The sequence below is a fragment of the Clavelina lepadiformis genome, chromosome 4 (assembly GCF_947623445.1).
Source record: "Clavelina lepadiformis chromosome 4, kaClaLepa1.1, whole genome shotgun sequence".
Taxonomy (NCBI): Eukaryota; Metazoa; Chordata; class Ascidiacea; order Aplousobranchia; family Clavelinidae; genus Clavelina; species Clavelina lepadiformis.
In genome coordinates, this window is record NC_135243.1 from 21,365,711 (window position 1) to 21,416,659 (window position 50,949).

At 35.9% G+C, this 50,949-nt stretch overlaps 5 protein-coding genes across 7 annotated transcripts in view; all 5 read left to right on the forward strand.

Annotated features, from left to right (window-relative positions):
- The window catches only part of LOC143453234 (alpha-(1,6)-fucosyltransferase-like), a 4,787-nt gene extending 2,846 nt beyond the window's left edge, over positions 1-1,941 (forward strand). Inside the window, exons 10-12 of the mRNA XM_076954425.1 lie at positions 506-602; positions 711-879; positions 1,029-1,941. Coding sequence (XP_076810540.1) covers positions 506-602; positions 711-879; positions 1,029-1,340 — 578 coding nt within the window. The 3' untranslated portion in view covers positions 1,341-1,941. The remainder of the gene's footprint in view (positions 1-505; positions 603-710; positions 880-1,028) is intronic.
- A 6,287-nt stretch (positions 1,942-8,228) lies between these two features.
- LOC143453037 (toll-like receptor 7) lies at positions 8,229-12,409 on the forward strand. Its single transcript, XM_076954189.1, has 2 exons — positions 8,229-12,023; positions 12,160-12,409. Exons 1-2 carry the CDS (start codon positions 9,046-9,048, stop codon positions 12,407-12,409), a joined length of 3,228 nt encoding a protein of 1,075 aa, XP_076810304.1. The 5' UTR covers positions 8,229-9,045.
- A 5,524-nt stretch (positions 12,410-17,933) lies between these two features.
- On the forward strand, positions 17,934-23,226 carry LOC143453235 (alpha-(1,6)-fucosyltransferase-like). Of its 3 annotated transcripts, none has more exons than XM_076954426.1 (11): positions 17,934-20,137; positions 20,208-20,311; positions 20,441-20,600; positions 20,664-20,793; positions 20,868-21,102; positions 21,386-21,493; positions 21,642-21,783; positions 21,926-21,992; positions 22,084-22,211; positions 22,321-22,489; positions 22,640-23,226. In XM_076954426.1, the coding sequence occupies exons 1-11, from the start codon at positions 20,037-20,039 to the stop codon at positions 22,949-22,951; spliced, it is 1,656 nt and encodes a 551-aa protein (XP_076810541.1). In that variant the 5' UTR covers positions 17,934-20,036; the 3' UTR covers positions 22,952-23,226. The 3 variants fall into 3 exon arrangements, with proteins under 3 accessions (XP_076810541.1, XP_076810542.1, XP_076810544.1); XM_076954427.1 differs by having other exon boundaries at positions 17,947-20,137; positions 22,099-22,211; XM_076954429.1 differs by having other exon boundaries at positions 17,949-20,137; positions 20,685-20,793.
- An 11,026-nt stretch (positions 23,227-34,252) lies between these two features.
- Positions 34,253-39,103, forward strand: LOC143452668 (toll-like receptor 9). The gene is made up of 2 exons (XM_076953720.1): positions 34,253-36,807; positions 36,944-39,103. The coding sequence occupies exons 1-2, from the start codon at positions 34,517-34,519 to the stop codon at positions 37,191-37,193; spliced, it is 2,541 nt and encodes an 846-aa protein (XP_076809835.1). The 5' UTR covers positions 34,253-34,516; the 3' UTR covers positions 37,194-39,103.
- A 2,105-nt stretch (positions 39,104-41,208) lies between these two features.
- LOC143452667 (toll-like receptor 7) lies at positions 41,209-47,043 on the forward strand. The gene is made up of 2 exons (XM_076953719.1): positions 41,209-44,192; positions 44,329-47,043. Exons 1-2 carry the CDS (start codon positions 41,215-41,217, stop codon positions 44,576-44,578), a joined length of 3,228 nt encoding a protein of 1,075 aa, XP_076809834.1. The 5' UTR covers positions 41,209-41,214; the 3' UTR covers positions 44,579-47,043.
- The last annotated feature ends 3,906 nt before the right edge of the window (positions 47,044-50,949 follow it).

Sequence of the window (50,949 nt, forward strand, 5' to 3'; positions counted from 1 at the left end):
TTGTTTAAATGTGAAAAGATGATAAAAATGTTTCTAATGTGATAAAACTTATTTCGGACAATATAACAATTAAGTGTACCGAATAAGGCCCACCTAACACTTAGAGTCTTAGACTGTATGAAGCTGATGTTGATTTAATTTTAAAGAAACATTATAGAGAAAGCCGGCGCAACGGAGTCAAAGACAATTGTCGGGGAGTTCTAAAAGAAAGACTAATAGTAATAGCCTTTGGCTTTAGGCCAACCTTAAAAGCAATCCACATCGTCATCCCCACAGAGAGATGCACATGAGCTTGAATTACTGAATTTTCCTCACGATTTTCCGACATCCAAGTGATTATGTGTCGCGTGATTAAATGTCGCGTGATTAAATGTCCTAGTGATTATGTGTCGCGTGATTAAATGTCCTAGTGATTATGTGTCGCGTGATTAAATGTCCTAGTGATTATGTGTCGGTGATTAAGCGTCGCGTGATTAAGTGTCGCGTGATTAAGTGTCGGTACACCGGTACGATAGCCAAGTAGGAAACGCAAGCAACTATACGAGACGAGTTTATGTTGCGAGCGACGATCTAGCGAGTGTAATACCGGACGCCCGTAATAAGTAAATATATGTCTACTGTGGGTACAGCGCATAGCACTAACAATAAATAGAATATAGTTTTTTGAAACAAGTCATACACGATTAACTGAAAATTCCATTTGGTAACAGGTATCCTAACTACGACTTTGTGTATAATGCTGTCGACGATAAAAAGTTATTGAAAGATATGAAACAAACTGTTGAAAGCCGACAGACAGGAGATGAACTTGTTGCGTTGGCCTGTGATTTAATGATTTTATCACAAAGCGACTATTTCGTCGGGACATACAGTTCTAACGTAAGTGTTTCGTAATTCATATTTGATATGTAACCGTATAAACTCTATTTAGTTTACAATTCCACACGAACGTATGAATTTATAAGACTCTCTGCTGTTTGGATCATTTGCTTCAAGATCATTTATTTAGTTTATTTTTTCTTGAACAGGTCGGACGTCTTGTTACGCAGCTCATGCATTCTTCGAGCGACGCCACTTTTAGGTCACGCTCGATCGATTGGCGAATGACTTATCATCGGGGACTTCCCTTAACTTATCGAGCGGTTGAAGATTTTTCTGGTGGAAAAGGAGAACTTTCTTTCTCCTCTGGAGAGACGATTGTTCTCAGATCATCCGTTGAATTTCCCTCGTACAAAGGGTTCGGTAGAAATGAAGCTGGTCACGAGGGCACCTTTCCCATGTATAAGGTTGAACAAATGCTCACCTTTGTACAATATCTTGCTTTAAATGACACATTTTAAAGAGTCTGTTGAAGCTTCTATTTGCGCAGCAAACAAATCGTAGTGGGTATTGTATCAGTGTTTCTTACTTATAAAAGATACATTCTGTCAATATCTTTCTATGCATGAGCTTTACCGTTAATTAGGCATTTTCCTAATGCCAAAGCATGATTTTTTTGGTTCAGTAGCATTATCAAGAATTGCATTTAAATAATGTTTTTTTAGTAATTAATGTTTCAAAAGTTAACTAATAGCATTGTCTATCACAACCACAATAAACAAAATTAAACAATTGACCTGATAGAGAAAAATGAATTGCATTTTTGAAATCAGCGACCAAAATGTAGCTTAGAACAGCCTTAATACCCTGGCAACCAAAATTTGTGTAGGCCAGTGCAATTGGTGCCACCGAGTGCTCTAAAATGAATTTACGTGGTGAATTTCTTTCGTTTCACTTTTCATAATAAACTTACTCAAGGTAATATTAATACTTAAACGACGTAATTTAACTCGGAAAAGTAAATATTTCATAATCATAAAGTTGTACTTAAACCAATGCATATATTTATAACCTCATTGTAACAGGTGTTAGCTGACAGCTGGAAAAGGACAACAATACGTTTTTGGTGTCAAATCTTGACAAATCTTATATCTGCTAGCTATACTTCGAAAAATTCTGTGTCAACAGAAGTTCAGTCGTCTTCCTTTTTCTCACCAAAGGAATAAATATTTGAAGCGTAATCCAAAACAAACTACTTGAGCTTTTTTTGATGAATATCTTACCGTTTCCGTTTCCGTTTTTGTTCAATTTGTCTGGTTTTAATTACATCTAGTTTTTTCGCAGTAAATTTAATGAAGGAAGATTGTTGGTGAATTACAACTGCCGACAAGGCTACATCAGTAAGATTTTCACTTTATTCATCTTGCGTTTAATTCCTGTCATCTGAATCTTTGGATCTTCTTTAATCGTTAAATTACAGTAAGTCTTAATTACATTTTTAACACCCATGGCTAATTTTGTGGTTAAGCAGAAACATCGTGACAATGAAAAAATTTAAGTTTTTAACATTTAAAAATCCGATACTTCTATCGCATGTGGAATATGTGATACTTCTGTGGCAAAATAATATTTCGCACCGTTGTTTATTTGTTTTTCGTGTGTTTTCCACGCTTTTACTTTGTTAGTTATCAGTTATCACCCTGATTTCTTTTGTCCACTGTCTTATTTGATTTTGTTCTTTTTGGCGCCTCAGTGTTTCGCTGTGATCGAACGTGTAATTAACTAATTATAAAGCGTGTCCTTTTTCGTTTGGTGTCCCGCATTGGCTTCAGGCGTGAATAGTTGCTTTTCTAAGAAAACGTGGCCTTTGGAGGCAGTTTACGTTCGAGTCCCCAGACGAAGATGAGATTTTAATCTCTGATGAAAACACAATTAAGCTTCATTGCACAATTTTCGTTGGTTTTGAGTGGGCCGTTAAAGCAGTAGAAAACGCACCTGGCAGAAGAAAATCTGTAACACTCCCAAATAGATTTCCATCTTTAAATGATTTATGCATTATTTGCCCGTCGGATTGTCTAAAGCCGGGCTTCCCAAACTTTTTTGCTCGCGACCCCTTTCAAACTTCTGAAGTTTTCCGCGATCCTTCACGTTTAAATTGATTAGCAGCGCGAAATATACATTAGTCATTAGTGACATTTATTGAGATGCAAAGACTGAATTCAAGCAACCAGTACTCAAAGCCTACTTACTACTTTACACATATGTAGGCTACTGGAAACAAAAAAGCACATACATTTATTCTGTGTGATTGGTGCGACTGCTTTCTGCTACAAAGCAAGTCCAGCCGTGGCTCAATATATGATAATGCTGGTCTCAAGGCGGTTTCAATGTTGATTAGGCTGGAACGATATTTTGTTTTGATTGTATTTTGTACTTCGTGTAAAATTGGAATACGCTCTGCGACCCCTGAAGTTCGTTACGCGACCCCTTGCGGGGTCGCGACCCCAGGTTTGGGAAGCCCTGGTCTAAAGTCATTTGCTAAAATTGGAAGAAGCGTTTTGTACAGCGTACGTCATCGAATAATTAACGATTGAAAATTTGTGTTTAGTGTCGGTCACACATAGTTAAAATAGTAATTTCGCGCCAGTAAACTTACTATACTGTACACTTGGTACATGAATTGCATTTTTCCGAATACTAGTTTGAATGTTGAGAGAATTTAAATTTTATGAAATTGGTTGGACCACCAAAAAATGTCAAATGTTTAAGTTAATTATTCACAGATTAAAAACCACTGATCTAGACCTAAACAATTTATCCGTGCTACTGCATGTTCAGAAATGAATTTCAGTCCGCATATTACTTCTTTATTTATAGATCATTAGTCACCACAATAGCCACAAACTATGTTTCTTTTACCGTAGACAGATGAACCCGACATTGAATCTATACAACGTTGACATGGTGTTCTATCAAGTCGGTTTTGCCTAAATCGAATTGACTGGTCGAAAAACACTTCCAATACTTCGATAAAAAATTCAGTACTTCGCGACGTTCACTCCCAGACAGCTTCGCCCCCAAAGCTACGCCTTCTTCAATTGCTTGCAAGTGATCTAGCCGGGGTATAAAGCTATGTTCTTCTACCGACGCTACAGAGCATCTTTGCTCGGAATTCACAATGCATCGGTTATTATTGCAGTCACACGTGGAACTTAACTTCGAAACTAGCGCGCACGTGCCGGGCTGGCAAACATCCTCTCCGCAATCCCGCCAAACATAGAGACTGGACAAGGTAGCGACTCTGGTTCCGTTGACTAACCTGACTTCGTCATCGCTAAAATTAGCCAATCGAATGGGGACTTTGCCGTTACGAACTTGTGTGAGGTAGTTACCCGCTAGTACACCCTATTCATCATTCAAACGGAGGTTACCTTCAACTAATGCCGGAAACTCAAGGTCGGACATCTTAAGCATCGGATCTCTACAAAATAAGCCGAAAGTGCACACCTCGGTGGAAGCGGGGACGATCAGGTCTTCAAAGATGTAGATTTTGTTCCGCTGTAGGATCACTTTCCCATCAAGCAGGGGTGCCGACGAAGATCCAGCTTCTAGAAAGATCCAGCTCTGCGAGTTGATTGACGACGTAGATTTCACACTCTGTGATCAAACCAGCCACTTAAACTGATAACGTGACAAGGCCTAACACCTATAATGCAGTCCCGCTAGCCGTTGTTAACTGTGTATCAAACATAGGGCCCAGTGTAGTACTCGGATTTTAGGAAAAACTTTATCGAACAAAGTCTTAGACATGAGTGATACGCTGGCTCCCGTGTCTACCAGAGCACAAATGGGCAAAGAACATAACATTATATTAATACTTTCATAAGCTTCTCCACTATTGTTGTTGAGATGTTGATCTGTATACATCAATTGAATTAATCCAAGGGTTATGATTCGTAACTGTGCTTTGACGGTTAAAGCAATCCTGCCTAAATGAATCATGTTTAGAAAACTGTGTACTTGAACGTGGCTTGTTTCGGACCCCGTGTGCTTTATCAGCAGAGAACTTACGGTTTCGGTACCGTTGATTCCTACCGTCAAACAGGCCTTGCGCACATGATCTCCAATGTTTCAATGTTTGTCTCAATGTGTTTTTACTGAAGAGACAGTTTCGTCAATACTGGAAATTTGGCCTTGAATACTGTCGTTAAACAATTTGATTTCGCCAATTATCTTTGCAAGTTCATTCTTCATCAAAACAGTCGCTATGTCCTGGTGGCTTTCATCTTTTTGTGAAAGTCGAGTGAAAGTGAATACGTCCGAACACGGAGTCTTTCCAGAGATGTCCAGGGCAATGGCTCGGGCGCTGGAAGAGAAGAAGTCTCTGCCGATCTCTAGGTCTGCGACTAAGGTTTCCGATGTTTTACGGTTTATCAAACCCCGGATCAACGCCAAGTAGAGTACCTCCTTTTTCATCGTTTAGGCTTAAAATAAAAAGTTCTTCTGCTATGACTTTTACATTCGATTTCAAAGAGTATTTATGAGAAAGTTTCTCACTTGGGAGATTCCTACTTTTTACTTTCACTTTCGAACGGAAATGACACCGTTGTCCATTTTCAACAAAAGCCAGAAGATATTGATGGTGGCCACGTGGTATTCTTTGAAACAAACCAAAACGCACCCTCGGTGAAAGATCCGTTGTTGCGTGAAAAGTTCAAACAATGACTAAGTCGTATCATAATGCCTGCTGTGTAGCAATTTTTTTATTTCTAAAGTGACAGACGCCATTTGAATCAATTAATTATATTATTGATTAAAACTAAAATTTTGTATCTAATAAAAGACCCATTAAGCTGTTGAAGTCAATGCAAATTCCAAAATAACTATGTATGAGATGCTGATGTATATGAATTACACGTATCTTTCATTTCCTTTGTTTCCATGCTGATTCGAAACGATTTCATGATTTACGGGTTTTTATGGGCGATGTCTTTGATTTTCGGATTGATCTTGTATTACTTGATTAACGATGTTTTTGCTCAACATTAGCAGACATAACCATCGTTATTTGACGTCTTACAATTGAAGCGGTGGCGTTAGGTGGCGTCACTATATTGATTTCACGTTTATTATTTGCATTCGTTGTGAAAAATTCTATATTAAGCTGTGCGCTGTGTATCGCACGTGTTTCGACGTGATTTGAGCTATGCGTTTTACGTTTGCTCTTTCGCGATAAGCACGTTTTATGAAAGGCAGTCCACTTCGAATTTAGTGCAAAACATACGAAGTATACGCCTGCATACTGTTGTGTTGTATCAATACTAATATTTTGTTGCTTACTTGTTGGTGTAATTGCTTTGCTGGAAAGATCACGCCTTTGCCCTTTGTATTTCTTCAAGTTCAGATTTTCAGTCGACGTGACGCTTTAGTTTTCCGAGCGCGGCAAATCCGTGCAGAAAACAATTTTGGTCTTGGTAGAATCTGGACGGTGTGTGGCAAAATGTTGATTTTATATTGTATTGGGTTTTGTTACTTGTGCTTTTTCTTTTGGGCCTTGGTGTTTTTTGTTATCTTTACATTTTGATTTACGCTCATGAATTTCTTTGTTATTATTGTTGAGTTTTGTGTGATTTGCCGCTGAGCGCTTCGGTGCATTGACACGGTGGATCGCTTGATTGAACACGTCTATTCCTGATTATTGACCTGCACTCATTAGCGTGTGATGGATTTTCTTTTCATGAAGGCAGTAACTTTACGGTAATTCTATATATACAGAGTGAGGATCCGTCTTTATATTGCTCTGCAAAAGGTCGCTATATTGAAGCCTTTTTTCAAGATATGCTTTACATGTCCGTTGGTGACTTATATACTGTTAATTGACGAACGGTATTTTAACAGTGCTATAGAACAGTACAATACAAGCGAGCTGTTTTATATGACAGAGCCTGGCTTTAAATGGGTTGTGAAAGCAGTAAAATAGTATTTAGCAGTAACATTCTGTAACAAGCACCCTATCAAAAAAAACAGGTAAAAGATAAAACAGACGAAAACAGTTATTTTGGCGCATTAGTTTTCAGAACAACACAAATCTATGTATATACCAGAGAGGCTCCGGTAGAATCAAGACGAAACACAAACGCTAACACATATCAGAAACATTGGTGTCCTAATACACTAGAAATAAAATATATTTTGCACAGCGAGACCAACGGAGGTCCTGCCACTTACTTGCCGCTACATTCAAAATTACGCTCTCCACAGGTAATGGAAAAAATAAAAAAAGTAAAACATTTCTAAAACAAACTACCTCAACCAAAAATTACCAAAACTACCTCAACGGTATACATTACTTGACTCTGCTTAATACTTACTGAGTTGTAACGTGGTATCATCTCATGTTATTAACGAGTGTGTGGCAAGACAACTTGCTACAGAAAAATGAGGCAATATGGACGTGAGTCTCTCAGCTGCATTGTGGACGCTGAGACCTTTATTATAGTAATGTTTTATAATAGTATTGCGTGCGAGGCGCCATGGCATAACTATACCTTCTACTGTGTATATTACTGGGCTTCATAGGTTTGATGACAGGATTTGTTCCTCCGATTTGTACTCCGTTGTGGAAAAATAAGAAAACTCGTCCAAGCCTGAAGCGAGCTTGAACGTATGATGTCATAATAAAACAAACTAAGATGCTGGATTGTAATAACATAAAGGTGTTTATCGAAGGTTATAAACAAAATCTATTGGTCCTTGGTGAACTTATTTCTTAGAAATATAATATCATTATTCATTATATTTCACAAAACTATTTACAACATTATAAACTCTTTTGTATTTATAACTTTTATGCCTTTACGTTTTTAACGAAAAAGGACAGGAACATTATAATCACATCTACTACATGCGTGACGAGCTATGAAGTATTTTTAAAACTTAATGACGTCACAGCAAGATTGGAAACTACTCGGAAAATTACCTCATTTTGTTTTTTGGTCCAAAAAGGAAACATTCCGGTTCGTGAGAACACTTAGAAAAGGTGACGTTCGTGCAGGATTTTCAGGCTCTAGCTCGGGTTCGTCACATTCGTATTTTAAACTGCACATCGGTTCGGCAGCTTCAGCAACTTTTTGGTTTAACGTTGTCTTATTTGACGGGTAGAAAGCTGTTTTTTGTTTTGTGTTCGCCACTATAGCGTTAACGTTGTTGTGCATGATGGGTTTGATGAATGTTTTTAATGAATAGTAATGATTGAATGTCTTTCTCGTTTGTCATTCGATATGTATTTATTCGTTCACTGGATTTTAATGAATTAAAAACCGATAATAAATTAAATTGAAAAGCTAAACGTTTTTATAGTTTATGATGTGATGGCGTCAATAAATAACAGTGGTGGTTTTAGTGCCAAAATAACTCATTATCTTCAGACGTACGTGTGATTTCCATTAAAATAGGGTATAGTGAAATGTTACAAGAGTATTTATGGCAGATTATAAAATCATGTGTTTTTGCACGTATTTACTCGTTGATGGAAAAACTTCAACGCAAATAGGGAGTTCCCGGCTTCTTGGAGCAAAAATTAAAACGCATACATCGTAATCATTACGATTCGACGAATTTTACGATCTTAATTATAACCTTTTTAATTTCTTGTCGTCACAAATATTTTGCCATACTGCATGTAGTGTTACTTCACAGGACGCACAAACGGTGCCTTTTTCTGCGCAAACAAATTTTCTGCTCACCAAGATGTAGGTGACCATTTAATCAAACGATTTGTTTAGAAAAACTTTCGAAAATAGTTTAAAGAAAAAAGAAAAGGTTTTTAAAATCAACTTAACCTAGCTCATCATTTACAGCAAAGTGGTTTTATATACGCTTTCTGCAACTTTTAAGACCCGAAAGCAAAATAAAGAAAGATTCGAATCAGTAGAGAGAATTTATCCATTAAATTGAATTAAACTCTCCCAAAAAAAGTTGATCATTAAACGAACAGTTTTCAAGTCGACGATTTTGATGTAAGTTGGTGATTAGCATATTTCATGGCAAATATACAATTTTGCATATAATATTGTAAAATTGAAGTTATATAGGCTATAACCAGGTACTGGAAAGCGTTAGATTGTCTAATATGAATCTCTTTCCTAAGTATGAGTAAGCTTTTATCTTTAGATAACCTTAAATAATTAAGTAAATTAAGTTGTAGGATACTTGTTTTTGCAAAACATGGTCTGCTGGATGCTTACAGTGTTGATTCAGTTTCTGTTGTTTTCTCGCGGATCGTCAAGAAATCCTTGGAATTATTGTGATGAAGCGAGAAATATCAACGGAATTGATTTAGTTCGTATGTTCACGGTGACTTCATTTGACCATGTCAGCAGTATAGATATTTTTGTGAAAAGTGTTCCAAGTCTTGATCGAAATGTTTTTTTTGTTAATTGCACAAACCGTGGAATAACAAAGGTTCCTCAAAATTTGCCAACAAATGTGGAAGCGTTATTACTTAATGCCAATGTTATAAGACGTATTGAACGAAGTGATTTCCTTTCCTATCCAAATATAAGTGCCTTGGGGTTAGATTCAAACTGCGTTCCACGTGTTTTAGGCAAGCTTTCTCTTCCACCATGTAATGAAGACCTGTACATTGAGCCTGGTGCGTTGCAGCATCTTGTTCATTTGAAATGGTTGAGTTTTGCTGGGAACTATTTTCACGAGTTTCCACAGAAACTTCCACTTTCCATAAAAGGCTTGGATATAACTTGGAACTTGCTTGGGGATGTAACTGAACAACTACGAAAATTTTCCAATTTAACTGTTTTAATCGGTAGTATCAATTGTTTTCGTCAAGTGTCAATCAACACCTGCCCAAGAAACTTCACAATAACACAACCACTATCTTCCAGTTTGCAATACATGGATTTAAGCGACAATAACTGGACATTTATCCCAAAAAACTTACTTGGTAATCAATTAAAAGCGCTTTCTATTGCCACAAACCGCATTTCTCGCTTGAGGAGAAACGATTTTGTAAACGCGACAAATTTGGGACATTTAGATCTGTCCGGTATGCTTACCGTATCCCCGTGCTCATTTGTTGTAGAAGATGGTGTGTTTGATCCACTTAACCATCTCAAATTTCTTAATCTTTCACTAAACGGCATTTCGTTTTTACCAGATGGGATATTTAAAAATAACGAAAATCTTGACATTTTAGACCTTTCTCTCAATTGTTTGCAAAAGACAATATTTGACCCAACATACCTGGTTAGTCTCTATAAACTACGATTTATTGACTTGTCGTATAACAATTATTTTCTTCCAGAAAATAAACCAATAAAGTTACTTCGTTTAGGAGAAGCTTATTCATCTTTGTCTTCCCTCGAAGAAATAATATTTGGATCTGGATTAAAGGATTACTTGAGATTAGAGTTTTCTGTGCAGTTCCTTGAAATTGACAATCAATCATTTGCCAGTTTATCAAATTTAACTCATCTCACCACAATTGATATTTCTTACTGCAATGTACATCGCATTTCCTTCGATGCATGGTCTGGGTTGCGTCATCTTAATAACATACGAGCCTCAAACAACCATTTAACTTTTGCTGATGACACTTTAAGTGAAGAAACAGTTGCTTACTTACATGGAAATGTATTGAAAAACCATTTTTCGTATCCAGATGGTTGTCTGAAATACCCAAACGAAACCCGTTACGACATCAGCGGTTTACTTGATTATTCGTACAACAAAATCGTCTCCATATCCGAGAAAACAGAGCTTTTGTTAGCGACGACAAAAATTCTTGATTTATCATTTAACCAAATAAGAGAAATAAGATCAGATGACTTAAAGCATCTGGTGTATTTATGCAGCATCAATCTGTCTCAAAATCCCATTGTGAAAATTGATCATTCTGCTTTCAGTACTTTGTCTAATCTCCGTCAGATTATTTTTTTTGCCAGGGAAGACTTGATCGTTGCTACTTTAAATCTCAACTTTCTATGTCACTTGAATCAATCGGCACAAACACAGTTAAGTTTGAATGTTCCAGGTATGCCTACATTTCTTAGTACATTGTTCTTAAACTGGAACGTCATCAACAACCTTTGTAAAATAAACTCCTTGGTGGAGTTAAATGTTGCACAAAATGATTTTGGTGATACTGCTTACGCAAATCGAGGCTTTCTTCAATTTATGCCAAAGCTCAGAAACCTTGTTCTTAGCAACTGCCGCGTTATCTCACCTACACCAGACAATTGGTTGCAAGGTTTAGATAATCTCGAAGTTTTTGATTTGAGCCACAACAAGTTGGCGATGTTTCCATCTACTTCTTTAAGAAATACAAAAACGTTAGAGGTCTTAAATTTAAACTACAATAACATTCTTGAACTGAAAGGAAATTTGTCATTTCTTATTCATCTGGAGAATTTAACACTTGCTCATAACAAAATCGGTTTGATTGAACCAGGATTTTTTTCATATGTTAAGCTTCTGATTCTTGATCTCAGTTCAAATTTCATTTTTCGACTTGACCCAAGTATTTTTAACAAAGATATTTTGGACTCACTTGTGTATTTGGACGTAAGGTGGAACGAACTTGATTGTTCTTGTAACATATGGGATAAATTCCATCGTTGGTATATATCTGACGCAAGTGGTAAGCCAAAACTTCCTGGATTTTTTCCACAATGCACATCGGTTATTGATCAATATTATGGCGGCTGTGTGACGTGTAAATCCCCGATTAATTTGCACGACCAACCGGTGTCTCGATATGGGTTTAACACATCGTGTGATTTGCAGAGTCATCTCACATTTACAATCGTATTTACATTATTCTTTGCATTGTTTATTTTATGCGGCGCTGCTGGTTACAGCAAAGTGTTTAAGAGATTTGTATTTCGAAAAGTTCATGAATATTTCAGAGTTCAATCATTAAAACCAGGCGATATTCCAGCAAGACTTTACGAAAACAAAAACGCTTTTGTATTCTTTGACCACAACAATGATGAACTCGGTGATTGGGTTGATAACAAACTGGTACCTGGGATGATGAACGGAAATCCATCGATTGAACTTTTCTTAGCTGGTCGTGACATTGACGCTGGTGCGTCGTCTACAAACAATCTTCTCCGTCTTGTCACAAACAGCCGCAAAACAGTTGTAATCTTTTCAGGAAGATTTTGTGACACACCGATTTGCAAGTGATTATACAAATTTTTATAATACAATAGAATTGTGCAACAATTTAGTCCGCAGTTGCACATATTTATGCGTATACTTTACTATACGCACAAAGTCAAGAATTCTGAAATTTACACCGATCGTTTTCTATTGCAGGTTTTTGTTGATGGCCCTACAGGAAATCCAATACTCTGCTGGAAGGGATCAGCTGATATTAGTGGAGTGGCATGGTGCAGAAGCAGTTTGCGTACCAGAATTAATTCAAGAGACTTTCAACCGAAAATTCTGCAATTTCTTGAGATGCGATCAAACAAACGACGATGAAGTTATGTTCTTTGAAACTCTTCGAACTGCTTTTGCGAGCAGCACAAGACTGAATGATCATATTACTGAAAGCGAAATGTAGAAAGTGTGAAATGTTAAATGTTGAGTGTCAAAGTTTGTTTTGTTAAGTTTGACAAAAAAATATTCGTTTTTAAAATCATCTATAATCACAAATTGGTAAAGGATAAAATGTCCGATTAATATGGTTTTATTGAAATGTAGATAACATTTGTTATAAGGATTTTATAATCATTCATACAAAAAGACCTTTATTTGTTAACGTTCACTTTTTTGGTATTAAAGGAAACTTGTTACAATTTTTAGTGTTTTTCTAAAGAGACCATCACTTTAAGTGACTTGTAATGGGTCTCAGTTAAGTCATGAATAGTTGCTTGAGTATTTGTATAGTAGTACTACCTGATAGTATATAAATAAATGGCTTTAAAGTTTAAGAAAGACTTTTTACATTTTTGTTACATAATTTGTTGAATTAAACGCAGTCGTATGTATGCATTGATGATGTGTTTTTTAAAGCTTTGTAACGTTCGTTGCCCAGGTGATGTCATAATACGCAAACAGATCACGACAAAACGTCACGAAAACAAATCGAAATTACCAAAAAGCAGAATTGTCTTTAATTAACTAAACGTGTGTTACGAAATCATTGCCTGCTGATTTGAAAGCCATTCGTAAATATTTCGCTGAAACAGTTCTTAAATATACGAAACATGATGTAGATCAGGGGTGTGCAACCTTTTGTACAAGAGGGCCAGATCCCAACAACTGGTTGAAACCGCGGGCCACACCTTTAATTAACATACACGTAGTTAAAAGCACAAAATCAATAACAGTTTCTTTCGTTATTGGTCTTGTGACTTTATTAGGGGTTATCTCCTTGCAGAAATATAAGTTAAGACGCAGGAATTTCTAAAGAAAACTGCAATTTAAATTAAGCGTCTACATTTTCTATGAAATGCTAACTGCTCAGCAATTGACATCTTTGTGAATTGCGTTCTTGCTTTGCACAAGCTAGCCGTTAGGCCCTAATCGTCTGTGTGTGACGCAACAATACCCTATAAAGGTTAGGGTATTGTTGCGTCACAGACATTCAGCCAAGGTTTGACTCAGCACTGCAATGGGATTGGAATTGATTGCACATAGCAGACTAAACTAAATTAAAACTCGTTTCGCGGGTCGCACACCGTTCAAAATTGTCACTTCTCCGCGGGCCGCATATTTTTCCTTTGCGGGCCGCGGGTTGCACACCCCTGATGTAGATTACTTGATATCAGTCGACAGACATTACTTCCAAGAAGTTTGTGTTCGCCCTAAGTGTCATGATTGGTTTCTTGGCTTCCAAAAGTATTTAGAGTTCTTTGTTGCACTGGCGGCTGTCTGATGGGTGTTTGTTTCTTCTTTGCGTGAAGTCCCGCCACGCGAATAGCAGCACGACACTTTAAAATAGAAGGACCGATATATAGTTAAACATACATCGCTAAAGTTTTTTTCAAATCACTTCAAAACAAAACATTGGTTTGCGGTAAAGTGATATTTGATCGATCTATTAAAATATTCATTGTCGGAAAATTTTTTGCGAACTTTGCTTTAAATATATCGTCGTAATATACGGCTAAAAGCTTAATATAAAGAAATGCTGGTATTGTAGTGAGTTACAGCGGAAATGCGATTTGGTAAAATCCTTTCATGAAATTTTGGAAATTTGTGTTTCTAATTTATATTCCAAGCGAGCTACATTTATAATATGAAGAGCATCTTCACTTCAGCATGTGCTAATTGAAGTGTACTTGACAAGGTTGCGAGAATAAACGCATACGTAAATGAAGTAAAATGTTCCAAAAAATGTATAAAATTATTTTTCATACGTTTGAGATAGGCAACTTTGTGTGGTTTTGACCCCCACAATTTTTTTAGTATAACAATATTGTTATTCTGTTGATAATATTCTTTTATATTTAAGTATTCAATTTCTTTACAAAATTAATGAACCTGTTATAACTTAATAACTAATACAGTACATGAATAACGTATTTTGAAAAATAAAGAGGATAGCAGAAAACAGGTGAAAATTTGAACTCAAACAAACAATTTTTTTTGCGTTGACAACAGTAGCTTGTCATAGCGCCATCACCCCTTCCAAAAATAAATGTCAGCACCTATGGATATAAGCACGGGCGCCGAACTTGGGTGGATTTTTCCGCCCTGGATTTTTCTAACAAACAATAGCGATTTTATGTTCAAAAGGTTATACAGTCAAATCCGGTTAATTGCATTCTGGATAATCACATAATTCGTTTTATCGCATAAAGGGTGCAAGTCCCAAACCGTAGGCGTAGTCTTATCATTTGTAAAGACAATACTTCGGTTCATCGAATAACGGTTTATTGCATAATCCGCTTAATTGAATAAAAATGAAGATAATTTGTTCGATTATTAAAAAGTTTTTAAAAGATAAAATTGAAAACAAAGCGCACTGGGAGCGCACACGCAATGCGTAAGCTTTGTGACTTGTGGTGCGCTTTGTTGCGAAACAATCAAACCAACTATGCTCAATTTAAGCATTAACACGTGGCTGTCAATACGCTCACATTAAAATTCGCACTGTTTTAGTTTCATTTAAGAGTTGCGTTAAGATGATGCCGTAATATGTGAAGAAGTTTTACGAAACAAACAAGTTGAAAAAGACGACAGCAATTAAGAAAGCTCTGCTGACGCAATCGTTGTGACAACACCAAAAAATAAAGAAGTTCTGCATGTACTTCATACATTTCGCCAACAAAATTTCAAACTACAGTTTGAAGGGGCGGACATGACCACATTTGTTCGCTTAAAAACACAAATGCACGAAAGCATGTTTTCATCTTTTGCGTGCTTGAATGAATGAATGAATGATCGCTATACACAATAAACGTTAGTGTTTTGCGTGTTGACGTCTTTACACGTGACCAGCGTCGCACGTCAAGTAAGAAAATAAGTGGAATTTGCACTTTCGCATAAACGCATAATTCGTTTAATCGCATAAAAAGGCTTGGCAAATTGACTATGCAATTAACCGGATTCGACTGATATGCTTTTGTTGGAAGTGTTTTCCCTACTCTGGTGTTACGTCTGTACAGACAAACATAATTACCAAAAATAACCTTGGGACGACGCATGCGAAGAGTTTAAAGAGAATAGGGAGAGCAAAACTAGAAGAGGTGCAGAAAATCACGGACGATAAATACAATTGAGCTATAAGTGTTAGGTTAGCATTACCAACAAGTCTAGAATTTTTATAAAAAGCAAAAACTTGTAGCATGGCTGTTGTCGCAAATAACGTTGATTAGAAGTATATTTTATCTTATTTTGTGTTTTTACAACAATCCTTGACACGGGGAATTCCCAAACATATGAACCCATTAACTTTTCCGCCCTACATTTTGTAAACTTCGGCGCCTATGGATATAAGACATATATATATATAATTCCCATGCACATAAAAAGTTATTATTTTATGTAGTTTTTGATACGTCTTAGATTTCAAGTTTGAATAAAAAAGGTGACTAAAGCTGTTCTATTCAATAAGTGTTCTATGCAATAACAGTGTATTAATGTGGCCCCAACCAGCAACATTTCATTTAGTCATTCAAAGGTTTTTCTTTTCCAAAACCCTAAAATCTACCAATGATGAATATCCATAATACGCTAATATTTTCTCCAAAAAAAAATAACAAGCAAACACATAATAACCATCAACCAAAGTATATAAATGCGAATTTATCAATTAATTTAACTGTCACATGATGTAAACACATCCAAAAATTAAGCAATATTATACAATGCAATACTGTACCTAAACACTTTATGATGGAAGATGCCGAGTTGTATTTAACGAAACCATATCTTGTACAAAAAGATGCTGACATAATGAGAGATACAGGGATCAAACTCACAGCATTATATCATTCAAACAAACTGTTATAAACTAGTACGCAAATAAACAAAGTTACATAAATTAGTTGTCAAAGCATTGCTAGACTATACTTGACTCTGTACTGTTCTAAATTCGTGCAACACAATTCAAAAATAATAAAAAAGAAAAATTAAAAAAATATGTGACAATCAGAACTTGCGCAAAAAGATAGCAGAGCAAACGGGGCTCGAGCGATGAAGAATCATTGCTGAGTTTAAGTTATGGAATGTCAAAGTAATTAATTGTATCACAGCATTACAAATTAAATACTGCTTTCATAAATTGATCAGAAGATTTTCAATGGTATATGTAAAATTGCAGCCACAAATTTGCTTCCTACCTACCAAGTAAATTGTTAGTTTTAAATGTGGCCTTATACCACTTTAAGTGTGCCGTGTGTTCAGTGCTTTCTATTTAACTATACCATAGTTTCTATGTAACTATAATATATCATAAATGGTCAGTATCATTGTTGCGCTGTAGCTGATCTGGGTTCATTTCTTACATTACCAGCTGGAACAGCTATTAATTAAAACTCCTCCACTACCTTGTGTCGAGTTTAAAAAGTCTGCATTAACGTTGAGCAAGAGGCAACGCGATTGTAGGGCGAGTTGTAGTTTCCCTATCACAGTCTAAGTGCAGTAAAATTAGCCCAGCATCATGGGTAGAACTCTTGGGGAAGGGTTACAGAGGAGACATCTCTCCCTTGTTGGAAGGATGTATTGTAATTTTCCATCCAAATATTTGTCACATTGGACGTCACGTTGGAAGTGGAAACAAAAAGAAAATTGCGATTTATGTCATTAGAGGAAAAGGTCTGAATGTGTTACCTTTTAAGTCAGCAAATTGTATTTGCTAGACTAAAGCCAGTATCTCATGGTAAACTTCTCCGTGTTGGCTCACATTGGTCCAACCAAATAAACATACAGTCAAAAATATTTGAGGGGCAAAACGTGTAATGGGCAAATGTGATTAAATTTTCACTTATGGACCTCAATGGGCCATATCAATCGCAACTGCTTTAACATACAGTACATATAGGCTACTTCATGGAGTGAAATTTTATGTATAGGTTAGCCGTTCAATTTGAAATAATAGAGAGACTTAACAATTTACATACAATTTACATACAAATGTTCGTTTGAACAGAAACGGATAAAAAAACGCCGTTGGTTGTTTCTTCATTTAAGTGAAGAAAGCGGACAGAGAAGTCGTATCAGTTTACATGGGAGTATCGCATAATGATCAACAGCGTCCCTTGCGTTGCTTTATCCAATCCGTATCACGGTTGTACTAATAATTAAATCACTCACAATCCTTTGACGTCAATTATTACCCTTTTCATTCGCGTTCTGTGTTAGTAGTTGGGTTGCCGTCTCGAGTTACCCACGTCGCATTTTTATTCTCTGAAATGCGATACGCCTGTTTGTATGGCTGGGTTTATGTTTCACACGACCAGACAAGCGATGCAAAACTTTACTATCGGTTACTGTAGTAAGTTTTCGTTACTCTCGCATTAATTGTATTGAAACGTTTTCGTTCTCACAGTGTATTACCCTATATGGCGGAACACTTTCGTCGTTTCAAAAAAAATTTTGAAAAGTTGCGGTCGCCATTTACTTTTTCTCTTTTTTCTAATGTATATGAACGTGCTGGCCTTGATCATATGCTTTATACTGTTTGAGTAATTTTTGTTGATGTTGAGAGCAGAAATTTGTTGCCACGGTCTCCTTATTACAAGTTTGCGCATTTCGTCTTAACGTGGTTATCAAGTGGAAGTACATATAAGTTTGTTATAGAATTGGTTGATGAGTATTTCTTTTTTATACATTGTTTGACTTTTTGGTTGTATTAGGTCTGTGTCCTGTTATCTGAACCCTGATAACTCTAGGCCCATTAGTTCTTACGCCATTTTGTTAAAATTAAGAGTTAAGAAAAAAAGTAGTTAAGATTAAATGCAAGAGGTAGATTGGTTTAATGTTGACGTTATTACAAGTTAAGTCGTTATAGACAAGTTTGATGTAAGTCTTAGACGTAATAAGTAATTTTAATTAAAATGTATTCAAATAAAATGATATATTTTAAAACATAGGATTAAGTGTGACAATTTTGTGTAAACAAGCAAAGATATTTTAGCAGTTTTCTTGTGGTAAAAGCTAGAAGTTAAAAGTGTTTTTACTAGTCAGCAAACTGTATAGTAACCAGGGGTGTGTTTTCAAAGTGTATAAATTATTTGTAAAAAACTAGATTCCGCGTACGATGTTTTTCATTTCATGCACGTAGATTACATACAAATTGAACAAACTCTAAATTTTTGAATGTACTGTATATAGTTGCTAGTCTAAATATTTCAATTGAGAATGAAAAGATCGTATTTTAGCTTAGAGCTTGGTTATGTTTTCAAAGTATATTCTCAATTCTCAATTTATATTTAAAGCTTGACAAAAAAAAATTTTTGTTCCGTTATTTTGCGAATGTTATAAGTTTCAAAGTGAAATACCGTTAAGAGTAACCAATGTGTTGAGACCAGTTTCGGACGGATTGTAGAGGGACGATAGATCATACGTTTGTTGCCATGACACAACACAATGGTTCTATTTGCGAAAGCTATGGCGAAACTGCAAACGTCATGTGAAATATTGTTAACAAAAAAACCGAAACTTTCCTTAAAATAAGTTACACAGCAACAGTCTTAGGTTATTTCAGATCACCAATCATTCGTTAAATCTCCGTTGGAGACACGATTGTTCTCACATCATCCGTTGAATCTCCCTCGTACAAAGGTTTCGGTAGAAATGAAACTGGCCGCGAAGGGGGTTTCCTACGTGTACGGTTGAACAAATGCTCAACTTTATATAAAATCTGCTTTTAAATGACACATTTTAAAGATTCTATAGAATATTGTATTTGCGCAGCACACACATTATAGTGTGTATTGTATCAGTGTTTGTTACTTGAATTTGACATGTTCTGTCGTTATAATATGACTGGCTAGAAACCGAAATCACCAAAACCTGGAAAAGATAGAGCTCATTTTAAAAATCGTAACTTACCTAACAAGCCTCAAAAATATATTAGGATTTTAGTTCTAAATTCGAATTCCATTTTTCTGATTGATAAAATTAATACAATATTGTAGTCTTGCGGAAAGGTAATTCCCGCCTTTTGCAATGAAGCGTAAATTGGTCCGTTTGGTTACGCCACATCTCCTTCACAATAGAGTAGGAAATTTTCAAAGCTCAGATAACTTCACAGTTTTTAGCTGTTTTCAAAAATAAAAGCTTCATTCCGAATTTTATAAATCGTTGATCTTTGGCCCAAACAAAGAAGAAATCTTTTGAATGCAAAGAAATCTTTTTAAGACAACGTTAAAATTTGTACTGCCTTCTCTAAAAGCAGGCGGAGATTAATATATGACATCGGACCTATCACAAATAACTTATTAGGCCCTTTGTTTTCGTAAAAGCTTATGCTTAAAGACTTGCAAGAAAGCAACATAATCGTTGTTCAACCTGAGAACGAAAAAATTACGACAGTAATTTTTCGTTGAATGTTTTAACATTATTAAAAGTTTAGAAACGAAAACTTGAGCTACTTTAAATAACAACATAGACATCTTGTTCCAGGGACTGTTTTGTGAAGACGTGATTGATTGCTTACAGAACTTTCATATTTCTTATATTTCGACATTAAAATTACATGGTTTGCTCGGTTATTTAGATTTACTTTGAGCTAAACAATGGTGAAAAAAAACCTTAAATTGTTCCTGGTAATTTCACTGAGCTTTAACGTCACATTATTGTATAGCGTTGTGAAGTTCCCGAACGGTTTGCAAGAGAGGTATGTTGTGTTAATCTACATACAACATCGATTTTTATTATGTTTTCTTAACATGTATATTTTCATACAGACCACAATCAAGTTGGTCTCGTACCTTTCAAATTCCTGAACCTCGAAATTGCAACGATCATCAAGCTTCTTTGTCAGTGGGAATTAACAAAACTTCAACTAAAAGTAATCTACGTAATTTGATACTCAACCAAAACGTACCTAAATCGTGTTGTTAAACAATGCTGGTGTTATTTCAAAAGCAAATATTTTTATATACGTTGTGGGGCGGCCAGAAATGATTTATTTTTTCAGACCAATTTACGCTTGTCGATGCAAGAAGTTTGATTAAAAGAGCTTACTTGGAAGCAATCGAAGTGAATGAGTTTGTGAGAAAATATTTTCGTAAAGATATGGATTTGACAAAAAAGGCTGCCCTCGAAGAAGATTATTTAACAAACTACCTTCCATTTAAGTAATGTCCTTGTCCTTGTTATTGTCCTTAATCATGTTCTTAAAATATACCATTAAAATTTAGCTGTCAATTTGTTGTATATAGCGACCTCACACGAAAAATGAAATTTCTTGTTGATGTCATCCATAATGAATCTCAGAAGGATTTGTCGGACCTTGTAAATGAAGTTCAAAAAAGAATTCACAAGTTACAGGTACTGTTTAATGTTATATTTCACAGACCATATCTCAAGTCATGTTAAAACCCCGGGGTCTTTCGTTTTCATAGAATCCAAGCGATTGCAAAACGGCAAAAAAGCTGGTTTGCAAGTTCCCTTATTATGGATTTGGAAGTCAGCATCATCACATAGGCAATTGTCTATTAGCTGCGTTAGGTACAAATCGTGTAATGTTGGTGGATTATTCCAGTGTGCGCTATCCTGGAATCCAGAAAGTTTTCCTTCCATTGAGTGACACATGTTCGATGGAAGATTTGCCAAAGCAGGTTGATGAATGGAAAGGAGGTAAGAAGCTTAGATAAGCATTTATTTATTCGTATACTTTGCATGTAGGTAAAGATATAAGTCACAATACCTTTAACTGTTTAAACATTTACATTTATACAAAAACAAACATATTGAAACATGAAAAATTTGGTGTATTAATCAATAAAATTATGTTAACTTTACAGGTTTTTCTTGTTTGCTGCTGTTTTATTCGAAAATGTTTTGTTGTCAACAAGTTACTAAAGGACAAACTTGATATAATTTTATAACATTTGTGCTGTAAATATCTTTTGAAATTTAGAATTACAGGAGAATTTTGAACACATTCAAGTTGTTAAATTAGACCTTACGCATGAAGGGAGTGCCAACACTCGTTTTAAGGGGTTAACAATTCCCAAATTTCTGGAAGGTAAATCATGTTACACTATAAAATCTTTAAAAAAAGTATGTCACTGACGTCACAAAGATGTGTCGGTTCTTGTATAAAATTGAACAACGAAAGCATGAACTTGTTTCGTTTTAAGTTTGATTTGTGTTTTTGTTTGTACTTTTAATAGAAAAAGTTGAGTTTCTTCACGACGATCCAAATATGTGGTGGATTGGGCAAATAATGGGATACCTGCTTAGGCCCAGGCCGTGGATTTCTTTCAGAGTGCAACTTATCAAAAGAAAACTAAATCTTAACCATCCATACGTGAGGTATCAAGAAGAAGCATCCGAACCACAAAACCAGATCAAGCTGACTTTTATACGATAAAACTGAGTTTTATCAAATGTAACAATCTTAGGGAAGAATATTTATAAGTTACATGTATACAAAGCTTTAGTTATTTCATTGCAGCATTCACGTTCGAAGAACAGACAAACTTAAAAATGACGCAAGAAAATTCGAAATTGAAGAATATATGGTGAGTTTTAATTATCATTTTTCTCCTTTTGTATATTTGTTAACAAAAGTCGTCTTTTCGTAATAAATAAGTTTTGTCTTTATATGTTTAGACACTGTATTTGCAGGATCCTGTTGTTGCCTGGTACGATAGCCAAGTAGGAAACGCATGCAACTATACGAGACGAGTTTATGTTGCGAGCGACGATCTAGCGAGTGTAATACCGGACGCCCGTAATAAGTAAATATATGTCTACTGTGTGTACAGCACATAGCAATCACAACAAATATAGTATATTCTATCCAGGCAAGTTATCAACATTTTACTGAAAACTTCCGTTTGGTAACAGGTATCCTAACTACGACTTTGTGTATAATGCTGTCGACGATAAAAAGTTATTGAAAGATATGAAACAAACTGTTGAAAGCCGACAGACAGAAGATGAACTTTTTGCGTTGGCCTGTGATTTAATGATTTTATCACAAAGCGACTATTTCGTCGGGACATACAGTTCTAACGTAAGTGTTTCGTATTTCATATTTGATATGTAACCGTATAAACTCTATTTAGTTTATAATTCCACACGCGGGTATGAATTTATGAGACTCTCTGCTGTTTGCATCATTTGCTTCAAGATCTTTTATTCAATTTATTTTTTTCTCGAACAGATCGGACGTCTTGTTACGCAGCTCATGCATTCTTCGAGCGACGCCACTTTTAGATCACGCTCGATCGATCATCGAATGCATTATCATCGGGGACTTCCCTTAACTTATCGAGCGGTTGAAGATTTTTCTGGTGGAAAAGGAGAACTTTCTTTCTCCGCTGGAGAGACGATTGTTCTCAGATCATTCGTTGAATTTCCCTCGTACAAAGGCTTCGGTAGAAATGAAGCTGGCCACGAGGGCACCTTTCCCATGTATAAGGTTGAACAAACGCTCACCTTGGTACAATATCTTGCTTTAAATGACACGTTTTAAAGAGTCTGTTGAAGCTTCTATTTGCGCAGCAAACAAATCGTAGTTGGTATTGTATCAGTGTTTCTTACTTATAAAAGATACATTCTGTCAATATCTTTCTATGCATGAGCTTTACCGTTATTTAGGCATTTTCCTAATGCCAAAGCATGATTTTTTTTGTTCAGTAGCATTATCAAGAATTACATTTAATGAATGTTTTTTTAGTAATTAATTTTTCAAAAGTTAACTAATAGCATTGTGTATCATAACCGCAATAAACAAACTTAAACAGTTGACCTGATGGAGAAGAATGAATTGCATTTTTGAAATCAGCGACCAAAATGTAGCTTAGAACAGCCTTAATACCCTGGCAACCAAAATTTGTGTAGGCCAGTGCAATTGGTGCCACCGAGTGCTCTAAAATGAATTTACGTGGTGAATTTCTTTCGTTTCACTTTTCATAATAAACTTACTCAAGGTAATATTAATACTTAAACGACGCAATTTAACTCGGAAAAGTAAATATTTCATAATCGTAAAGTTGTACTTAAACCAATGTACATATTTATAACCTCATTGCAACAGGTGTTAGCTGACAGCTGGAAAAGGACAACAATACGTTTTTGGTGGCAAATCTTATACCCGCTATAGCTACTTCGTAAAATCCTGTGTCAACAGAAGTTCACTCGTCTCCTTTTTCTCACCAAAGGAATAAATATTCGAAGCGTAACCCAAAGCAAACTAATTGAGCTTTTTTTGATGAATAACTTACCGTTTCCGTTTCCGTTTTTGTTCAGTTTTTCTGGTTTTAATTACATCTAGTTTTTTCGCAGTAAATTTAATGAAAGAAGATTGTTGGTGAATTACAATTGCCGACAAGGCTACATCAGTAAAATTTTCACCTTATTCATCTTGCGTTTAATTCCTGTCATTTGAATCTTTGGATCTTCTTTAATCGTTAAATTACAGTAGCTCCTAATTACATTTTAAACCAGCCATGGATATTTTTGTGATTAAGCAGAAACATCGTGACAATGAAAAAATTTAAGTTTTTAGTATTTAAAAATCCGATACTTCTATCGCATGTGGAATATGCGATACTTCTTTGGCAAAATAATATTTCGCATCGTTGTTTATTTGTTTTTCGTGTGTTTCCCACGCTTTTACTTTTTTTAGTTATCAGTTATCACCCTGATTTCTTTTGTCCACTGTCTTATTTGATTTTGTTCTTTTTGGCGCCTCAGTGTTTCGCTGTGGTCGAACGTGTAATTAACTAATTATATAGCGTGTCCTTTTTCGTTTGGTGTCCCGCATTTGCTTCAGGCGTGAATAGTTGCTTTTCTGAGAAAACGTGGCCTTTGGAGGCAGTTTACGTTCGAGTCTTTAAATCGAGGACCTGTCCTTTTCGTTGGTCTCTTGGATCTGCTGTTGCTGTTTGCACTATATTTTATCAACTTATTTTGAATAACTGTTCGTAACTTTAAGCCCCAAACGAGGATGAGATTTTAATCTCTGATGAAAACACAATCAAGCTTCATTGCACAACGTTCGTTGGTTTTGAGTGGGCCGTTAAAGCAGTAGAAAACGCACCTGGCAGAAGAAAATCTGTAACACTCTCAAATAGATTTCCATCCTTAAATGATTTATGCATTATTTGCCCGTCGGATTGTCTAAAGTCATTTGCTTAAATTGGAAGAAGCGTCCTGTACAGCGACCATCCTTGCTCAGTAATGCAGCCAGCCACAACAGGAAAATAACGTAACTATAGAGGAAGTCTGGACGAAACGTAACAGGGGGTAACTTGTATCTTTCGCTGTAGTTTTTTTTAAGACGTTTGTTTAACAAAGAGTTCCGCCGTCCAATGGTACGGTAGTATTCATATTTTGTAACGTGGTTAGTTTTAAAATGCTTAATGTGTGTAATACAACATTAAAATTTAATATTTTCAGGTTTTTGAAACGGAGTAGATTTTCGAATAATACTCACATTGTCGTATAGATGTTAACAATTCCGAGTGAAAGGATGTCATTTGAAAGTATAGGATCATGGATGAAACGTGCTTGCTATGGCAATGACGAATGTGCGTGATTAATTGATTACTGATGTAACCAGTGTAACCACTAACCAGTGAAATTATTAACCAGTTTGGTATCAGTGAGCTTTTGGCTAATTGTTAAAGTTGCTTGTTTTACAACCCAATAAAAAATTGAACAAACGAAATTTGAACTGAACGCAACTAGTCATTTAATAACTAGGCTGATAAATAGAGCAAGGAAATATTTCATTTTTCACACATCATAATTGCAACCTAAATCCTAATTAGACCATGTGTGGCCTGCACAGAGTCACAGTGAAGCGTTGCTTACAGTTGCACTGTTTGTTGCAGAAACTTGAAATTTGGTAATTTTTCCTAAAAAATGTTCAGTTATCTATCCATGTTTGTTTTATAAAGTTTGATTTGTTCAATTTTTAAAATATTGTCATCTTTTCATAGTTTTGTTTTGTCTCTGTATGGAAGCGAATCATTCTCGTTTACTCATTCATGCTAACTCGACAACTGTTCCCTTGTATTCTCTTCTCGTGGTCAAGTGGTTTTCCGCAAAGCGGAAAAAAAAACTTTTAGAAATGTATCACTTGTAGAAATACTTAATTTACACTAAATGCATTTCTTTAGTTTTGCAATTATGATGTATACAGGAAGTTAGATGTGTTTGCTAGTAAACTGTAAAAATCCGACCTGTTTACGACGTATAAGGTACCTGTATCGAATAAGGCCCGGTCCCTAATAAGGCCCATTGCTCATATTTCGCAAACCCGTGCAAATAAATGAAAGATTTTGTCCCTATATAAAAACTAATATAAATTCATGATGGTTTACCAGATTTCATCCTTGTCACGTGATCAACCGATTCGCTAGAGCACAACAAAAATTTGATACTTGCAGTTAAGGTGGTTTTGTTAATTTAGAAAAAAAGTAAGTGAGAATTTGGCCGGTTAAATGAACTGTTGTCAGCCGGCTGAAGTTTTCATGTAACAACCAACTTAGTATTGAAAAGGATAATGCAATTTTTTTTGCTAAAATTTTTCTGATGATAAAAATGTGACATTTTTTTCGTGGATGCCACATGCGCCTAATAAGGCCCATACAAGATGCTTGGCTAATTGATGTCCAGACTTTAAGAGTGGTTCCAGTCATCAGTTGGCAAATTGTTGCAGTTACTTTGATGCGCCTAGTGAAATCTTTTTAAATGTTTGTACAACTTAAAATGTGAAATTTCTAATAATGTTATATGTTGTCTATTACTATGTTTTGAATCAAAATACTCACAAAATTGGTGGGCCTTATTAGGAGCCTATGCTCCTAATAAGGCCCATTTTTTGGAATTTTTAATTTCTTTATAAAAATTTTTTTGGGGGTTGTCAGGTATTGTGGTTTTAATATGTTGTAGTCATATACCCTCACTAATAGAATACCATTTTTCAGTTTATTCTCATTTATGGTTCTTGAGTTATTTTCAAAAAAGTGTTAGGTGGGCCTTATTCGGTACAGGTACCTTATAGTCATCGAATAATTAACGATTGAAAATTTGTGTTTAGTGTCGGTCACACATAGTTAAAATAGTAATGTCGCGCCAATAAACTTACTACTGTACACTTGGTACATGAATTGCATTTTTTCGAATACTAGTTTGAATGTTGAGAGAATTTAAATTTTATGAAATTGGTTGGACCGCCAAAAAATGTCAAATGTTTAGGTTAATTATTCACAAATAAAAAACCACTGATCTAGACCTAAACAATTTATCCGTGCTACTGCATGTTCAGAAATGAAATTCAGTCCGCATATTACTTCTTTATTTATAAATCATTAGTCACCACAATAGCCACAAACTATGTTTCTTTTACCGTAGACAGATGAACTCGACATTGAATCTATACAGCGTTGACATGGTGTTCTATCAAGTCGGTTTTGCCTAAATCGAATTGACTGGTCGAAAAACACTTCCAATACTTCGATAATAAATTCAGTACTTCGCGACGTTCACTCCCAGACAGCTTTGCCCCCAAAGCTACGCCTTCTTCCATTGCTTGTGTAACGATTATTTCCTCGTTTGTATAGCCAGGCTTAGTTTCACATTCACGGTGAACCGCGACACCTTTAACTGCACGTAACTGTGAGTAACCTTCCACTGCGAGACTGTGTAGCGTTATCACGCTAATGAAACAAACCGATGATCTGCGACAAGCCGCATTTTATTGGTCTTGGCCAGACGCCGACTCAAGCCTTCTTTTCTAAAATCGCACAATCTTTATATACAACCAGGGTGCCAAAACACGTGATTAAAATAGTTCAACAAACGCGTACACGGTGCTGATTGGTAAAAACGCTCGCTTCAAACGAAAATACGATGATAAGTAACAACATGTGGGGACAAAGTCCGTAACACACCCCCCATCCTACATTTGAGACCACCCGGGCGAAACTTTTCCCCTGTCCCAAGGTATGTGAATTAAATCACGGTGACTTGTGTTGTGTGTACGATGCAAGCTAAAAACATAAAAACGACAAAAAGTGCTCTATTACCTAAAAATCCGAGAACTCTAACACGTGTTCGTGCTCCCCAAAACACTAGTAAAGCGGAACATGTATGCGCTTCATCTGTAACAGGCGTCGACGTTGACTTTTTGAGGGCCCCTTCCGACAGGTCGGTCGCTTGATTGTTGAGAACTGAAGTAGGCAAGCTCTCATCGGCTCCATTCTGTCCAGCATCGGAAACATCTGTGCGACTGCACTCTCCATCGGTATCGCTCTCATCTTCCTGGCCCACCCCCAGCAATAAAACTTCTTCAGCTTCTACAGCTTTCTGGGGGTTAGTGATGAAGCTATAAAGATAGTCAAAAACTTTCTCTTCGAAGACGGTTTCTGGGAGAGACATGACCATTTGTGGATCCCTTAGGCCCTTCATCACGCACAGGAACATTAAATCTTTTCGAAGACGTTCGTTTGTTGGGTAGGCCCTTCTACCCAGAGTGTTTACTGTCTTTACAAAGTCACATGCGGACTCGTCTTGTGGTTGTCGTCTGTTGAAAAACGATTTCCGCATTCTATACAGAGCTTCTGGATAGTCGACAATCAACTCGAATTGATAAACAACGTCTTCTAAAGACATCTCAGCAACAGGTAAGTGACTTAATCTGAGAAGGAACATTTCTTGAATCGAAGCCAAGAAAAACGGTTTCTTCGCTTCATCGGGAAGCTTGGTGAGACGACAATAAGAATGAAACAAATACAAAAATCGTTGTAAGTCGTCTCCCGCTTTATAGAACGGCCGTGGAAGGTAGAAGATCGGATCCATAATACTCACAAAAATGCTAACCCTTTTGGCGGTTGTGAAATCCTGGCGCGCTCGCCAATTGTAACGATTATTTTCTCGTTTGTATAGCCAGGCTTAGTTTCACATTCACGGTGAACCGCGACACCTTTAACTGCACGTAACTGTGAGTAACCTTCCACTGCGAGACTGTGTAGCGTTATCACGCTAATGAAACAAACCGATGATTTTTGACAAGCCGCATTTTATTGGTCTTGGCCAGACGCCGACTCAAGCCTTCTTTTCTAAAATCGCACAATCTTTATATACAACCAGGGTGCCAAAACACGTGATTAAAATAGTTCAACAAACGCGTACACGGTGCTGATTGGTAAAAACGCTCGCTTCAAACGAAAATACGATGATAAGTAACAACATGTGGGGACAAAGTCCGTAACACTTGCAAGTGATCTAGCCGGGGTATAAAGCTATGTTCTTCTACCGACGCTACAGAGCATCTTTGCTCGGAGTTCACAATGCATCGGTTATTATTGCAGTCACACGTGGAACTTAACTTCGAAACTAGCGCGCACGTGCCGGGCTGGCAAACATCCTCTCCGCAATCCCGCCAAACATAGAGACTGGACAAGGTAAGCGACTCTGGTTCCGTTGACTAACCTGACTTCGTCATCGCTAAAATTAGCCAATCGAATGGGGACTTTGCCGTTACGAACTTGTGTGAGATAGTTACCCGCTAGTACACCCTATTCATCATTCAAACGGAGGTTACCTTCAACTAATGCCGGAAACTCAAGGTCGGACATCTTAAGCATCGGATCTCTACAAAATAAGCCGAAAGTGCACACCTCGGTGGAAGCGGGGACGATCAGGTCTTCAACGATGTAGATTTTGTTCCGCTGTAGGGTCACTTTCCCATCAAGCAGGGGTGCCGACGAAGATCCAGCTTCTAGAAAGATCCAGCTCTGCGAGTTGATTGACGACGTAGATTTCACACTCTGTGATCAAACCAGCCACTTAAACTGATAACGTGACAAGGCCTAACACCTATAATGCAGTCCCGCTAGCCGTTGTTAGCTGTGTATCAAACATAGGGCCCAGTGTAGTACTCGGATTTTTGGACAAAACTTTATCGAACAAAGTCTTAGACATGAGTGATACGCTGGCTCCCGTGTCTACCAGAGCACAAATGGACAAAGAACATAACATTATATTAATACTTTCATAAGCTTCTCCACTATTGTTGTTGAGATGTTGATCTGTATACATCAATTGAATTAATCCAAGGGTTATGATTCGTAACTGTGCTTTGACGGTTAAAGCAATCCTGCCTAAATGAATCATGTTTAGAAAACTGTGTACTTGAACGTGGCTTGTTTCGGACCCCGTGTGCTTTATCAGCAGAGAACTTACGGTTTCGGTACCGTTGATTCTTACCGTCAAACAGGCCTTGCGCACATGATCTCCAATGTTCAATGTTTGTCTCAATGTGTTTTTACTGAAGACACAGTTTCGTCAATACTGGAAATTTGGCCTTGAATACTGTCGTTAAACAATTTGATTTCGCCAATTATCTTTGCAAGTTCATTCTTCATCGAAACAGTCGCTATGTCCTGGTGGCTTTCATCTGTTTGTGAAAGTCGAGTGAAAGTGAATACGTCCGAACACGGAGTCTTTCCAGAGATGTCCAGGGCAATGGCTCGGGCGCTGGAAGAGAAGAAGTCTCTGCCGATCTCTAGGTCTGCGACTAAGGTTTCCGATGTTTTACGGTTTATCAAACCCCGGATCAACGCCAAGTAGAGTACCTCCTTTTTCATCGTTTAGGCTTAAAATAAAAAGTTCTTCTGCTATGACTTTTACATTCGATTTCAAAGAGTATTTATGAGAAAGTTTCTCACTTGGGAGATTCCTACTTTTTACTTTCACTTTCGAACGGAAATGACACCGTTGTCCATTTTCAACAAAAGCCAGAAGATATTGATGGTGGCCACGTGGTATTCTTTGAAACAAACCAAAACGCACCCTCGGTGAAAGATCCGTTGTTGCGTGAAAAGTTCAAACAATATGACTAAGTCGTATCATAATGCCTGCTGTGTAGCAATTTTTTTATTTCTAAAGTGACAGATGCCATTTGAATCAATTAATTATATTATTGATTAAAACTAAAATTTTGTATCTAATAAAAGACCCATTAAGCTGTTGAAGTCAATGCAAATTCCAAAATAACAATGTATGAGATGCTGATATATATAAGTTACACGTATCTTTCATTTCCTTTACTTCCTTGCTGATTCGAAACGATTTCATGATTTACGGGTTTTTATGGGCGATGTCTTTGATTTTCGGATTGATCTTGTATTACTTGATTAACGATGTTTTTGCTCAACATTAGCAGACATAACCATCGTTATTTGACGTCTTACAATTGAAGCGGTGGCGTTAGGTGGCGTCACTATATTGATTTCACGTTTATTATTTGCATTCGTTGTGAAAAATTCTATATTAAGCTGTGCGCTGTGTATCGCACGTGTTTCGACGTGATTTGAGCTATGCGTTTTACGTTTGCTCTTTCGCGATAAGCACGTTTTATGAAAGGCAGTCCACTTGGAATTTAGTGCAAAACATACGAAGTATACGCCTGCATACTGTTGTGTTGTATCAATACTAATATTTTGTTGCTTACTTGTTGGTGTAATTGCTTTGCTGGAAAGATCACGCCTTTGCCCTTTGTATTTCTTCAAGTTCAGATTTTCAGTCGACGTGACGCTTTAGTTTTCCGAGCGCGGCAAATCCGTGCAGAAAACAATTTTGGTCTTGGTAGAATCTGGACGGTGTGTGGCAAAATGTTGATTTTATATTGTATTGGGTTTTGTTACTTGTGCTTTTTCTTTTGGGCCTTGGTGTTTTTTGTTATCTTTACATTTTGATTTACGCTCATGAATTTCTTTGTTATTATTGTTGAGTTTTGTGTGATTTGCCGCTGAGCGCTTCGGTGCATTGACACGGTGGATCGCTTGATTGAACACGTCTATTCCTGATTATTGACCTGCACTCATTAGCGTGTGATGGATTTTCTTTTCATGAAGGCAGTAACTTTACGGTAATTCTATATATACAGAGTGAGGATCCGTCTTTATATTGCTCTGCAAAAGGTCGCTATATTGAAGCCTTTTTTCAAGATATGCTTTACATGTCCGTTGGTGACTTATATACTGTTAATTGACGAACGGTATTTTAACAGTGCTATAGAACAGTACAATACAAGCGAGCTGTTTTATATGACAGAGCCTGGCTTTAAATGGGTTGTGAAAGCAGTAAAATAGTATCTAGCAGTAACATTCTGTAACAAGCACCCTATCAAAAAAAACAGGTAAAAGATAAAACAGACGAAAACAGTTATTTTGGCGCATTAGTTTTCAGAACAACACAAATCTATGTATATACCAGAGAGGCTCCGGTAGAATCAAGACGAAACACAAACGCTAACACATATCAGAAACATTGGTGTCCTAATACACTAGAAATAAAATATATTTTGCACAGCGAGACTAACGGAGGTCCTGCCACTTACTTGCCGCTACATTCAAAATTACGCTCTCCACAGGTAATGGAAAAAATAAAAAAAGTAAAACATTTCTAAAACAAACTACCTCAACCAAAAATTACCAAAACTACCTCAACGGTATACATTACTTGACTCTGCTTAATACTTACTGAGTTGTAACGTGGTATCATCTCATGTTATTAACGAGTGTGTGGCAAGACAACTTGCTACAGAAAAATGAGGCAATATGGACGTGAGTCTCTCAGCTGCATTGTGGACGCTGAGACCTTTATTATAGTAATGTTTTATAATAGTATTGCGTGCGAGGCGCCATGGCATAACTATACCTTCTACTGTGTATATTACTGGGCTTCATAGGTTTGATGACAGGATTTGTTTCTCCGATTTGTACTCCGTTGTGGAAAAATAAGAAAACTCGTCCAAGCCTGAAGCGAGCTTGAACGTATGATGTCATAATAAAACAAACTAAGATGCTGGATTGTAATAACATAAAGGTGTTTATCGAAGGTTATAAACAAAATCTATTGGTCCTTGGTGAACTTATTTCTTAGAAATATAATATCATTATTCATTATATTTCACAAAACTATTTACAACATTATAAACTCTTTTGTATTTATAACTTTTATGCCTTTACGTTTTTAACGAAAAAGGACAGGAACATTATAATCACATCTACTACATGCGTGACGAGCTAGGAAGTATTTTTAAAACTTAATGACGTCACAGCAAGATTGGAAACTACTCGGAAAATTACCTCATTTTGTTTTTTGGTCCAAAAAGGAAACATTCCGGTTCGTGAGAACACTTAGAAAAGGTGACGTTCGTGCAGGATTTTCAGGCTCTAGCTCGGGTTCGTCACATTCGTATTTTAAACTGCACATCGGTTCGGCAGCTTCAGCAACTTTTTGGTTTAACGTTGTCTTATTTGACGGGTAGAAAGCTGTTTTTTGTTTTGTGTTCGCCACTATAGCGTTAACGTTGTTGTGCATGATGGGTTTGATGAATGTTTTTAATGAATAGTAATGATTGAATGTCTTTCTCGTTTGTCATTCGATATGTATTTATTCGTTCACTGGATTTTAATGAATTAAAAACCGATAATAAATTAAATTAAAAAGCTAAACGTTTTTATAGTTTATGATGTGATGGCGTCAATAAATAACAGTGGTGGTTTTAGTGCCAAAATAACTCATTATCTTCAGACGTACGTGTGATTTCCATTAAAATAGGGTATAGTGAAATGTTACAAGAGTATTTATGGCAGATTATAAAATCATGTGTTTTTGCACGTATTTACTCGTTGATGGAAAAACTTCAACGCAAATAGGGAGTTCCCGGCTTCTTGGAGCAAAAATTAAAACGCATACATCGTAATCATTACGATTCGACGAATTTTACGATCTTAATTATAACCTTTTTAATTTCTTGTCGTCACAAATATTTTGCCATACTGCATGTAGTGTTACTTCACAGGACGCACAAACGGTGCCTTTTTCTGCGCAAACAAATTTTCTGCTCACCAAGATGTAGGTGACCATTTAATCAAACGATTTGTTTAGAAAAACTTTCGAAAATAGTTTAAAGAAAAAAGAAAAGGTTTTTAAAATCAACTTAACCTAGCTCATCATTTACAGCAAAGTGGTTTTATATACGCTTTCTGCAACTTTTAAGACCCGAAAGCAAAATAAAGAAAGATTCGAATCAGTAGAGAGAATTTATCCATTAAATTGAATTAAACTCTCCCAAAAAAAGTTGATCATTAAACGAACAGTTTTCAAGTCGACGATTTTGATGTAAGTTGGTGATTAGCATATTTCATGGCAAATATACAATTTTGCATATAATATTGTAAAATTGAAGTTATATAGGCTATAACCAGGTACTGGAAAGCGTTAGATTGTCTAATATGAATCTCTTTCCTAAGTATGAGTAAGCTTTTATCTTTAGATAACCTTAAATAATTAAGTAAATTAAGTTGTAGGATACTTGTTTTTGCAAAACATGGTCTGCTGGATGCTTACAGTGTTGATTCAGTTTCTGTTGTTTTCTCGCGGATCGTCTAGAAATCCTTGGAATTATTGTGATGAAGCGAGAAATATCAACGGAATTGATTTAGTTCGCATGTTCACGGTGACTTCATTTGACCATGTCAGCAGTATAGATATTTTTGTGAAAAGTGTTCCAAGTCTTGATCGAAATGTTTTTTTTGTTAATTGCACAAACCGTGGAATAACAAAGGTTCCTCAAAATTTGCCAACAAATGTGGAAGCGTTATTACTTAATGCCAATGTTATACGACGTATTGAACGAAGTGATTTCCTTTCCTATCCAAATATAAGTGCCTTGGGGTTAGATTCAAACTGCGTTCCACGTGTTTTAGGCAAGCTTTCTCTTCCACCATGTAATGACGACCTGTACATTGAGCCTGGTGCGTTGCAGCATCTTGTTCATTTGAAATGGTTGAGTTTTGCTGGGAACTATTTTCACGAGTTTCCACAGAAACTTCCACTTTCCATAAAAGGCTTGGATATAACTTGGAACTTGCTTGGGGATGTAACTGAACAACTACGAAAATTTTCCAATTTAACTGTTTTAATCGGTAGTATCAATTGTTTTCGTCAAGTGTCAATCAACACCTGCCCAAGAAACTTCACAATAACACAACCACTATCTTCCAGTTTGCAATACATGGATTTAAGCGACAATAACTGGACATTTATCCCAAAAAACTTACTTGGTAATCAATTAAAAGCGCTTTCTATTGCCACAAACCGCATTTCTCGCTTGAGGAGAAACGATTTTGTAAACGCGACAAATTTGGGACATTTAGATCTGTCCGGTATGCTTACCGTATCCCCGTGCTCATTTGTTGTAGAAGATGGTGTGTTTGATCCACTTAACCATCTCAAATTTCTTAATCTTTCACTAAACGGCATTTCGTTTTTACCAGATGGGATATTTAAAAATAACGAAAATCTTGACATTTTAGACCTTTCTCTCAATTGTTTGCAAAAGACAATATTTGACCCAACATACCTGGTTAGTCTCTATAAACTACGATTTATTGACTTGTCGTATAACAATTATTTTCTTCCAGAAAATAAACCAATAAAGTTACTTCGTTTAGGAGAAGCTTATTCATCTTTGTCTTCCCTCGAAGAAATAATATTTGGATCTGGATTAAAGGATTACTTGAGATTAGAGTTTTCTGTGCAGTTCCTTGAAATTGACAATCAATCATTTGCCAGTTTATCAAATTTAACTCATCTAACCACAATCGATATTTCTTACTGCAATGTTCATCGCATTTCCTCCGATGCATGGTCTGGGTTGCGTCATCTTAATGACCTACGAGCCTCAAACAACCACTTAACTTTTGCTGATGACACTTTAAGTGAAGAAACAGTTGCTTACTTACATGGAAATGTATTGAAAAACCATTTTTCGTATCCAGATGGTTGTCTGAAATACCCAAACGAAACCCGTTACGACATCAGCGGTTTACTTGATTATTCGTACAACAAAATCGTCTCCATATCCGAGAAAACAGAGCTTTTGTTAGCGACGACAAAAATTCTTGATTTATCATTTAACCAAATAAGAGAAATAAGATCAAATGACTTAAAGCATCTGGTGAATTTATGCAGCATCGATCTGTCTCAAAATCCCATTGTGAAAATTGATCATTCTGCTTTCAGTACTTTGTCTAATCTCCGTCAGATTATTTTTTTTGCCAGGGAAGACTTGATCGTTGCTACTTTAAATCTCAACTTTCTATGTCACTTGAATCAATCAGCACAAATCCAATTAAGTTTGATTGTTCCAGGTATGCCTACATTTCTGAGTACATTGTTCTTAAACTGGAACGTCATCAACAACCATTGTAAAATAAACTCCTTGGTGGAGTTAAATGTTGCACAAAATGATTTTGGTGATACTGCTTACGCAAATCGAGGCTTTCTTCAATTTATGCCAAAGCTCAGAAACCTTGTTCTTAGCAACTGCCGCGTTATCTCACCTACGCCAGACAATTGGTTGCAAGGTTTAGATAATCTCGAAGTTTTTGATTTGAGCCACAACAAGTTGGCGATGTTTCCATCTACTTCTTTAAGAAATACAAAAAAGTTGAAGGTCTTAAATCTAAACTACAATAACATTCTTGAACTGAAAGGAAACTTGTCATTTCTTATTCATCTGGAGAATTTAACACTTGCTCATAACAAAATCGGTTTGATTGAACCAGGATTTTTTTCATATATAAAGCTTCAGATTCTTGATCTCAGTTCAAATTTCATTTTTCGACTTGACCCAAGTATTTTCAACAAAGATATGTTGGACTCACTTGTGTATTTGGACGTAAGGTGGAACGAACTTGATTGTTCTTGTTACATATGGGATAAATTCCATCGTTGGTATATATCTGACGCAAGTGGCAAACCAAAACTTCCAGGATTTTTCGCACAATGCACATCGGTTATTGATCAATATTATGGCGGCTGTGTGACGTGTAAATCCCCGACTAATTTGCACGATCAACCGGTGTCTCGATATGGGTTTAACACATCGTGTGATTTGCAGAGTCATCTCACATTCACAATCGCATTTACATTATTCTTTGCATTGTTTATTTTATGCGGCGCTGCTGGTTACAGCAAAGTGTTTAAGAGATTTGTATTTCGAAAAGTTCATGAATATTTCAGAGTTCAATCATTAAAACCAGGCGATATTCCAGCAAGACTTTACAAAAACAAAAACGCTTTTGTATTCTTTGACCACAACAATGATGAACTCGGTGATTGGGTGGATAACAAACTGGTACCTGGGATGATGAACGGAAATCCATCGATTGAACTTTTTTTAGCTGGTCGTGACATCGATGCTGGTGCGTCGTCAACTAACAATCTTCTCCGTCTTGTCACAAACAGCCGCAAAACCATTGTAATTTTTTCAGGAAGATTTTGTGACACACCGATTTGCAAGTAATTATACAAATTTTTATAATACAATAGAATTGCGCAATAATGTAGTCCGCAGTTGCACATATTTATGGGTATACTTTACTATACGCACAAAGTCAAGAATTCTGAAATTTACACCGATCGTTTTCTATTGCAGGTTTTTGTTGATGGCCCTACAGGAAATCCAATACTCTGCTGGAAGGGATCAGCTGATATTAGTGGAGTGGCATGATGAAGAAGCAGTTTGCGTTCCAGAATTAATTCAACAGACTTTCAACAGAAAATTTTTCAATTTCTTGAGATTCGATCAAACAAACGACGATGAAGTTATGTTCTTTGAAACTCTGCGAACTGCTTTTGCGAGCAGCACAAGACTGAATGACCACGTTACTGAAAGCGAAATGTAGAATGTGGGAAATGTTAAATGTTGAGTGTCAAAGTTTGTTTTGTTAAGTTTGGCAAAAAAATATTCGTTTTTAAAATAATCTAATCACAAATTTAATTGATAAAGGATAAAATGTCCGATTAATATGGACTTATTGAAATGTAGATAACATATGTTAAAAGGATTATATAATCATTCATACAAAAAGACCTTTATTTCTTAACGTTAACATTTTGGAAATTGAAGACACTTGTTACAATGTTTTAGTGTGTTTCTAAAGAGACCATCACTTTAAGTGACTTGTAATGGGTCTCAGTTAAGTTATGAATAGTTGCTTGAGTATTTGTATAGTATTACTACCTGATAGTATATAAATAAATGGCTTTAATGTTAGATATCTTGTATAAGAAAGACTTTATACATTTTTGTTACATAATTTGTTGAATTAAACGCAGTCGTATGTATGCATTGATGATGTGTTTTATAAAGCTTTGTGACGTTCGTTGCCCAGGTGATGTCATAATACGCAAACGGATCACGACAAAACGTCACGAAAACAAATCCAAATTACCAAAAAGCAGAATTGTCTTTAATTAACTAAACGTGTGTTACGAAATTATTGCCTGCTGATTTGAAAGCCATGCGTAAATATTTCGCTGAAACAGTTCTTAAATATACGAAACATGATTTAGATCACTGGGTACCAGTCGACAGACATTGCTTCTATGAAATTTGTGTTCGCCCTAAATGTCATGATTGGTTTCTTGGCTTCCAAAAGTATTTAGAGTTCTTTGTTGCACCGACGGCTGTCTGATGAGTGTTTGTTTCTTCTTTGCGTGAAGTCCCGCCAAGCGAAAAGCAGCACGACACTTTAAAATAGAAAGACCGATATATAGTTAAATATACATCGCTAAAGTTTTTATCAAATTACTTTAAAACAGAACATTGGTGTAAAGTTAGTCGTTCTGTCATGCGACCGCTGGCGCTTGGGACAATGTTACGAAAACGCGGATAGTTTCCTTACGCGACCCGATCTTGACGCTTAATTGCTTTCTCTCGTTTCTATTATGCACACTTATAAAAACGAAGTGTATTGCAACCGAAAACCTAGGACGAAAAAGAAAACAACAACCCACGTGAAAGCCAAGCGACCAAAAATAGCAAGGTTTTATAACTATGCTTCTCGCTGCCGCCAAACTCAGAAACAGCTGCATACAAACAATACTGAACCACGAAAACAGACACAATTACTTCCATGAATTAACGCGGCGGTCTTAAAAGTTATTTGTCCACAAATATAAATATAAATTAGTTTGGCAGGCGAGCCATCTCGCGGCTGCAATCTTATAATTGGTGTTATTACAGTAAGGTGATGATTGTTCGATTGATTAAAATTATTCTCTGTCAAACAATGTTTGCGAACTTTACGTTAATATATCGTCGTCGCACGGCTAAAAGCTTAATACCCAGAAATGCGGGTACTGTACTCAGTTATAGGTGAAACACGTTTTGAAACAATCCTTTTATAAAACTGTGTAAATTCGAGTTGGTAATTTATGTTCGAAACGAGCTACAGTTACTGCAACTTTTGACGATTGTTGTGCATTGGTACACACATTTTACAGGCATTTGCAAAGTTGTACGTTTGCCTAATGAAGTATCACCGTAACTTATGTTTTGAAGTGTGGCTGTGTGTGCAGTGTGTGAAGTGTGTGAAGTGTGATCGAGCGAAAGATTCATTTCAGATCTGGCAAATGTTCTTATGTTCCATTATGTGTTTGAATTTTTTATATAAATACCAGTCATTGAAAAGATTGAACAAGAATTGACAAACTTCTGTCATGATTATATTACGAAATTAAACAATGATTTATATTGCATGGTCTTGACTTATCTGCGCACCAATGCAAATAAAATAATCGTCAACATGCTCTTGAAATGTCGTTGTCAAACTGACACGAAACTTTTCTTTGGGCCGTGCTTTCTTATTCATGAAGAAATCTGCGGAATCAAAAGAAAATCTCGGTTAATTTGTTAAAGATTTAACGATTATATAGAAGAGTCTTCAGGCTTGCCTTGGAATAAACATGCATTAGCTTATATTTTAAAACTTGCAAAATTAACAAAAAACTTGCGTGTTACGTGTCGGCCAATATATAGCTGCATTACATTTGGCTTCTTTAAATTTGATTCGATGACGTTAGGTGGCGCCACAACGTTGTTTTCATATTTTTGTTTTATCTGTTGTAAATATTTCTACAATTTTAGACTAAACTGTGCGCTATGTATCGCTCGTGTTTCTACGTGATTGGAGATATGCGTTTCACGCCTGCCCTTTGCGCTGTGAAGCAGGATAAGCACGTTTTATGGAAAGCAGTCGATTTAGAATTTAGTGCTGCAGTACACACGAGGTATCCGTCTGCTTACATTTGTGTTAGATCAATACAAGAATTTCGTGAGGGCTTCCTTGGTGTGTGAGTGCTTGCTGAAAAGATCACGCCTTCGCTTATTCTTATTATTGCAGGATCAGATTTTCAGTCAAAGTGACGCATTAGTTTTCCGAGCAAATCAAGATTTACAAATCTAAACTATAAATCCATGTATAAACCAAAGCGATCATGGCAGGACCGGGACGAAACATACAAGCGAAGGCACGTTACCAAGGAAACATTTGTGACTTTCCACTACAAAAACAAAACAGACGCAAAGCAAAAACAACGAAGGTGTAGCGACGCCACTGCCACTTCCACTTCAACGTAATTTTCGTTCCGCGCAGTTAATGGCGATTTAACAAAATAAAACGAAATTAAACGACTCTAAAGTACGACAAACTGAAAGTCTACGCAGCTCAAAAGATAATGCTTGAACGTAGGCTACGTTGAACGAGCCCAATCGCTAAAAAGGAATTAAGTAATATAGACCTGAGTCTTTCAGCTAAAGTGAATGTGCCCTGTATATCCTATCTTATAGAACCGTTCTATACTATGGTATATTGAAATCGAGGCATCATAAATATGGTTTATTGTGTATGTATTCCTGGGACTTGGTATAGATTTAATAAGAGGCTTTTGGTCTTTCCGATTTAAACTGCAAATCGGTACAAGAGCTCCTGCCAATTTTAGACTTAACGCAGCCTCATTTGACGAAAATAGAAGGCTGTTATTGTTTTGTGTTGGCCACTATAGCGTTATAGCGTTGTTGTGCATGCTGGGTTTTAATGAACGTTTTAATGAATAATAATGAATGAATGAATGAATGTCTTTCTCGTTTGTCATGCGAGTGGGTCAAAAATATTAAAAGCAGAATATAATATAAGATCATGTGTTTTGACATGTATTTATTTGTTAGTGGAAGAACTTCCACGAAAATATGAAGTTGCGTGACTTCTTGGAGCGAAACTAAGCTTAATTAAACAAATCCGAAAAATTTTACGATCTTAAGTCATGAGCATTTTTACTTTCTACGTCACAAATATTTTGCCATACAGTATGTAGTGTTACTTCACAGGACGCACGTACGGTGCCTTTTTCTGCGCAAACTATTTTTCGGCAGAGCAAGAAAATGGCGACCAATAAACCAAACGGTTAGTCCACAAAAACTTTTGTAAAACGTTTAGAGAGTGAAAAAAAGAATTAAAATAAACTAAACAAAGCTCATCATTTACAGTAAAGTGGTTTTATTTGCTTTCTACAAATTCTAAGAGCCGACTGCAAAATAATTAAAGAAAAAATATAAATAAACAAATTCGAATCGGTCGAGTAACATTGATCCATTAAATAAAACTAAACTTTCAAAACGAAAGAACGAAATTGATCTCCTAAAAGAACAGACTTTAAGATCATTATTTCGATGTAAATTGGTGTTTTGAATATTTTATGCTAAATATACAGTTTAGGTTGAGTAATCATAAATTGAAGTTATATAGGCTATAACCAGGGACTAAAAAGCGTAAATTTTCAAATATGGATCTCTTTTCCAAGTTTAAGTAAGAATTTATCTTTAGCTAACCTATAGAGTTATAGAATTACTTGTTTTTAGAGAACATGATCTGCTGGATGCTTATAGTGCTGATTCAGTTACTGTTGTTTTCTCGCGGATCGTCAAGAAATCCTTGGAATTATTGTGATGAAGCCAAAAATATTCACGGAATAGATTTAGTTCGTATGTACACGATGTCCTCATTGGAATATGTCAGCAAAATAGATATACTTGCTAAAAGTGCCCCTTGGCTTAATCGCAATTATGTTTATGTTAATTGCACAAACCGTGGACTAACTAAGGTTCCTCAAAATTTGCAAACAAATGTGGAAGCGTTATATCTTGATGAAAATGTTATTAGACGCATCGAACGAAGTGATTTCCTTTCCTATCCAAACATAAGTTTGTTGGGGTTGGCTTTAAACTGCGTTACACCTGTTTTAGGCAAGCTTTCTCTTCCACCATGTAATGATGACCTGTACATTGAGCCTGGTGCTTTGCAACATCTTGTTCATTTGAAATGGTTGGATTTGTTTGGTAACTATCTTTTTGAATTTCCTCAGCAATTACCTCGTTTTATAGAAGGACTTGATGTAACTTGGAACTTACTTGGTAATGTAACCGAACAACTACAAAAGTTATCCGAGTTGACTATTTTGTTTGGTCGTATCAATTGTTTTCTTCAAATGTCTATCAACACTTGCCCAAGAAACTTCACAATAACACAATCACTAACTTCCAGTCTGCAATACATGGATTTAAGCGGAAACAGCTGGAAAGCGATCCCAAAAAGCTTACTTGGTAATCAATTAAAAGCTCTTTCGTTTGCCACAAACCCCATACCTCGCTTGAAAACAGACGATTTTGTAAACGCGACAAACTTGGAACATTTAGATTTATCCGGTATGCTTTACGTATCCCCGTGCTCATTTGTTGTTGAGGACGGTGCATTTGATCCACTCAAACATCTCAAATTTCTTAATCTTTCAGAAAGCAACATTTCGTTTTTACCAGATGGGATATTCAAAAACAACAAAAATCTTGAAATTTTAGACCTTTCTCTCAATTGTTTGCAAAAGACAATATTTGACCCAATATACTTGGTTAGTCTCTATAAACTACGATTTATTGATCTGTCGTATAACAATTATTTTCTTCCCGAAAGTAAACCAACAAATGTACTTCATTTGGGAGAAGCTTTTGCATCTTTGTCTTCTCTCGAAGTAACAATATTAGGATCTAATTTAAAGGCTTATTATAAGATTGAGTTTTCTGTGCAGTTCCTTGAAATTGACAATCAATCATTTGCCAGTTTATCAAATTTAACTCATCTAACCACAATTGATATTTCTTACTGCAATGTACATCGCATTTCCTCCGATGCATGGTCTGGGTTGCGTCATCTTAATAACATACGAGCCTCAAACAACCATTTAACTTTTGCTGATGACACTTTAAGTGAAGAAACAGTTGCTTACTTACATGAAAATGTATTGAAAAACCATTTTTTGTATCCAGATGGTTGTCTGAAATACCCAAACGAAACCCGTTACGACATCAGCGGTTTACTTGATTATTCTTACAACAAAATCATCTCCATATCCGAGGAAACAGAGCTTTTGTTACCGACGACAAAAATTCTTGATTTATCATTTAACCAAATAAGAGAAATAAGATCAGATGACTTAAAGCATTTAGTGAATTTATGCAGCATCAACCTGTCTCAAAATCCTATTGTGAAAATTGATCCTTCTGCTTTCAGTACTTTGTCTAATCTCCGTCAGATTATCTCTGTTTTTAGGGAAGACTTAAACATCGCAAAATTCAACTTCAACTTTCTATGTCACTTGAATCAATCGGCACAAATCCAATTAAGTTTGATTGTTCCAGGTATGCCTACATTTCTTAGTACATTGTTCTTAAACTGGAACGTCATCAACAACCATTGTAAAATAAACTCTTTGGTAGAGTTAAATGTTGCACAAAATGATTTTGGTGATACTGCTTACGCAAATCGAGGCTTTCTTCAATTTATGCCAAAGCTCAGAAACCTTGTTCTTAGCAACTGCCGCGTTATCTCACCTACACCAGACAATTGGTTGCAAGGTTTAGATAATCTCGAATTTTTTGATTTGAGCCACAACAATTTAGCGATATTTCCATCTACTTCGTTAAGAAATACAAAAAAGTTGAAGGTTTTGAATTTAAACTACAATAATATTCTTGAACTGAAAGGAAATTTGTCATTTCTTATTCATCTGGAGAATTTAACACTTGCTCATAACAAAGTCGGTTTGATTGAACCAGCATTTTTTTCATATCTAAAGCTTAAGATTCTTGATCTCAGTGAAAATTTCATTTTTCGACTTGACCCAAGTATTTTCAACAACGATATGTTGGACTCACTTGTGTATTTGGACGTAAGGTGGAACGAACTTGATTGTTCTTGTTACATATGGGATAAATTCCATCGTTGGTATATTTCTGACGCAAGTGGCAAACCAAAACTTCCAGGATTTTTCGCACAATGCACATCGGTTATTGATCAATATTATGGCGGCTGTGTGACGTGTAAATCCCCGATTAATTTGCACGATCAACCGGTGTCTCGATATGGGTTTAACACATCGTGTGATTTGCAGAGTCATCTCACATTTACAATCGCATTTACATTATTCTTTGCATTGTTTATTTTATGCGGCGCTGCTGGTTACAGCAAATGGTTTAAGAGATTTATATTTCGAAAAGTCCATGAATATTTCAGAGTTCAATCATTAAAACCAGGCGATATTCCAGCAAGACTTTACGAAAACAAAGAAGCTTTTGTATTCTTTGACCACAAAAATGATGAACTCGGTGATTGGGTGGATAACAAACTGGTACCTGGGATGATAAACGGAAATCCATCCATTGAACTTTTCTTAGCTGGTCGTGACATTGACGCTGGTGCGTCTTCAACTAAAAATCTTCTTCGTCTTGTCACAAACAGCCGCAAAACCATTGTAATCTTTTCTGGAAGATTTTGTGACACACCGATTTGCAAGTGATTATACAAATTTTTATACTACAATAGAATTGTGCAATAATTTAGTCCGCAGTTGCACATATTTATGCGTATACTTTACTATACGCACAAAGTCAAGAATTCTGTAATTTACACCGATCTTTTTCTAATGCAGGTTTTTGTTGATGGCCCTACAGGAAATCCAATACTCTGCTGGAAGGGATCAACTGATATTAGTGGAGTGGCATGGTGAAGAAGCAGTTTGCGTTCCAGAATTAATTCAACAAACTTTCAACCGAAAATTCTACAATTTCTTGAGATTCGATCAAACAAACGACGATGAAGTTATGTTCTTTGAAACTCTGCGAACTGCTTTTGCGATCAACACAAGACTGTATGATCATATTACTGAAAGCGAAATGTAGTAAGTGGGTAAATGTTAAATTTTGAGTGTCAAAGTTTGTTTTGTTAATTTTGACAAAAAAAACAATCTTTATTTTTAAATTAATCAAATCATAAATTGGAAAAGGATAAAATGTCCGATTAAAATGGTTTTATTGAAATGTAAATAACATATGTTATAAGGATTATATAATCATTCATACAAAAAACCTTTATTTTTAACGTTAACTTTTTTGGAAATTAAAGAAACTTGTTACAATTTGTTAGTGTTTTTCTAAAGAGACCATCACTATAAGTGAGTTGTAATGGGCCTCAGTTAAGTTATGAATAGTTGCTTGGGTATTTGTATAGTATTACTACCTGATAGTATATAAATAAATGGCCATAATGTTAGATATTTCGTAAAAGAAAGACTTCTTGCATGTTTGTTAATTGATTTGTATAAGTAAACGCATTCGTATGTATGCATTGATGATGTTTTTTTAAAGCTTTGTAACGTTCGTTGCCCAGGTAATGTCATATTACGCAAATGGATCACGACAAAACGTCACGAAAACAACTCCAAATTACCAAAAAGCAGAATTGTCTTTAATTAACTAAACATGTATGATGAGATTATTGCCTGCTGATTTGAAAGCCATGCGAGAATATTTCGCTGAAACATTTTTTAAATATACGAAACATGATGTAGATCACTGGATATCAGTCGACAGACATAGCTTCTAAGAAATTTGTGTTCGCCCTAATCTAAATGTCATTATTGGTTTCTTGGCTTCCAAAAGTATTTAGAGTTCTTTGTTACACTGACCGCCGTTTGATGATTGTTAGTTTCTTCTTTGCGTGAAGTCCCGCCTTCTCAAATAGCAGCACGACACTTTAAAATAGAAGGACCGATATATAGTTAAATATAAATCGCTAAAGTTTTTTTCAAATTACTTTATAACAGAACATTGGTGTACAGTTAAATGATATTTGATCGATCAATTAAAATTATTCCTTGTCGGACAATATTTGCGAACTTTGTTTTAAATAGATCGTCGTCATATGGTTAAAAGCTTAATGTAAAGAAATGCTGGTATTGTACTGAGTTACTGGGGAAATGTGATTTGGTAAAATCCTTTTATGAAATTTTAAAAATTTGTGTTTGTAATTTATATTCGAAACGAGCTACATTTGATACAATTTTTTACGGTTTTTACGCTGGGCTCCACATCCTTTGACGCGTCACCCTTGTGCTGGAGATAACTTGCGTATAAGGGCCCAACTTTGACTTGGAACTTGCCATTTGATTCACTGATATGTTAAACACAAAATGCTCTATTTTGGATTCCAGCAGTAAAACTGACGGTTTATAAAATTGACTGAATCCAGCCAAAACAAATGGTAACCCATGACACACAGGTAGGTTGCGTAGGTTTAAGTGCACTTTGTAGCAAGCGCGGCTAAGGAAAGCGAGGCGGACAATTTTGCAAATTAACGTTACGTAATTATTTAAAGGGAAACTTCCATGTATTCGGGGAACGAAAATTCTATAGTAAACACAAATCAAGATTTCCCCTTGTGATATTTTGCGCACATTGTTGCACCACTTATAGGTCAGACATGATGTTTTTTAACTATAGCTTTTATGTATCTAAAAATTTTATCATTATTTCAGTTTTGTATGCGGTAGAAGTTCAAGAAAAATTGTGTTGCCAAATTTAATTCCTTTGAAATAAGTTTCAAAGCGTGTTTTTGTAAAATAAAAGATACTAATTCATTTCAGTCCTCTTACCTACTTCAAAATAATCCTCTCAGAAAAAACAAGCCACGCTTAAAATGGCAATTAGACACAAACTGGCCAAGATAAAACTTACACTGTAAAAGGCGTTAAAAACTAACTCGTCTTTAAATAAAACGTAAAAAAGCAAACGTTAAATAAGGTAGTATGGTATCGATGCATATCCTACAAGTATTTAGTCAAACAGCTTTCACGATAGGGTTCTGTAGTTTCACGTGGTTATTATTACCCTCACCCGCGTCAGCACCCCGCAAAGATGTTACTTGCGACCGGGTTGCGTCCACGCTGACTCATTTGCGGACATTCGCGGGATTCCGCATTTTTTAATTATTGACTGGTTTTTAAAAATGTTAGACCATCATTTTCGTAAAATGAAATACTCTTTTTTCGTAAATGAGAGAAAATTTGCATTTTCCGACTATTGTTACAATTCTTAAAAGTTGCTTCACTATTTATTTGCTTTAGTTTTCATCACTGTTGCGCTTTTTCTAATTTTTGTTTTATGTTAAGTTTGCAAAGTCTGTTACAACGGATGTCAACAGGTGTCGTTATGAGTCGCGATGAGTCGTTGTTATCAGCATGAAGCTTCCTGTTAAAGAATATCCTTCCTACTGTGACTAGAAACTGTAACAGAATAACAAAAGACGGAAAAAAGCTTTCCCACTTCAGCAACTGTTTGTCTTTAGTCAATAAATCATTGTTGCAATTTTTCTGACTTTCTTTATGCTTAGGCTACAAGTCTGCTTCTACGTAACAAAAGTAGGGAAAACATACGTTTGACCTTTTTATTACTTTTATTATTTTGAATTAGAAAAGAGTTTATTGGTGGCATTGTATTTAGTAGACGTTAGCGCAACCATTTTGTAGATAAACCTGCAATGGTCCCATGAGGACGCCCAGGATCGTTCCCCGGCAACAATTGGCACCTAGCGGTTACTTGCCTCCACCCTGCATGTAAACATCTTAACCGTGACCACAGTGATGATCTTGAGGATTCTCACTATATAGAGCAGGGGCGGCCAAACTGCGGCTCTCGAGCCGCATGCGGCTCTTTGAGCCTTTAATTGCGGCTCTTTAATGAATTTGCATTGTTGAATTAGACATGCATTTTCCCGGTCTAGACGAGTTGTTTGATCAGATTATGAAACAATGCGTTCTATCACACGTAGTAACAATGTACTCATTGTTAGTAATAATCAAATTACAATCCAAAAAGGACATTATTTTACAGAAGTGTGCTAACTTGTACACTGTAGTTAAGTAAACTGTCAGTTTGAAGCTGTACCTCAGGGCTGACCTAGTTTTAAGTCTTGGTTACGGTTACACTAATAATTTATAATTGCAAAAAGAGTTGGTGAAGCCCAGGTGGAGACTCATAGTATCACCACGCAGCAATAATGTTTATCAATAGCTACACTTCGTTGTGAGTGAATAAATTCGTATTTTTTATTGTGTTTGTGTTGCGGCTCTTTTAAAGCTCGAATTGGTAATATGCGGCTCGAGCATGAAGCAGGTCTGGCCACCCCTGATATAGAGCCTTGAGCAGAAATGCGCAACGCGCTGGTCGTGATTATCCGTAAAAAAGCTTCGCTGCGGTTACGGTGTGCTCGCTAGTAAGGTATTTTTAGGTAAAGAAGTTTTTTTTTTATTATACAGAGTTGGCATTTTCAATATAAGTTTTGAAAAACAGGTAAAAAACAAACGCTTTTAGTGTAGTTATTAAGCTAATTCAATCACCAGGGTGCATGACATCAAAGCATCACTATTGAGCCCTGGTATATAAAGTGTACCACTACAGTTCCCGAACAATGAAACCGGCTTCAAATTCAACAAACTTCAAAGAAATGGAACGACGAAGAGAAATAATGCACTAAATACACTGAAAACACTAAACTTTTACGAAATTATTTCAATCATGTTTATGACCGCATTAAAATTTTTTCGTAACAAGTTACATTATGTATAATAATAATAATAATAATAATAATAATAATAATAATAATAATAATAATAATAATACAGTAATAAGAACAAAACTTCCTATGCAGGTAGAGAAAGTATAAAGCAAACATAAACTTTATATATTACAAAGTCGCTTCGAATTATAGACTTTACAAAAAAGTGATATTGAAAACGCAAAATATTTCAAAAACACTTTCATTAGTTTAAACACTTATATATGAAAAGACACTATGTAGTATTTCAACTACAAAATTATCATATAACTTATATGACGATAGCTATATTATGTTCACAATATTTTAATACATTGAAAAAATAACCCAATTAAAATCGGAAAGTGTCCTTCTTTAGATCAAGCACCATTGACGATATCAAATTCTAAAGAACAACGACCAAACCGTAAGCAGTTATCGCTGCAGATAAATGGTATGAGAGTGAAAAATAACAGCTAAACCAAGATTTTCTATCCGTAAAAAAGTCCTTCTTGTTGCATGAACAGTCGACGGTATAACTGAAATTTGATAGGATCATCCAACTCCAGTAGCTCTTTTCTCATTTCCATATGTTTCATTTTTTCTTGCGCCAGATGTAAGGTTGATTTTGATTGATTTTTCATAAATTTCAAAGTTTTTCACAATATTCTTTTGCTGCTCTAGGTTCATTTGTGCAAACGTAACAATTTGACAAGAGACCATATGCTAAACCACGGTATTGAGATGGAGGTTCTATAATCTATAGACTCATCAAGGTCTGTTTCACATTTTTTAAAGTTATCAATAGCTGAATCATAATTGCCGTTCTCATAGTCACACCTTCCCAAACCCATGTAACAAGCAGGTTTGTATTTTTGAAGACAAACTTCCAGCTCCCTTTTAGGGTTTCCTTGAAAGCTTGGTAACCATGATTTCAAATTTGAAAGATAATTAATCAAGCATTTTCAGAAATATTTTTGAGGCTTCCGATGTATTACGTAAAACGGTAATTAAATACGATCCGAACATGTAATACAATTCCAACAAGATATGAAACTCTTTTCTTGGATTTAAGGTCTCTAACTTGTTTTTAACAAAATCAGATATTTCATCATCTCGTTTTTGCAGGGACCTGAGTTCTTTAAGAATCATCCCAGCAAAGAAAAGCTTTGATTCTGCATCAATATGTGGAGAATTAAACTTAGCATATAGGAAAGAAAGTCCCTCGTCCTGCGTCGCACTGGTTATAACATTGGTCGTGCCAACAATATCTTTCAACGCTTCTTTTTCCGATTCAGACAGCCAATTTTGATGCTTCCTGTAGAGTTGGATTACCTTAAAATATAGAGTTAATCGCGAAGCATTAAATATTCTGATAGCGATTTGATTTATTATAGGTTGATACTTGTAGGCTTCCTCTCTCATTTTTAAAGTTCTGTGTAACTCTTGGGCAATTCCAATATAATCAAGGAAGCTTTCTTTCCCTATGGCATTCGCGATCTCTGGGGCAAGAGGTTGTGATTCTTCATCGATATTAAATTGATTTCTTGAAACATTTTCCTGTTGTCCTTTTTCAAAGTATAATTTGAGTCGAACTTCACACGATATGGCTACTGCGTATGCCAGTTCATGGGCGCCAGCTTGTGTTAAAGCATGACACTTTAACAATTTTTCAATTACCTTGAATGGAGAAGTAGAAACAACATCTTTAAAAGTTAAGTGTATTCTACCAAGGGCAGAAATAAACAAACTGCTTGACCGAAATAAAAATTCCTTTATTCCAATTGGTTGGTGGGATATGCCAGAGATCTTATCCAGTATTTTGTCAACGTCAAAATTTTCAAGATCTTTTTCTAACTGACTTTGAAAGCTTTCCATTACATTTATTTTGCCAGCATCAATTTTGTTTGAAGATAATTCAACAAATTTTTCAAACACTGACTTATACCCGTAAACAAAACAGGGATTGGATAAAACATTGGCTAGGTTGTAACCGTCTTTTTTATCCACATCCTCATCTAGATAATTAACCATTTTCGTTACAGGTTTGATAAGTTCAGTTGTCCATGACTTATTTTTGGTCTTTTCTTGTCTTCCGAGTGGAAAGTGTGAAGCATATAAAGCCATGCCATCAAATGAAGTACCGCTTGGTGTGTGATCGTCATAAAACCAATTGTACTTTTTATTTTGATTGCTGTTTAATGAGGGAATAGAAACATTGTAAAGACGAGTTTTCCTTAAACCAAGTACAACCATGAAAAATACTACACAAAACCATCGGAAATATTCTAATACCGATTCCATTTCAATGCTGTCAACGTCTTCAGTCATGTTTTCAAAAATTTCATCCTCCAGCAAAATGATGTGTTCAAAATCTGAGAAAGGAGTAATTTCTTCCCGAGCCAATGATCCCATCCCTACTATAGCATATCGACATGGGGGATTTCCCATAATTTGTTCGATTTCGCTCGATATATATTTCATCATGTCCGCATAGGATTGTGAGACCAAAGTTTGAAGCTTTTTCATGAATTTTGTTTTACCTCTTTGCCTTGCCTGTATTTCTTCATCCGATATATTTTCCGGTATATTTTCTAACTTTTTGAGATTTTCACAGGTTTCACTTTTGAAGTCGTCCACTTTTGTTGTAATAAATTGTACCGTTTCCTTAATTTTATAA

Coding starts and splice junctions, on each gene's coding strand:
- LOC143453037 (XM_076954189.1), top strand. CDS start 9,046: ATGGTCTGCTGGATGCTTACAGTGTTGATTCAGTTTCTGTTGTTTTCT. Junction 12,024..12,159: donor TGTGACACACCGATTTGCAA/GTGATTATACAA, acceptor TTTCTATTGCAG/GTTTTTGTTGATGGCCCTAC.
- LOC143453235 (XM_076954426.1), top strand. CDS start 20,037: ATGGTGAAAAAAAACCTTAAATTGTTCCTGGTAATTTCACTGAGCTTT. Junction 21,784..21,925: donor CTTAACCATCCATACGTGAG/GTATCAAGAAGA, acceptor ATTTCATTGCAG/CATTCACGTTCGAAGAACAG. Junction 22,212..22,320: donor ATACCGGACGCCCGTAATAA/GTAAATATATGT, acceptor GTTTGGTAACAG/GTATCCTAACTACGACTTTG.
- LOC143452668 (XM_076953720.1), top strand. CDS start 34,517: ATGGATTTAAGCGACAATAACTGGACATTTATCCCAAAAAACTTACTT. Junction 36,808..36,943: donor TGTGACACACCGATTTGCAA/GTAATTATACAA, acceptor TTTCTATTGCAG/GTTTTTGTTGATGGCCCTAC.
- LOC143452667 (XM_076953719.1), top strand. CDS start 41,215: ATGATCTGCTGGATGCTTATAGTGCTGATTCAGTTACTGTTGTTTTCT. Junction 44,193..44,328: donor TGTGACACACCGATTTGCAA/GTGATTATACAA, acceptor TTTCTAATGCAG/GTTTTTGTTGATGGCCCTAC.